The sequence below is a fragment of the Hoplias malabaricus genome, chromosome 2 (assembly GCF_029633855.1).
Source record: "Hoplias malabaricus isolate fHopMal1 chromosome 2, fHopMal1.hap1, whole genome shotgun sequence".
Lineage (NCBI taxonomy): Eukaryota > Metazoa > Chordata > Actinopteri > Characiformes > Erythrinidae > Hoplias > Hoplias malabaricus.
Genome location: NC_089801.1, coordinates 29,574,004 through 29,646,092, shown reverse-complemented (window position 1 = coordinate 29,646,092; position 72,089 = coordinate 29,574,004). Strand labels below are relative to the sequence as shown.

The 72,089-nt window shown below is 37.3% G+C and overlaps 2 protein-coding genes across 5 annotated transcripts; one reads left to right on the top strand and one right to left on the bottom strand.

The window, feature by feature from the left end:
- Positions 1–11,493: 11,493 nt before the first annotated feature.
- On the bottom strand, positions 11,494–39,761 carry pbx3a (pre-B-cell leukemia homeobox 3a). Of its 3 annotated transcripts, XM_066659903.1 has the most exons (11): positions 38,985–39,251; positions 38,096–38,169; positions 21,815–22,053; positions 21,453–21,643; positions 20,286–20,421; positions 18,675–18,704; positions 17,331–17,496; positions 16,982–17,059; positions 16,122–16,234; positions 15,771–15,857; positions 11,494–12,042 (listed from the first exon to the last, which is right to left on the bottom strand). In XM_066659903.1, exons 1-11 carry the CDS (start codon positions 39,170–39,172, stop codon positions 11,950–11,952), a joined length of 1,395 nt encoding a protein of 464 aa, XP_066516000.1. In that variant the 5' UTR covers positions 39,173–39,251; the 3' UTR covers positions 11,494–11,949. The 3 variants fall into 3 exon arrangements, with proteins under 3 accessions (XP_066516000.1, XP_066515999.1, XP_066515998.1); XM_066659902.1 differs by lacking the exons at positions 18,675–18,704; positions 38,985–39,251 and adding an exon at positions 39,487–39,761; XM_066659901.1 differs by lacking the exon at positions 18,675–18,704.
- Positions 39,762–48,696: 8,935 nt separating this feature from the next.
- On the top strand, positions 48,697–65,171 carry mapkap1 (MAPK associated protein 1). 2 transcript variants are annotated; one of them, XM_066659306.1, is made up of 12 exons: positions 48,697–48,868; positions 51,636–52,081; positions 55,329–55,418; positions 55,525–55,670; positions 56,118–56,290; positions 56,621–56,797; positions 58,304–58,413; positions 60,783–60,890; positions 61,114–61,254; positions 62,054–62,191; positions 62,489–62,586; positions 63,285–65,171. In XM_066659306.1, the coding sequence occupies exons 2-12, from the start codon at positions 51,808–51,810 to the stop codon at positions 63,405–63,407; spliced, it is 1,578 nt and encodes a 525-aa protein (XP_066515403.1). In that variant the 5' UTR covers positions 48,697–48,868; positions 51,636–51,807; the 3' UTR covers positions 63,408–65,171. The 2 variants fall into 2 exon arrangements, with proteins under 2 accessions (XP_066515403.1, XP_066515402.1); XM_066659305.1 differs by having other exon boundaries at positions 55,522–55,670.
- The last annotated feature ends 6,918 nt before the right edge of the window (positions 65,172–72,089 follow it).

Genomic DNA, 72,089 nt, shown 5'->3' with positions numbered 1-72,089 from the left:
GGCAAAAGCCCTTCAACCAACACCTGCAATCTAGAGATAAAAAAACAATAAAACTGACACATTGTACAGACTCCCAATGCTAACTGTATAATGGATATATTTAGTTGTATGTGACATATCTAGAAAGGAATCTACCAGCAAACTGAAACTTAAATGTAACATTTGAACAAAAGTAATTTACTTGTTTATTAAGTCTCTATTTACTGTAATATAGTTTATTTGGCGCAGCAAAAAATGGCTGCACAGAGTATTTTGATGCAAACTGGTGTAGTATACAATATAATAATAATAAATAATTAAACAGGGTATTTTTAGCACTTTTTTAGCACATGTTCTATATGCTAAAACATGTTGCTAATGCTAACTTACTATGCTCATCAACAAACTCTGAGGGAAATTTACTGCCCTTTTCAAAAAGCCCCTAAAACTATTATCCTGTCCTATTGCTACACTTCAACACTTCTACCTTCTATATAACCAGTCGATTTAATGTTCTACCAGTGTGGCTTTTTTCCACTCGTGTGAACCTATATCATTATTATTCTGCTGCATATGGCCACAAGGGGGTGGCATTGATGTAGTCATAATTGGTTCCTCAAGTGTTTGTCAGTAAAGACAGGGATTCGATATAGACAAATAAAAATCATTTTAACGCGTACATGGTTCTGTGCTTTGTTTAGTTGTCCTCAATGAAGAGGAACAAATTGTAAATTACTATGCACAGTGGGGCTATAAAGTTCTACATAAATATGTATGTGCCCACTTCCTCTCATGCACTAGCATGTTTTCAATGCTCATAATTTTACATTGTACAATGACAAATATGTATGGGTTTATGTTTATCTTGGCCTTCAGGCTTGTTCATGTGATTAGTAGAGAGCAGTGTCTTTCACTTTTGCAACATTGCTATGCACACAACTGTTGTTTAGTGTTCTCCTGAGGTTGATACACGAACCTTACCCAACGAGTAAGCCCTTAGTTGCTTAAATGTTACCCTGTGTTCCTTTATGTCCTTGCAGATTATTACAAGCCATGCTCTTGGAGTGATCTATGCAGGTCGACAACTCCTGGGGAGGGAAACAATGGCCTTGAATTTCTTCCATTATTACAGTCTGCCTGACTGTGAGTCGGTGGAGTCCACATTCTTTAGAGTGATTTTGTAAGCTTTTCCAGTCTGATGTGCATTAACAGTTATTTTTTTGTGTTCCTCAGAAATCTCCTTTGTACCTGCCATGATACATTTCCACAAATGTATTGTAAAGACCAGAATTTTGCTGTGTTCAAAATGGCCCCCTATTCACTATTCCCTACATTATTTGCTCTATTATAAGGGTTTGCTCATTACCCTTTGATGGCAGATTCCATTGCATACACACTATAAATGTAATGCCACTAGACCACTAAAACCACTGAGTTAAAAAAGTAAATGATTAAAATATTGTTTATAATCCGTGGAGAATTTGCCATAGCTTCTCTCTAGCCCTCATTAGATATAAACGCCTGAATCTTCGAACCAAACATCACAACGTATCATGTGTATCTGCTATTCACTTGGGTATGTCAGCTGTTCACTACTTATTGTAATGCAATGTGGGATTGTTTGAATGCACTTAATAGTAATCAAAAAATATATAGAGCTTAATTTAGTGAATAGGGCACTGTTTTTGACAGATACTTTTTCTTTAACACAACAGGGTGCCCACACATACCTGTTTAACTTCAAACCTTGAGGTTCACATACTTCTGATTCTCACATATATCTAATAATGGAAAATTTCCTCAATAAATAAATTACAGAGTGTCACAGTGACTTTGGAAGCATAGGAAAATGAAAACAATGGTGGATACATGTGAAGAGATTTTTAAAAAATAAAATAAAGGATAACGCAATATGCAAATGTACTAAATAACATGACTACACGAGACATGAGAACAAAATCAAAACACTACAAGAGGTACTAATGGAAGGCTAAAAAAGAAACTGTAATTCTAGATTCTGGCAGGAGAAAAGACAGAGCACAGACATAAGAAGACACACAAGACACGGCACACCTGGGCAGTATTCAGGAACATGTGACATGAACAAGGGGCATGGGAAGGGATCACAAGGGAACAAGAGCACATAGCAATCGAAACAAATGAAACACAAGGGAATAAAATCACAAATGAGATAGAACCAGTAACAAAACTAAAATGAGACAACGAATGTAACTGAGCCAGTATTACACAGAGTATAACATTGTATTTGTTATATTTTATTGGGATTTCTAGATCTACTTTTTGGACTTCTGTAAAAATCTGAAGATATTTTAAGTTATATTTATGCAGAAATAGCATTTACAAATTTTCAGGCACCAAAACCATTTCTGTTATTTTTAGAATTCATAGTGACTACATTTTTTGTTACTTTTTTATATTTTTTAAAATTTCAGTTTTCAATGTCATAGAAAAACCACAAACATTTATATCAGGAACCTACCTTAAAAACATCATACTTGTAAATAAGATGTATAAACATTGCAGTGAAGGTTTGATTGCAAACATCAGTGATTATGATTAGTTCTGGATCACAAACTCCACTCCAGCTCATCCCAGAAGTATTGGATTGAGGTCACATTTCCACAGCTCCATAGCCCAGTACAGGGGGTTTTAAATCCTTTTAGACAACACATTGGACACATTGATTCTTCCAAAGCATCATGTTATACGTAGACTACAGCAGGTGTGTACACAGCCCCAACTATACCATCAATGTCAACAGAAATCACACATTAGAAGAGGCACCAGCATATTTCTGCACACAGAAAGTTTGAAATGTCCATCACAAGATTCCTTCAATAACCAGAGATTGTTCTTTTATTTTAGCCTCTTTTATTAAAATATATAGGGTAGGTATGAATCCAAATCTTCATTCATGACCGTGTGCCAGTCTAGACAGTGACGTTGTGACGTTCTCTAATATTAAATTTCATATGCTTGTCACCCTTTTCCTAGATGCCACACATCATATTTTATCCTGCGACACAACAGGGGTCGAGACATTTTGAAATGCATTGGGCCATTACACAATATCTAATGCATATGAATTTCTACTGGAGGGCGAATGGGGTCTGAGAGAAGAGAAATTGGCAGTGCTAAAAGGTCAGCCACTCCCAGCTATTTATATGCATGCTGTCAGACAAGCCCACCCAATAGCCCACTGAAGTCATATGTCATTCTGTAGTTTGTGTCATATTAGGAATTCCAAGTCTATACTTGACAGAAATCGTTGATATCACACCCAGTTTACAAAAAGTAAGTTTGTGCACTAGCAAATGCAGCCAAAACAGGGCTGTTTTTAACAATGGTAACAGGACGTGTTACATGTTTGCACTCAACATTACAGATACATTCAAACTATGTTGAACAGTAGAGGTGTCCGAATGCCCTACATCCATCACTCTGACAACATAGACCCCGCCACAAACACTGGCCCTGTCTCTGGTTGGTTGGGGAACTGCAAAATCAAAGTGGTTGTTGAGGAACAATGGATTAAAAATCCATCAATCTTAAGGTTCTTTACTCATTTAAACATATCGGCAAATGTATATTATATATATTGAATAGAGTTACTGAGGCCTCAGAAGTCTTCTTTCTGAAGTCTTTATCTCTTCCAAGAAGAGTCATGTATTTGAAAACATTGGATGTTAGCATTACTTGGTCTATCCCTTGTGATGTTAACATTTAAGTGAGTGTGTGCTGAATGTGTTCCGATTCTATTTTCCTGCACAATTATGCACCAGTTGTTCACCAATGAACACAGGCACAAATGTTTGTACTTCACAAGGAATATTAGGGCTTAGGAAATGGGACAAGACCATAGTGTCAGAGGTTTGATGACCCAATATAACCCTTGCTGCCTTTACTGTTTCACTGGCCTTCGTTTTCAGCCAACATGTTAGGGATATTGTGGCCGGGTGGCAGTATTACTACCTCTCTTCTATAAAATTGCCACGACTGCCACCTTTATCCTTGACACTACAGTTGGTTGACAACCCAACTGACCTTTATATGAAACAAGAAATAGTCACATTTTGTGACAGGTAATAGGTTAAAAGTGCAATAAAGGTCACCATGCCCAATGCCAAACATCAGCAAGTGGGATATTAAGCCCCCACAGCTTTACTGCCAAAGCAGTATCTTTTTGGATATACAACCATTAATACATTCTTCTTAGATATGCACTCTCATTAAAAGTTGATCGAAGTGTGAGCATGGTGGAAACAATGTGTTCAACATTGTAACAAAATAAGTTGGGATCTTTATTTTTTAACACACCAAAAAACAGGTTTCTACCCACAGCAGTGAAGAAGTTGCACTGATCTTTGACCTCATTGAGTCAGGTGACATCCCTTCCTTGGGCATGATAGAGAAGCCATTATAGAGAGAGAGAGAAAGAAAGCTGCTAACAGAGTGCCATTTGCTCGGCCATGAATCATCAACACTGACACAAATGGAGTGCAGGAATGCTGCTATGGATAGGACTCGTGTTCACTGTCACTGTGTTGGAAATGTGGCTTAGGGGCAACTTTGGCTTGATGCATACAGCTTTATTAATCATTTATACTGCTTTAAGCTACTGCTTTGCATGTGTAAAGCTGATTACACTTCTCAGTTACTGTAGGATCCACTTTGCTGGTCTTAATTTGTGGTCCTTACATCATAAAATGTATATTCTTCTGTAGAACTCAATTCACAGGTCATATTTTTGAATTTAGTTTTATTTGGGGTTATATTCACCATGCTCCATGCCAAGCATCGGCTAGAGAGATATAAAGCCCCCAGCATTAACATCTGTAGCAGTGGAACCCTTGAGTGTTGGAGCACCACCCAACAACATTGAGATGAAGTGGCATTTTCTGATCCAAGTCTAATCACCAAGCATCCGTAAAGCCTGAAAGCAATGAAATTCTCACTGCAATATTTCACCATTATATATATATATAAACAGGGGTTGGACAATGAAACGGAAACACCTGGTTTTAGACCACAATAATTTATTAGTTTGGTGTAGGGCCTCCTTTTGCGGCCAATACAGCGTCAATTCGTCTTGGGAATGACATATACAAGTCTTGCACAGTGGTCAGAGGGATTTTAAGCCATTCTTCTTGCAGGATAGTGGCCAGGTCACTACGCGATGCTGGTGGAGGAAAACGTTTCCTGACTCGCTCCTCCAAAACACGCGCCGCCTTCAGGATACAATGTTTGAACCATTGGTGCACATGGTCTTACTGGTGCAATGTGCAATTAATGAAGATTGGCCACCAGGCTGCTCCAATTTAGCCATGAAACCTCCCACACTAAAATGACAGGTGTTTCAGTTTCATTGTCTAACCCCTGTATATATATACACACACAAACACACAGAGTCTGTTAGTGCAGCAATAGTGGAACAAATTACTTATACCCTTCATTTCCGAAGAAAGAGGAGAAAAGAATTTGACATTGTAACTATAAAGACAAGAGAGATAGAGAGAATTTCAACCTGAGTATTTATGCATACATAATTATAACTATAGACTTTACCACCTATGGATAAAACCAACAACAGCATGCTAGAACACAAACCATCATACCACTGCAGGCTTGCAAATAACAAATAAGACACCTACACACCAGCTGGGCAGTGAAAACAACACCTAATCATGTTCCAGAGTAAATGTCAAACTCAAAAATACATTGATGCAAACAGAGAATCACAGACTCCAGCATAATCATAAATATATCTCTATATAATTAACACTGCAAATAGGCGCAATATGGCAATTATGTAAAATGTGTAATGATACTAATGAAGCCTTAATACAGTTAAAAAGTCATAACATCATTAAAACTTATCAATATCTTGGCTCGAAAATACATTAAGTTCTGGAAGCCTGACTCAAATGAAAGTGCCCTTATCGGCTTTTAAAAAAACAGAAGAGATTCGTGTACTATATAAACACAGTTTCCAAATGCTATATTCTAACATTTCACCCAGGCACACAAAAACAGAGATAGTCACATGTTCAGTATGTAGCATTGTATTAGCCCCACACATTCCTGCTGAAGTTCTAAGGTGTGTTTCAACCACAAGTGCATTCTAAATGTTATATTTAATTTCAATTACACATACACATTTACAGTGCCTTTCTCGACACGTAAAGTGCTTTTTGTTTTTGGGACGCCTCAGACGGCAGCCAGTCTGTGCCGGTATGTTAACCACACATTGATATTAGGTAGAAAGGTGACAGTGAAAGGCAGAAAGCACACACTGAACATGGCACCAGTCCATCACAGTGAATCACGCAGTCAGTCTCACACTCACGCACTTGCACCTGTGGGCAATTTTGCATAGCCAATCCACCTGTCTGGGTTGATTGTGGAAATCCAATCACACACGAGAGAACACACCATCCTCCTCACACAGTGACCCAAGGCTGGGATCAAACCCAGGACTCATTCAGCCTACTTGATATGAAGAGATATAGAGAGGTTGTTAAATGACAAGTCATATAAAAATTATTTAGTGGTTTTACGACAGTTTTTGGTAAATGTAAACACACACACCCAGCAATAAAAACTGATAGAATAAGATGGTATATGGTTTGTGAGTACTGTAGATAAACTACTGGACTATTAAATGGTAACTGCAAATACTGGACTTCCTTCAGTGTCTGAGCTAACACAGTGACACATATCCAGTAACAATGGGTTATTTTTTTTGTTCAGAACATATAAACATAAATTGCCAGATAAATAGCTTTACATATCATTTGCACCGATGGCGTAAGATTTTTATAGGGCTAGCAAGAATAGATCTGTCTCCACTGAGGAAGTGTACTGTAAATACTGGCATATTAAATCACTGCAGAGTGAAGAGCAGAAAAGCCACTCTCAGTGCTTGACATGTCAAGGCATGAGACATCTGTCCTTGTATCCAGCTGTGCAAAATATATTTGACGTAAATGCAATACAACACAATATATTTGAAAATAAGGTTCTAAACCAAAGGCACAATTGGGTCTAAACATTAGCTAGCAGAGTATATAACTTTCCAAACACTGTTCTTCAGACTGACTGAACAACATGCAGTACTTTAAAATGGCTATTTTTCATCCAGAACTTGGATTTAGGAAATCAGTACAAAACACCATTAAACACATGTAACAGGGAGAATAGAGACTCTTTCATTGCTACTCTGGGTTCAGCACTGCAGAAACTGCACTATGTATAAAGGGGTGCAATTTTGGAGGAGGGTAGGAAACCACACACCTTCCCTCCTCTCCCTTGATTTCAGTAAAATGCTGTAAAAATGAACTTCACATAACAATGTTCACGTTTGATCGCTGAATACAATCAAATCCTCAGAGCTATGTTTCACAAGATTAGAAGCTGTTGTGACAGTAAAAAGGAGATGAACTTCCTTTGATATTCCATATACAGTAGTGCATCTGCACAGATATTATGAAGGCTTATATAAAAACCTGGTGTGTGTTAATGAATGCTACATGTATATAAAGTGGTGAAATATTACACAGTAATGTCTTTATGGGAGCACACTATATTTTAAGAAATATTATCCCAGTAATATACAAGCACATAACAGTCCCTCATTTTGCTTCCTTCCAATCCAGACAATACATTATCAGAACCGCCATTTATCTTTTAAAAATTTCTGTTGTTTTTACAGAGAATATTACCACGTTGGCCATTTGTTTAACAAAATAAATGAATTTTGTTCTTGTGCACTCTTTTATTTATAGCTGGAGGTGCATGGATGAAAAGTAGTCTCTCTCATCCCCATACACACATAACTCAGTTTTCTCTCCTCTTTCTCTCTCTCTCTCTACAAGCAATGAATATCAAAATCATTGGCTTTTCTGGGAGTTTGCTGACTGGAGCAAAATTTATTTTGCGTACTGCTACCATGCATTATTCATCAGCGCGGGGAAATAACCAACTGCTCCTCTGAGAAAATTAACCCTTCACCTTTTAGTCTTCATAGCAGTCCTTTTGTTGACAGGCAGTTATTGCGGTTAATAGACGCACATTTTAATGCTGCAATTAGCTTGAAGACTAAGCTGCTGGGGAGCTTTATAGTGATGAATAAAGATTTACACTACTTTGTAGAGACCTCACCCAACATTTCTTCTTAAACCGAGGGGATTAATTATCGCAGTAACAGGCCCTACTCTTCTGGGAAGTCTTTACACTAGATGATTGCATTCAGCCACAAGAGGATTTGTGAGGTCAGGTACTGATGTTGGATGATTAGTTCTAGATCACAAAAGCCAATGATGGGGGACTTAATACCCCTCCAGTTTACACTTGGCTTTTGGCTTCATTCTAATCGTGATGCCTTGCTGTGGAGAGCAATTTAACACGTGTGTCAGCAGTGGGTGAAGCTTTGGTGACTTCCAAATAGCTTTATTTAGGATTGATTTAAAATTTGATCTCCAAATCAAGTGTGCCTTTAGGGAAGGGGGATGTTAGGATAATTCCAAGAGGTTTAAACAAGACCTACAAACACCATACATTTTTTAATGGCACTGAACTGAAAAACATCTAGCACTCTTTTCTCGAGAAATTCTACAGGTAATTTCTAAAGGTTTTGAAATCATGACTCTTGGAACAAACAGAAGACCAAAGAAGAGTAATTTATTTAAAAAAAACTAACAGAAAATCCCACTTTCGACCCCGAAATATCCTGATTAACATAATCATGTGGCATCGGATATTCGGCTGGTGTGTCAAGCCATTCCAGAGGTCAAGCATTTTTATAAAACACACAGGCTATTAAATATCAAACATTGTTTTGCATGCACAGTGATGCATGACTCATTTATTGAATTAACTGAAAGTAGGCCTGGTGTATGTATGCATCAGTTTAAACTATACTGAGCCAAAATATAAAATCCAGATTTTGAGATGAATTTCTGGTGTGTTATAAGTTCATATGGTCTGATTAAGATTCTGTTTACACTAGATTGTTTCAGGAGTCTTAATTATCAGGATTATATCCAGATCGATGTTATTTTTTCCCCCTCCACTCAGTTGTAACATTTGTGCACATTTGACATGAACTGCATTCCAATTTACCAGGGCATCTTCAACCAAATTTAATTTTCTCCGAGATTTTTAATAAATGCAGGTTTAATCCGCTAGATAGAGTCTCCCAAAATTGTTGATTGTTACCAAACTGGGAGAGTGAAGCATGACTAGAACATACTACTTGGAAGATATCTCTGGAAAATGCAGTTCCATTAGTCCACAGCACATTAGCTGAGTAATTACATGCTTTCCCATGAAGATTATACAAGCTGTGTTTACAAAATTGCATGTCTTTATTTTCCCACAACTGATGCACCGTAAAGTAACTAAATTCACTAGTTGTAAGGGGTGTCTACAGATGTTTGCACATACAGAGTATTTCAGCCTTATCATTAATGCAGCAGAGGCTTGTTCACATTTAAAATGACCTCTCCTCCCGTCTTTAGCCTTTTAGCTGACGGGAGCAAAAAATAAATAAATAAAGAAAGGGCATTTTTGTGCTATTAGAGTGATTGCATTTTGTGAGGTTGACATTTTGAAAACAAATCTCCGATTCATGAGCTATCACCCTGAGGGATGGCCAGAGGCTATTAGTTTGACTGACTGGGCTTGATGCTGGCCTGTGAAATATAGCTCTGCAATCTCGCCGATATATAAAGGCATGTCAGCGTTTCATCGCCAGCCATCGAAGATTTACTGCCACACAAGTGGAATTATTAATGAGCTTCAATTTACCAGAGATGACAAGTGTCTGTGTGTACTTATATTTCGTTTTTTTAAAGATATAGCTTTCTGTTTTAAACTTAAACCTACAGTTGCAAGCTAAAATGTGAACATGCCCAATAAGTGTTAACTAGAGGAGTATGATACACCAGCATTAGACTGCAAAACAGTGATATTGTGTCTATGGGAGGAATGGAACTCCATCCTCCGAGAAGAGTTGGAGCAGCATTTCTTTACTAGAGGCCAATAGTGTTCAATCAAACTCTCACAGAAATGTTCCAACGTCTGCACCAAACAGGGATTATTAATACCATCCATTTCAGTGGAAATTTCAGAGGAATGTCCCAATTCATATTCACTAATTACTGATTTACTTTAATTAGTGAATACTTTGGGCCATCCACTCTTAAAATCCTCGATCCAATGTGAACTTAAATAAGAGAAATAAGAAAGGTGGGGTGGCAACCTGAAATCACATGTAATTTCAAATCATTATCTGAAAGTGTGGTAGAAAGGGAGAGAGGGGGAAAAACACAAGAAACAGAGAAGCACAATGGAAAAACACATGATGCTTAAAGAGCTCAATGAGACTGAAAGTAATTGCCCACAGATGGTGGAGATAAACAGCAGCTGCTGACACACACAAAATATAAAATATGATGAGTGCAGACACAATGCTGGTGTCTGATTAACTGATTTCAGAAGAGACTGTTACTATACAATTGCCTTAAATATTGATATATATGCTGTATGTTAAGGTGACTATCAAATTTTTGTTTATGATTTCACAACAATTAAATGGAACAGAACAGATAATGCAAATATAATATTAAGTACCAAAAGCTAATTCAGTGCTAATGGTGCCACATTTTCTGCCTGCTAAACATGAGTGAGTGAGTGAGTGAGTGAGTGAGAGACAGCTCTGCATCTAAAACAAATCTGTCAATGACTGATTACATTTTTTTGACTGAAATACAAAGTGTATTTATTTATTATATCAAAATGACAATGTCAGATAGTTTATTCTACAAGTGGGATCTACTGCGGGCTCAAGGGGAATCTATGTCTCAACAAATAAACACAAAACTCATATGATACATTAGAAATAAAAATAAAAATAAAAAATTTAATTTCCCAGTGTTTTCATGTATGTGGCTCTACCCCAATGATTCTCAGTTATGGTCCTGTATTACTCTTAAAAATAAAGCTGGCATAAAAGAGGTTATTTGGAGCAATGCCACAGACAATCCACCTTTCAATCATTCTGACTACTGCTCCTGTGGCTGACTGCAATCAAATCCTCACAAGGATGTTTCATCTAGTGTGAAGCCTTCAGATGCTGTTACTGCAACAACGAGGAAACATACTTTATTACCACCTTTGATACAAACATTGAAACACTTGATAAGCAGAAGTCTACAGATGTTTGAACGTATAGTGTATGCAAATGCTCCTTGTCTGAAAAGCTAGAAAGGATAATGAGCTGTTATTATTTAGAGGTAGTTTGTAACCACTAAGTGAGCTTGAAAATGTCTATGATATCATGGTCACTTCGTTTGAGCATGTAGAAATATTCAGAATTAAACTTCTAAAAGATTAGATTTTCTGTGTTATATAACAGTTTTAATCCCAATCAATTCTTTTCACATACAAGAAATATTTTCAAGATTTGAACAAGGACAAATGTGTTTTCAATTACTACTGATGGAAAAACTTTGTTTACATAGTAGAGCAAATTTTATAGATACACTAAACAAAAAGAGATGCCTCAAAGATGCACTTGCTTCATAAAAATTACCTTCCTGAAACCTATAATAGGGCAAATATTACAATCAATATACAACTGTATTATCTTGGAATAGAAACTGTTATGTTATGTTCCACTTCAGTTCAAATTTCCAGTGTTTGTAAGTCAGATTAATTTTCTGAGGGAAAATTTATAGAAAGAAGATCATCTAATACATAATCTTTGATATAAAACCTGTATATATTATTTGATGGTAAATGTTTTAATATATACTGAAAACCTTCTGAGTCTGGATTGTCTGGATTCTTGTAGAAGATACTGTTTGAAACTCTGGCACACTGTGGTCTTTGAACATTGTTGATTCTGGCTGTAAACTTGTCAGCAATGATAAAATGGAAAAGGCTGGATCAGTTGGAAGTATCAGAATGAATGCTGCCTGCTGCTTCGGTAGGGGAGGTCACTGAGGATGGGGTAGCTGCTTCATGCCATCCACCATTACCCTACAAAGAGAAAGAGAGACCAAGAATCAGAGTAAGAGAGGAGTGAGAGGGGGGAAAGAGAGAGAGAGATATAAATAGACAAATTAATAATAGTAACTATGTGTAATATGGCAAAATATAGCATACCATATAATCAGATATTTTAAGATGTTAATATAAATGAATTATTTTTTCCTCCACACACTTTCTTGTTGAAATGTCCAATTCTATCCAAGAAAAGTAGTTTGTTTTCCTACAGAATCTTAATGTAGTGCTCTTATCTCATTATGCCATTTAATTTGACATGGTTGCCTCACCCATTGGCTGAAAAACACCACCACACATGACTGTGGGAATGGTGTTCTTGGGGTTGCATTCTTCTTGTTTCTTTCACCAAATTAAGCCTTGTCCCTTTATCCAAACAACTCCATTTTTGTCTTATCCAACTAAAGAAACATTGACCAAAACTTTATTCATTGCTCGGGTGAGCTTTTGCAAAGGGTAGGATGAATCGGAGAAGGAGTCCTCCTTGGTCAGCATTCATGGAGACCAGCCCTTTGCAGTGTCCACTTAAGTGTCTGCCTTAAGATGCTTGTAGCAGAGTTGTTCAGATTCATCTGTACACTGGTTGGTGGTGATACTTAGATACTTCTAGGCCTATTTCACTACCATTCTTGCCAGTGCATTGGCAATGTTCAGCTTTGTAACATATTTCACAATACAAAACTCAAAGAACTTATTTGAATGTGAGCAGCAACAATGCACAACCAGAAGCCTCCTTCACTAAGCATGACTTGTAACTGACAATTAACTACTGCATTTGAATTGGTGCAGAAGCTTGCATTTTCTCAAAAATCTGCAATGATTATAAGGGGTACAAATGACTTTGTATATGGCATATTTTGTAAAAGCTGTAAAAATGCAGAATTATTACTAATTAATCATAAACATGTCTAGTGCAATCTCTTACAATGTTTTGTCACTTGTTTTAGTTATTTCCAGCCAAAGGAAACGTACTGCTTCAGTAAAATCTAATCAGACTTTGGCATGGATGTCAATAATGTTGGGCTTAAAAACGGAGGTACCCTTTTGGCACTACACTGGCGCTTGAAAGTTTCTATCCCTTTTCTAAAATCCTGCAAAAATATGATTTAAAATATCATCTGATTTTTACCAAAGTCCTAAAAGTAGATCAAGAGAACCTAATTTAAAAAAATCAGACAAAAATTTTATAATTGCTAATCTGTTAATGTAGGAAAATTATCCAGTATTTCAGTAGCAATTTTATGTGAACCTCAAGGATAGCAGTAAATTTGGTAAATAAAGTTTAGAATAAGGTGTTTTCAATTAATAGGATCATAATCAGGTATGAGTGGGTGCCCTGTTATATTTAAAGAACAGGGATCTATCAAAGTCTGATCTTCACAACACGTTTGTGGAAGTGTATCTAAAATAAATCCCGGTTCATTTGTTTGACAGCTAGAAGACGTTATGGCATGCTGTGTTACATTAGAATTTGATTGGCAGGAGATGAATTAAATTGATGCTATTCAACTCTGAGTGGAAAGATCATATTATTCTGAATTATTCTATATTTATATATGTTTGTCAACACCGCAAGTCCTCCAACAACAAATCCCACATGACCTAAATAAGGCAGCAGGAAGAGTGTGAGAAAGAGAGAGACTGACACTCAGTACTCTTTGAAGCTGCTAGAAGATGGCACTTCGCCTCTGTGCCCTGAGGCCAGACGGCTTTGCTCGACTAAACCCAAAATGACACCTTACTACACAAACGCCTCCAACCACTCCCGCTCACTTTCACCCATCACTCTGTTGGGTTCCCTACTCCTTAAAAAAAACTGATGAAATGTAAAGTGATTTGATTCCCTACACTGTGAGCTCTCACCATGAATTCATGTAATACCTTCTATTGGCTTGGACCAGCAGGCACTCATCTGGTGCCATAATTATCTCATTAAGAGAATTCCTGCTGTTGGTCATTTAAATAAAATAATAATAAATACAAATATAACAATAAAAATTTCACATAATTTGTGAAAGTTGTTATGGGGTTTAACTGGACTTTATCCTTGGGATAATGTTTAAGATATTACATAATAATAAGACATGTATAATCTGAATTTAAAAATCATGAAATGAAAGAGATGATCTAGAGCAGCTCCACATGAGTCTAAGATCACTATGACCACCCTCCAACCCCATGCACAGTACATTGGGGATGAGCTATACTGGTTTTTGTGATCCAGAAAGTATCATGTCACTGATGAAAACAATTAAATCCTTGCAGCAATAATCACAACATCTAATCTTAAGATTTCAGAAAGAAGTTGAGACTGATAATACCCTTGATATCAAAAGAAACAATGGCTAAGCAGTTGTCCTTATCCAAGTGTTTGGCTATACAATGCATACAAAAAGATGAATTCATGAAACAATACGTATGTATACATGCAATATAAGTGTCACTTTGCTTTGCCAGGAAGAGACAGCAGACTGCACTGCTACTATATTACAAGGACACACTATCTGGAAAGCTTTTTCCTTTCCTCAGTGCAACCACCTCCACAGATAAATGAATCTTTAACGCTGCGACTTCAGATTGACTCCATTATAAAGCGTGTCTTATCGGGCCTCATCTGGGACGACGCTACTCACATCTGTACAAAGCTGCAGGCATTTCCAGTTTCATATTTCATTAAAGTGATAAGGAAATGGACTGCAAATTTGCTCAGTGAGAGAGAGACAGAATGATGGTGAGGGTGGGGGGGGTTGGTTGGGGGGTCTCTTTCTGAGCTGTCCAATGAGGAAGGAGATATACGCCAGAGAAAGCCTGGCATGTTGCTGCCTTATTAGATATGTTTCAGAAAATGGAAATGGAATGTGTTTGCTTTCTCCCCTCTGCAAATGGCTGTATGGGTTTCTGCGTAAGAGAGATGGAATATTAATATGAAACCTCACATTTATCTTTTTTTTTTTCCACAGGACTGCCGTCAACTCTCCCGAGCTTAATCTCTGCTGTCGTCTTTGCGCAGGCTCGTGGAGAGAGGCAGTTTGATCAGACCGGCAGCTTTCTGAATGGCTTTGGGAGGCCTGCTAGAGTGAGATTATCCCAGTTCTCTGTTCAAGGCCACTTTTAAATTGGTTTTCGTAAGAATGTGCATACATGTTTTCTGTCCGTGTGATAATAAGTATGCTATACTTAGCACGCATTTGCTTGGATAAAGATTAAATGCTTCTAGGGGAAATTAAGATTTAAATTATACATAAATATATTTTTAAGGTAAATTATATGTCCAAGATTTAATGGACACTTATATCCAGCATATCCAGCATTTATTTTGAGATTTAAGGTTACATTAGGGAGGATGTATGTCCCCTCTGTTCTTCTGGGATTGCTTTACACTAAATATTCAAACATGTCTGCAACAATGGAGCTCATACCCTTCTGTGAGTTCCCCTGCCCCAAAGCCATGCTGTGGGGCATTATACTGCTCTGGCAGACACCAGGCACTGAACATCCCTAGGAGAAAATGATATGGTGTGCCACCCTACCAAGAACTACAATAGCAGAGAAACAGAGAAACTGTTATAGCATAAATTTTCAACATACTTGTCCTGATTTGCATAAACTCTCTGTGCCTCTTTCTGCCAACAACTGATTTGGGAAATGGATCAAACAGTTTATATACAGTACTGTGGAGAGAAGTTATGGTCCTTTAAACATACATTTAATCCATGAGGACTATAGAGAGGATGACCCCGGAGAGCTTCAGTGTAGCCCACTGCCTGACTAATGTCATGTATACTGTCCTCCTAAAAAGGCAAAAAGAATAGATATATTTCAATTCAATGTAATTATATATGCCCCTCCTGAAATTTGAAAATTTCACTTAAATTGTGTTTGTTATATAAAAGCAATAAATCATGCAATAATCACTCGTTTATTATAAATTTAGTCACCAGAAAAGAAATTATTTGTATGCAAAAAACATACTTAGCTAATAAACAATTTGATAAGCTTATTACAGAAGATGTTTTCCAAGGTTTTCAAGATTTTATTGTTCATGTCCATCATACCTCTGTCTGTCCGGTGTTGTTGAGGTGTGTGCGCTGGTAGGACGCTCCATTCAAGCTGGGCATGCTCATGAACATATCTCCAGAACCAGGCAAGTCAAAGGATCCAGATGAAGCTTGATAAGATGTAAAGCAGATGGTGATCACTTAAAACTGCTTTCAGATTTAGAAATCAACGCATTCATGAATATATTATAAGCAAACTCGCAGACAGATATTATCTAAATAGCGTATTTTATTAAAAGTAGCCAGTGTTTGCCATGCACCTCATTGCCTGTAACTGCTTATCTACTTCAGGGTTGCAGTGGGCAGGAAAGCACCATGGTGGGGGGAGGCAAGTCCATCGCAAGGCAACACACACTCACACATTCACTCAAACTCTCACACCTATGGACAATTTTTTTGAGTCGCCCATGCGGACAAGGACAGACACCCAGGGTAGGGCTCAAACCCACAACCCAAAGGATTATTGAGTTGTGTGACAGCAACACTACCTATTGTGCCACCACCTCCTCTTTTGTTCACATTCTAAATTAAAATATATTTTTTTGATGCAAAGAGAAAATATGGCCTTTTTCCTTTAGATTTTACTGATTTTGTAAATAAATGCTCATAAGTTAATTTTAGCTAATAATCAGCCATTGTACAATAAAATACAGGTTGTGTTCTCTAGAGGAGGCATAAAAGCAATTTGACCATATGCACCCAAACCTTTGTATTTGAGATATATATAGTGTTGTAGTATATTACTTCACTTCATTACTTCATATTTACTTACTTTAAGGAATTTCAGTGGATTGGTCACTAATTAATCTAAAAGAAAGGGACAGACAATAACATATTCTGGAAGATGTGGTTGGTACCTGTGAACATGCTGGTTAACAGATTGCTTTTGCATTCATTTGTATCCAGTTGATAATCTTCATCTTTTAACTGGAAACCTGTAGAAAATGTAAATAAAAACACTTTCAGAAAAAAAGTAATTGTACAGGTACACTGTGGTTCATGCTAAGAAAAACAATGTAAATATAACCCCAAAAGCACAACTGTAACCCTTAAGTCTTAAAATTACACTACATCCACTTTTTAAAATAGTGTAATATTATAATAAAATAAATTAGAGTCCAGACATGTTGTATGTAATCACTGCAAACTGACTCCATACAAGCAGTCACTGCTGAAATGAGTTGCATGGGGTGAATTTCTGTGTACCAGGATTAGGCGTAGCTGGGGAACTGTCCTGGCTGTTGTGCACAGCAACGGCTGCAGCATGAGCAGCAGTTACAGCCGTCTTAGCCGCATACAGATTAGCTTCTTCCTGGAATTTACTGATGTTTTTTTTGTAGCGAATGCGTTTGTTCCCAAACCAATTAGAAACCTGAGAAAACAGAGAGAAGGAGAATTAGAATTGGATAGATCAATAGAGAAAGTATGTAAAAATAGATTTTTTAATTTTTTAAACAGCTGTATCATATGCGTTTGTTTTAGTCCACCCAAGATTTTCAAAGGCAAATCATTGCAAAATATACAGTACAGTGCTACATTTATAGAGCACAATATATAATTTCTTTTCTATTCAAAACTTCCATTAAGGAAAAAAGTAAAACACAGAATGCTCAATAACTAAATATGAATAGTTTCCGTATGTAATGTGTTCATCCTTTGCCTTTACTGATCCACTCTTCTGGAATTCTGGGATTCTTTATAACACCTGCTAAGTTCAGTCTTAGAATTTGGTTGCACCTTCTTCTTCTCTTGATCCTTGTAATCCCAAACATATTTACTGATGTTGAGGTCTGGGGCAGTGAGTCCATTGTTCTAAAAACACTGAAAACTTGTGCTTAAGATCGCAGAATGTTCTTTACTGCAGAACATTTCTTCTCAATTAGTCACCTTCCAGAGAGTATTGAATCGAATGGCATCTTAAAATTTGATTGTAGTTATTAATATATATGATCAAAACAAATAATCAACTTCAGATGATGTTACATGTCTCCAAATTTGCACTTATTCTCCACAATGCTTTACATATAGATGTAGCTTGTTCACAGATCTTTACTTGTTCATTTCTGGTTGTGGTTAATTTTCTCTATTTTTTATTAGATGCAGTTTTTTGTTACCCAGCTTTGGAAATGGCTATTTTTAGCCTTGATTTAAATAGTCTGTAAATATTCCTTTTTAATTCTTAATTTGTTCAGTTTTTTTCGGACACAGAGAAATTAATAACTAATGCTCAATGCTTGCTTCCACTGGAATATAGTACTAACATATCACAAATGCACATATACAAATACTTCATATCATTTCAATTATGTAAATGATATATGGATTTAGCTACAGACAAGGGAGAAGGTCAATTTTGCATTCTACGCCTGGGTCTGGATCTGCTCCATCTCAGTATATCTCAAAGATGTATAAATAGCTATGCTTTAAGCTGTACTTGATATATATGTGTAAATAACTGTACCTCTTAATACATAAATCCTAACATATTTATATATACACCGCAACAGATTAGCATCAGACAACATGGAGGACGGATGTTTAGTGACGTACCTGTGACACAGTGATGGTGCTTCCCATCCCCTGAGGACAAAAGAGAAGGGGCTTTTTACACTATAAACCTTCTCTGTCCTCGCACACCCATAAACTCAACACAACACAACATTTCTTAGAAGCCAGACAAAAGACCCCCCCCATACATTTGTCATGCTTATTGTCCATATATCTTAGACTTTGCCCTTTCAGGATCCATTAAAATAGGCAGGCCAGATTAAGGTTGCCATTTGATGGCAATAAGTTTCTATCTAAATAAGCTTCTCTAGTTGCACCTTCACAGTGTCACAGTTAATGCAACTTTTCATTTATTTAGATTTGTCAGTTTCCTCAGTTTTTTTTTATAATTTCTGTAATGATGCCCTAAAAATAAAGGTGTCAAAAAGTGCAGATTGAAGCAATACCACAGAAGAACCTTAAAATTTACACATTTTTGTCAGCAGTCTAAGGAGTAATAAGGAGATGCATAACCAGTGACAGTAAGGTTTTAAGCATATCAGTTTGTACAGTGAAAAACATTATCAATAGATTACTCATTACATTTTAAGCCCTCATGTAAAAAAATAAAGGGTGGGTATCATTACAAGGGCTCTGAAATACTTTGGCAAACTATGAGTAAACATCATTAGCTACTGCATCTACAAATACAAGAATACAAAGAACAGTGGAAGTGTATGTTATAATCTAATGAGTCAACTTTTCAGGTTTCTCTATGGAAGTATTGTACATTGTGTTCTCCAAAAATGGTTCTACTATGGCATCACTCCAAGAAAACATTCTTTTTTTGTAAATCATTTTTATTTGTGAATGTTTAACAGTACAAGTCACACGGTAAATATGCAGCAATGTAATGTATACATATTTATAGAAGTCCCATCCTTTCCCTGCCTCATGCCCCCCTAACAAATAAAAAAATTAAAATAAAATACAATAAAATAATTTAAAATAAATTAATTAGGAGAGGTCATAAATGTCCAGATCATATGCTGATGAAAAATAAAAATAAATAAAATAATAATAATAATAACAATAATAAATAAATAAAAATCCTGTGCTATGCAAATGTGGGATGTCCAAACAGACCATGATAAACAGCATCAGGTAAAAATTTTAGTTCATCCAAATATGTAAGAACTGGCTCCCAGATGGAGAAAATTTTGTTCCTAGAGCCCCTAAGTGTATATTTAATTTTCTTTAAAAAAAAATTATTTTTTAGTTGTAACAGGTCACTAAGCCACATAGAATCTTTAGGGGGTGTTTCGATTTAAAATGTAGTCTACTACGAGCAACTAGGGTTGTAAAGGCAATAACAGTTTTATGACTTTTTTATGTTTAGCTGTCCAAAATTCTGAATATGGCAGCTAACGGTTTAGGCTGAAGATCAACATCGAGAGAATCTGATAAGATGTGAAAAATTGTAAGCCAGTAAGTGGCTAGAGCAGGGCAAGACCAAACAATGTGAGTCAAATTAGCTTGGGTATTATCATATCAAAAAATCTTTTTTGACCCATATTTAATTATATAGCTCAGATTTGCAGAAATAAAAGAAAGTTGCTTCAAAGCACTTCAGAAACAGCCACAGAATCAGAGATGTTTTACTTCTTGACACACCTGTGAGACAGTGATACTGCACTTTTTTGCCAGCTCCTCTTTGGCCTCTTCAGTTGGATAGGGGTTACTGAGGTGAGAATAGAAATACTCATTCAAGATCTCGGTTGCCTGCTTGCTGAAGTTACGTCTTTTTCTCCTGAGGAAGTTAAAAGAAAGGTAAATAGAGAAAGGCGGAGACAGGACTTGAGATGATATTCATTCATTCATTCATTGTCTGTTACCGCTTGTCCAGTTCAGGGTCGCAGTGGGTTCAGAGCCTACCTGGAATCATTGGGCGCAAGACAAGAACACACCCTGGAGGGGGTTCCAGTCCTTCATCGGGTAACTCATACTCACACATTCACTCACACACTCACAGCTATTGACACATCTGAGTAGCCAATCCACCTACCAGTGTGTGTTTTTTAGGACTATGGGAGGAAACCGGAGCCCCCGGAGGAAACCCATGCGGACACGGAAAGAACATTTAAGATGATATTTTACATTAATTTAATCACAAACACAAGTGCAATAAGTTTGACAGTAATATTAAACACCATGCTACATATATCCTGAACTGAGTTGTTTTTGGCATAACTGGGGCATAATTGGGAGGAACTGTCTACTAACTACCTGAAAAAAAACATAAAAAACGAGAAATATCATCAAAATCAAAATGCTGGTATGGTCTGAACTCAGCTGACCTTAATGCTCTCTCACTCTTCTTGTTATTCACTAATCGGTGACGTTCCCAGCGGGAGTCTACTGCTCTCTGTGTGCCCTGTTATGCAGTCCTTCAAGCAAATGATTCACTTGTGAACAGGTTTCTACCTAATTTACTCTAGGCTTAAAGAAATGTGCACACTCAACCAACTGCAATTCTTTTCTGATAGATTTTTTTCAAAGAATGCCAGATCTTGATGTGTGGAAATCAAGAATAGACAGAGATATTAATCCACTGCCTTTGAAATGTAAATACCAAAAAGGTAAAAACATAAACATGATCACGGTAATAGTTTTGTTTACGTTGATCAGTACTCTAAAATATGAGGTGAAATGTCCTTAAATCTGACTTTCAGTATACAAGGGATTCTGGGGTAACTTTCACTCCACACCGGTGCTACTCAGTGATTTATTTACATTTTTTTCTGCCTAGATCGATAATGTCTTTTTTTATCACACACTGACCTGGCATCAAGGAAGCGGGAGCGTAGGATCATGACTGCTTCACAAGTACTCTGTTTTAGCTGCATCTGGATAGAACTGAACTTCCTGTGTATAATCCCCACCATGCACTCAATCTCTTTGGGGGAGATGGGTCGAGTGCGAGACTGCTCCCTCAGCAAATTCATCACATGAGTGGTGAACTCATTACATGCCTGTCAATCACAAAAACCTGTTAGAAATGACTATACCCACTCACATGTCACATTTGTATTGTCCCAATATTCCAGAATATAAACATAACATGTAAACATGTAACTGCTTCATTCTGATCTATGGGGTGTTATCACTTTGCATATGAATGTATATGTAAGAACATGACAGACCTGCTCATATTTCTCCAACTCCGTGTGGTAGATCTGTCGGATTTGGGTAAGTTTCGCTCTGTAGTCTGAGTGCTCAATCGAGTTTTCGACTCCGCCCGCAACAGCTGCTGCTGTGGCAACTGCTGCAGGCCCACCCTCTTTTTCTGGGCCAGACACACCCTCCGCTAGCAACATGTTATCGAGACGCATCAGCTGAGGGTCAGGAGGCTCGTCATCATGGGATCCGCGGATACTAAGACCTGTGAGAAGAAATGGCAGACACTCAATGAGTGTATATATCATTCACTATATGGCCAAAGATTTGTAGAAACCCCCTCAGCCAATGTCTTTGCTGCTCCAGAGTCCTTTTTCATTTCATAGTTTCCTATGGAGATTAGAAATACCTAGATATTAGATAGAGATACTTATTAGGAGGGGTGTTTATATGGATATATATTGTATCTCAGCTATAACTGCAAGAGTGTGAGATGAAAAAACACAGCTTCCTGTGATGTTTCCAGATGATGTAGATCATAATCTACATTGCTTTTCCAGAACTGAAGAGCAAAACAGTGTATTTACCATATACCAGTAATTAAACAACAGGATAAATAGGTAATTTACAGCGGTCTGAGAAACGCAGGAAGGCTGGAAAGCCTGAGCGCATCCCTCAGCCATAACATGTCAGAAGGTTAGGCCAGTGTGACATGATGTCTATCTGAGGTTTGCATCAGTCAGCGAGGTGTGTTTGTGCCGGTGTCGTTTGATGAGACGTGGATTGACAGTGGCAGGTCACCCGTCTGAAGCAGCAATAATGCCTTGCTCCAGCAGCTCCCCTCAGCATTCAAGTCCAATGCCCTGCTCCTTTGTTCCATGCCAATGGAGTTTTTCAACACTTCACATCAGAGGGAGCCCACATAAGGGAAAAAGACATCAATCTTAAAAGGCTCGTCAAAGCTGACAGAGGGTCAAAGAACAACCGCAGTGTATGAATGATGTGTGTGTGGGTTTGAAGAGCCTTGTCACTGATATGGTTGCGAGTCTCTGCCTGGATTTCTACTGGGGCAAAGAAAGAAAATATCTCAACCTATTTCTGGTGCCTACTTTTAATAAGTCAGTGCTCATCAGAAAACAGCGAGTTTAAATTAGCAACTTGGTGCTTTGCAGTACAGTGCTGTTTATTCAGGTCTCAGCTACACTTTCTTCATGTGCACTCTTAAAAAAGCCAAAAAAGTGGTCTTTGAAGCTCTGATAAACCACTTTGGTTCCATTCAAGACTTCTGAAGGGGAATTCTGAGTGAGTATTCACAGGTGTGGTGATAGAATCAACAAGCTGTCACAGAAACCTATTTCATATAATGATGGTGATGCTTGAGATAACCTTTTATTATAGATTTGAAATAAACATTTAGTGTAAACTACATATGTCATAAGAGGTATTTGGTGAGTACTGCAAGGTACAATAACTCCTAATTTATTAAAACAGAGACAATAGATTCATTTTTGGACTGTATATTAACTCACTTAGTACTGTAGATACTGTTTAAATTTAATAACAGTAAAACAATGGTAAATTGGAAAAAGTAAGCTTTCTTTGTCCTGCAGTATTACACTCCCATGAACAGATAAAAAAAGATGTTTTAAAGGTAGTGTATAAGAATCTGGAGCATGACTCAATGTTTTTACTATATTCTACAGAGTTGATGGTAACTATTGGCATACTTTTTGACACACTGCTTGAATTCATTTGACAGCTGGATGGAAACATGTCTGATAAGAAAGATGAATTAAAACAAACAGGAAAAAAAAACAGTTCTTGCCAGAGGAGAGACATAAACAGGTATCAACACTTAGGCTGCTGAACATTTACAGACCTGCAACATAATCTCCTCTGAATTTTAGTTTTGCCCCTCTCTTTGCTCACGTATGAATTTATATTTAGACCAAAGCAAGAAACACTGAGATTTACTATTTAGAAAAAAAATGCAGATTCAGCATAGAACACGTATGGTGAAATACCCAAAGGCATACTGTATCCCCAGCAAGCGGTCACATGGCTTCAGCACCACTCTAATTAGTAAGAAGAGACTGAATGAGGGCAGGTCAGACAGCAAGGAGGAATAAAGAAAGATGTGCACACATATAGTATGCAGCCAAACTGAGTACAATCCTGTTCAATATTACAAAAATGCCAAGTAATTCAAATCATTATTGTATTTAAATTTATATTATTTATGGCTGCTTGACTGGCTCTTTGTTTGCAAGACAAAAATATCTTTATCAATCAATCATGCCTCCACATGACAAGGACTAAACAAGCATGAAACCTCATAATAAAAATTCACAAATACAGGAAAGTATTGATAAACTGATAAACTATTAAACATAAATCTAAAAAGAGCTACAGCAGAAATTAGGAATGTAAGAGCCATACAACTAATAACGAAGGACCCTGCAGCTGTCTTAAAAAGATAACACAGTGCAGAGGCCACATTTTTACACTTGGAAACAGGAAAACCTTTGGTCATACGAAACTCATTTTAACATGATTGAATCTTTGGTCATATGGTGTTAGCTAATTGTGACCAAGGTACACAATTCCAAAATTATCATATAATATCATGTATTCTAGATTATGTTACTATAAAATCTATGCAGAAAGTTTCTCACATTTGCAATTTGCATATCTATGAACTCTTTTCTATCTTGTTTGGTACACAGTATTCATGTGATCTTTTGGGAAAGCTTGGACTGAATAAAAATACCATGCTCTGAGAAAAAAATCACCAATCAGTGCCATGAACAGCAAATGGAACATGCCATTTACAAAATAACTGTAATTTTCTCCTAAAATACCATCTCAAAGTGTTCACTGAGCTAAGGAAAACACTCTCAGGGCATTAGAAGTGATACTCAGGATTCTGGCTTTACAAATACTGGAGAAATGAAACCATATCTGCCAACTGAGAATCAAGTGCAGATGACAGTCATTAGGGACCAATCAGTACATTAGTCAGTACAGAAAATGTTTTATGAAAAACAAAAATGTGTCATAAAATTGGCACAGTCTTTTTTTTTTTTTTTTGACCAGATATTAAATACATTAATTTTGCACATACACTTCCTCCAAGACATGGGAGACCTAGTACCTGCTTCTTAAAATGCTACTGGACAGTCTCTAGGCCATATTTCATTTATTTTCCCACTTATTTCTCTCATTGTGTCGTCACCAATTCCATCCATTAGCCAGGACTCTCTCAATCACATACGATACCACCAGCCTAGTTTGAAGGCAAGCATGTGCTTCCTTTGAGGCATGTGAAGCCAACTACCACTTCTTTTACTTTGAATAACTTGTTAAAACAATTCAAATGAAAATCACAACATGCTCTGTGGAGAATACTAATATTCTGGATCTGTTTTGCCACTAAAAAGATGTCTTCACTGGCTAGAATTTTGCTTGTAATGAGAGGGAAGGATGCTCCTACCCAACCAGAGAGAACAAGTCCAGTTTTGCTCACTTGGACTCCTTGCCAAAGACGTGACTGAACCAGAAATCTCTCGATGAAAGGGACAACACTTGACTTCTGCACCATTCAGGAGTCAAAGCCATATTTTATGTTTTCATTTTACATTAGCAAACAAACAGATTATTCATAAAAATGTTCACACTTGTGTTTTCTGTAGAAGCGTGTACTATGTATATTTTCATTTAGATAAAAAAAAAGTCATGTATTTGGACCAGCACTGCATACAACTAAATTTACTGTCCTCGTCTTGTGTTTGCCTTCAAAACAGAACAGTGATAACAGAGCAGAGTCATAATGAACGTCTCATCGAGTGAGCAAACAGCACAGTGTAACAGCTGCACACTGAAACAAGCGCTTCTCAAGGCGCACTGTAATTTATCACCACTATTTCCCAGTCTGTGTGACAGCTTAGATGAAGCTCTTCAAACAGGCAAATATTTTAAAAAACTATTTTGGACACAGTTCCTGGCAGAGGAAGAATGCTGTAGATTTCCTGTTGTTTCTTGGTGAGAATTTGACAGTCTGTGCATTACATTTGCTTGGATTTGTTTTGAATATGAGGCATAACTGAGCTGGAGAATAGACCACATAAAAACAGATATATCATGTCCAACTGGTCATATTTTCTGCTAATTCCCAATATAAAAAAGATGTACTGTATGTTATTGTGAAAAATTGAAACAGGAAATCAGTCAAAAGTTAATTATTTGCTTTTGAATGCTTTTGAAATGCAGTTGGCTGCATTTTCTTTTTCCCACACCCCAAAAAATCACAAACACATTCAGTGATGTTCAGGCCTGCAGGCCAGGCGGTTGGCCTAAGAATAGCTGTTAATTTGTCTTAAGAAATTCGTGTCTACATTTTCACTCACTTTATGGAGGAAGTAGTATTTAGAGTCAATTCCAGCTGAAAGTTAAGCATTATTTTGTTAATGATCGATAAGCCCTAGAAGTTAACATTCATTCATTCATTATCTGTAACCCCCTTATCCAGTTCCAGGGTTATGGGTCCAGAGCTTACCTGGAATCATTGGGCGCAAGGCGGGAATACACCCTGGAGGGGGCGCCAGTCCTTCACAGGGCAACACACACTCACACATTCACTCACACACTCACACCTATAGACACTTTTGAGTCGTCTATTCATCTACCCATGCGGACACGGGGAGTTCACACCAAACTCCTCAGAGAGAGTCACCCGGAGCGGAACTTGAACCCAAAACCTCCAGGTCCCTGGAGCTGTGTAACTGCGACACTACCTGCTGCACCACTGTGTTAATTTGTTTATTATGATTAATTTTATTAGTTTGAGTTATTTACATTAAATAAACTATTTAAATTTGTGACCAGTCTCTATAATATCTGTTAGTTTACTAAATTTGGCTAACGATTTTCTCAGGAGACAAAAGAAAAAGTTTGCAAATAAATATTACATATGTCTATAAAGTTAATGCCGGGTATCTTATCTTTCTGTATAAATATACATCGGCATTTGTATTGACATCGGCAGATATGCACACATATAATATTGGATATTGGCATCAGACCAGAATTCTCATATTGGAGCAGGTCTGAAAATCACAGTTGTACGGCAGATGCAGAATGTTGGCATTTTTATTTCAGCTAAATTCTAACACCCTCCACCTCCAGTACACACACACACACACACACACACGCATGCACACACACACACACAGACACAAACACACAATCATGCACTCGTTCTTCCACATGCAGTGTATCCTCCAGCTGTAGCTTAATTTCCCATGACTTGTCTAATCACTATAATTAAGGAGTAACTAGCATTAATTACTCCCGCATAAGCTCAGAGCAAGTCGGCAAAAAAGGCTAAATGTGGTGTTGTATTTGAGATAGATAAATACATAAAACTGAGACATTCTGATCTCTGAGGAGCACTAAAGTGTTCAAATGTAAAAAGGGGGCCAGGGGCAAAAAGTGTACATTGTGTTTTGTGGATTCCATACTGGTTAATTTGGTTAAAGAGCATTTGTCAGCGTCGACCTTTAATTTAACACTTGATGACTGTGTTACTGTAACATATGTAAACACAAGACATCTATTTCTCTAGTCCATTTGGTCTAATTTGTCATGAAATTATTTCACATTTTTCATGCTGTTTTCTGTCCATGTTTCTATGTTTGTGTGCTTTGCTTTGCTTTGGTCTCTGTCTCCTCACTTGTTTCTCCATTGTAATGCACCGTAGTGACCGACTGCCCTCAGGTATTCCTTGTTACGGTCCTTGTGTTCTAAGCTTTTTGTTTAAGTCATGAAATTGACATAGTGTTATGTCATGTAAATCCTTGTGTTGTTTTATTTTCTTTTTGTTCTTGTATCCTGTCTGCTAGCCTGGGTTTCACATTACAAACACAATATAGAAGACAGCTGACCTTTAAACTAATGGTTTTTTTTTTGATACTCTAGTGACTGTAAATAGAACATACTTGAATTCTCACAGCAACAAACTTGGCACCCCAGAGCCCAGACCTCACCGTTATTACATTTATTAAATATAACGATGCTTTGAATTTGATGCCAGAAACAAAAGAAAAAAGTTGGGGCAGAGGCAGAAAGTTCTGTGAATCTTTACATTTTTCACATATTATTTTTTTAAATGGTATTTTACAAAATTTCCCAGCTTCTCTGGACTTGTGGTTTGTATAATCAATATCAAAGAAGATACATTTTTAACCAAGAAGCAGGGGAAACATATACTATCTCTCTCTCTCTCTCTCTCTCTCTCACACACACACACACACACACACACACACAAACACACACACACACACACACACACACACACACAAAGCCTACCTTCTTGCTAAAACTCTGCCATGGCAACTAGTGTGGATAATTAGGGTTTATGTGTTAATTGGGGGATACGGAGTGACAGGGTAACAAGGAGGGTGCTTAGAGTTCTGCTGTCAGTGTGTCACCCTCTGATTAAGTAGCAGGGCATTAGCTGTGAAGTTCTTACTAATTACAGCTAGAACAACATCCTGATAGAGAAGATGGCATATTTTGCATGTAGTTACAGATTCATTGTTTCATCTGCCTACTGAAAAACTGCCTGCGCCTTCTTTTTAAGATGCATAATATGTCGAAACGTTTATAGAAATCCTTTCTAATTAGTATATTCAGCTATCTTTATATGAACCCGTTGTGAACGCAGATGTTCAATTGTGCATGCACAACTGAGAAAAGCATTAAATTACACCAAATGCTCTAGAAAGCAGCACATGGCCCTGAAGTCACCACGTCCGATGCCAAGCATCAGCTAGTGGAGTATAAAGCCCCGAAGCAATGAGCTTTGGAACAGTGTAACTACATTTTCCAGAGTGATGGGTGAGGGGCATTTGATCTTACTTCTGCTCAAGTGGCTGAATGCAACAAACTTTAACAAAAATATTCCAACAATTAGTCTAAAGCCTTACTAGAAGGGAAGTTGTTATTGCTGTTCACAAGCTTTGGGCCATATACTGCATAAAAGAACCAGTTTAATATAATACACACATTATACTTTACCTCATAAGCTAAGAACTGCCATAAGAATGGCATGAGGGTGACCATCTATGTCACATGCAATTATGAAACAATATAAAAATCACTCGTTTTTAAACGGTCATGCATCTATATGTATTGCAAAAATAAAGAAACTTTCAGAAACCAAGTGACAGAAAATAAGTGCACTGGAGTGCTTTATTCTAATTTTGAGGCTGGTTTTGCTGATTTACTGAATTCTATAACTTAAACAGCAGGCACAAAACCTTCCCAAACAAGAATGCGGTTTTTAATAAGTACAGTGTGCACGGAGGTGAGTAGAGCAGCATAAATCAAGACCCAATTAAGCACTGTTATTTTGGTGAAATACAGAAGAAGAAGAACAAAAAACAAATAAAAGAGCAAAAAGTTGCAGTTGCACATAGATAAAGATTGTTTGTAAGACCTGTTTTTACTCTTTTAGATCTGGTCTAATATACACGGTCTAAAATGAAATTAAACACAAAATAGAATTTAGTAAATGAGTAAAGCAATTTCCTAATATACTTGAATTGATGCAAAAGTATTAATACTTTAGTTGAGCTTATCACTTTAGACTGTATTAGAAGCTTACTCTAAGATTTACACCGAGCAATAACAGACCTATATATCTATATGTATCTGCCAGTATTTCTTATTAATACATGTAACACATTCTACTCTTCATAGACTTTACACTAGTTGTATTCCAAAACTGCTCTAAAAACACATTTTTTTAACTAGCCTATTCACTTTAACACATTTTATACCTTTGTTTTAAGCTTGTAAGTTGTGATCGTATGTTTGTTGTATGTTAATTCTTGTTTTAGTTGATGTAAGGTGACCCTGAGTGTCATGAAAGGCAGCAACAAATAAAATGCATTAATAGTGCTCCATAGCATTCCATTTCGCTAGCACTGGGATTATAGATTCAACATAAAACAATGGGAATCCCAAATTAGATGTATCTGCAAGGCTTTGGACATGTAGTAGTGTATGTTGTTAGTACACAGCAAGCAGCCCAAAACATATTTGGCTAATTCTCTCAACCTTACTGGCCAATCCACCTGGTCTTTTCCCTTAATCCCTTTTGCTACTCCATAACACCTTGTTAATGGCACACTCGTGCGGAAAGGCACATTAGCTTTACTAACTGGGAGATTGACAACTGTAGAATAATCCTTAAATGCCATTCCATGGAGGATATCTAACAGCTAATGACATAACACTAATTACATTTTTACACAAGCATGCAAATCCATACACTCAGTATTTGATTGCATACTAATGACTGATATCTAGGAACTTATGTACACGCAAATTTGTTAATTTGAGTGATGCACAAACACTAGACTTATGTAAGTCCTGTGAGGGGACATACTTAATGCTTGGGCAGGATTACAGGCTGATCACTGATACCTGTGGCAACAGACCAGGTAATCTGCCAGAGTGCCTGCATATGAAATATTAATGTTTTTCCCCATGTACATTTCAGGCAGAATTCTCACTGCTTTCTCCTTCAACACACACACACACACACACTCATCTTGTTTTCAATGAAGACCAGCCATAATGAGCTACTAAGAACAGGTCTTAATCATATTTTCAGGGACTACTCTCCTCAGAGGGGCACTGTTTTCCCAATAACTTAGTGAGAAAAACAGCTGCAGTCAATTACAAACCACATAGGAGAAAACATAAAATAGAGAACGTACTACATGTTACTACATGGTTAATTTTGTTTTAGTTCATAAATTCTGCCAGAAAGAAAACTCAAAAACTGCTCTTCCAGAACAAGTTTGGGTGCAAACATCCCATAAAAATCACTATCAATCACTGGTAATCTGGTGAGTCCAGTTATGAGCCTATCTAGGATTCGTAATAAATTATTCACAGTGGTTCTCATGATTGATCGAGTAGATTTATTGGAGAGAGGGCCACTGAAAACTCCCCTTGCTCTTTAGTGCTTATACAGCTGTCTCTCTGGAATGAGAAGTATCGATTGCTGTGATTTCCCAAGACTCCAGAGAAGCAAGGAACAAGAATGTGGAGGTGGGGTGCAAAGATTATCTGATTCACTCTGGCTTTGATTCACCTGGCAATTTTGCTATTAAATAGCATGTCTTCTTATACAATGCAGTCTATCTTCCAAAACTAAGATTAGCTTTCTAATCTTTTAAGAAAGCTAAGCTTTTTTCTACTACAACAAACACAAAATATATATTTTTGGTCCTAAGCAGCAATTGAAAGCTTTTATTGTTTTTTTTTCTCCTCGCAGTATTGGTTACCTTGCACTGCTACACTATAAGTCAGTTTTCTGAACAAGGTTTAAGCTTATTGCTCCACTATATTTTCCTTCTATATAGAATCACCATTCATAAACATGTGCAATTCAGAACTAGACTGGACACTTCTGATTTCTTGCTTAGATCAGATTTGGACATATGGTTCATATTTATAAATGCAACTGAACTGTATGTGTCTGTAACATTAAGAAATCTGTCCCTAAACAGTATGCACGTGCACACTGATAAATTTATATGGCTCCATCCCAAATGCAATATGTAGGGCCTTAGATAATGTCTTCTACACTCAAGTATTCTGCAAAATGTCGCCTACATGACTCCTTATCTCACATTCAGTGCTTTATATTAGTACAGCAGCCAAAGATTCATCGCCCGCACAGAGCACTACGTAGGAAGCACAAAGCCATTTGAGACACAGCTTGCATGTCACTGCTGGTAACAAGCAAAAAGAGGCATGAAATCTGATTTGACCGTTCACATTCAGGTCTCATGTCCATCATTCAGATATGTATCCAATCCAGGAACACATATGAAAGTGAGTTAAAGCTGATTTGGAAAAAAAAAAAAGATTTGACATGTCCGCACAGCACTGTAAAAATAAAAAAAAATCTGATTTGACTCAGATTACAGACTGGTAATGTCAATTTAGCCCACGTTTCTGGGAAATAATGAAAATCATAACCAGTTAAAGCATAATGATGGACACAATAAATATAGAAATTATTGATCAAATTATATTTTTTATAGTATTTTGGCATGTATACCATAATTTTCTAGTAGCTGTTCTAGTCACTGTTTATTTGCTTAGGGATTGTGTTGTTCTGCTTTTAAATGTGTGTTTCATTGAAACTCTCACACAAATGTTCTCATGCACTGCTTATTTCAGATTACAGATTTCCCTGTAAATTCTACAAGCTTTTAAGACACATACAATGAGGTTTCATGCTATGAAGAAGGATGTACCCTTTTTCATCTCAGATGTGCTTGAAATCTAATGTACTGTCTGTGGTTTGTTGACTTTTAACTTTCTGAATGCCATGCCTTTGTTTAGACAAGGGGAATAAAGGTTGAATGCTGTACTGAGATGAGGTATGCACCACATCTCTTTGGCTCTGGTGCTTTTCTTGGCATCACCTGAAAGAATTCTTTGTTCTCCTGCGGAAGATGAAAGGCTTCACATTTGACAGCAACCATACAGGTGAGACTGTAACCACAGTATGTTTTTTTTCTTCTGGAAAGCACTCTTTGTCAGTTCCCAGGTTTGCAGCTGAAGTGAAGTATACGCCAGCTGCATTTAATAAGTAGCTGTTAAAGACTTTGGTAGTTTCACTGATTCAACCAAACTCTTAAACACATTTATTCTAGTTTCCCTTTTATAAATGCTTATAAATATAGGGAAAATACTAAAATAAATGGCAAAAAGGTTGTGTAAACATACTCATCCAACATTTGTATTCTAACGGAGGGTATTAATAAGTGTTTTTCCTCATTTGCTGCAGTGAGAGCTTCTAATCTTCTGGGCAGGCTTTACACAAAATGTTAGAACAGCAGGGATTTCATGGCATTGATGGGCCAGGAGGGCGGGTAAATATTATATTCAAAACTATGAGTCCATGTCTAGTACATATTGTATATAGTATAATATCCTTACTTTTTTTCTACATATCAGTTAAGAAATAAATGTCACAAAGCAATCAATTAAACCACATATCCATCATTCAAAGATAGAAATGGGAAAGGGAAGTGGACAAATTCATTATGACTAGCAACCACTCAAGTGGGTCAAGAGTACATAGCCATTAGACCATACTGCCAACTGAGCAAATTAGCAAACAAATGTGAATAAAGCTAGAGATTTACTGCACTCTTTCCTATTAAATCCAAAGCCGTCTAAAATGGAGTTCATCTACAATTATCAATCACGCATGTGACTTATACAACTCCAGTAGTTGGCCTACCCCATAAATCTGACACCAGAGCAACTAAATTATTGCTGATATATAGTGTGATTGTTATGTTTTACCCACCAATGCACCACAAACATTCATTCATTCATTGTCCTGTGGGAGGAAATCAGAGCACACCTAGGAAACTCATGGGTAGAACACACCAAACTCTTTACAGGCAGTCACCTGAGGCGGGGCTTGAACCCACAATCACAGGACCCTGGGGATGTGTGAAAATGACATTACTTGTTGCACCACCATGCTGACCCATATACATCAAACAGTACTTCTAATAATATGAACCCACCTACGTTGTAATATTTTTAAATTAAAGTTTCCATTGATTTATATTGTACTTAATAAGGTAGTAGCTGTGTATACCTGCAACAATGAGCTAAGTGGGTGGGCTGTTTGCTACAATGCAATGAAATAAGAGCTCAATAAACAATTTGCAAATGGAACAAGAGCAGTCAAATATTGTTACTGTGAGGTTTAACCTTTTTAAATTCAGCACTTGAGTAGCTTCATTTTTATGAGCTGGTTAGCTGTTTTTTTATTTTTAATTATAACGTATCAAAACAGAAAATCAGGCAGAATGAACTTTCAGAGTGGTAGAGGTGGGAAAAACACAGTTGAGGTGTCCAACCTTGATACTCACCAGTCACTCTGAATTGCCAGGCCTGATAAACGAGCACAGAGCTGTTCAATTTCACATTTCGTCCTTGTCATATCTTTGCTCGGTGATCATGCAGCACTGACCCTTGTAGGGCAGGCAGGAGGATATTGATAAAACAATTATCTGCTCGCCGCTCATTTGATTTTCCATTTCAATTACCCCGAGCGAGGACGGGAGCTGGGAAGATTGCACTATTGATTTTCTCCTTGCTCACGCTCTCTCTCTCGGTCTCTCTCTCTTTCGTTGTGACAGCACAGCAACTGACTTCTTTGCAGCCTGCTTTGATGACATGGCAGGAGTGTAATAGCTTGCTATCATTAGTCTCTTTTTTGTTGTCTTTTGTTTGTGGGTGTAAATGTGTATGTATTTGTTTGTATATTGAAATAATGGCTGTGTTTTGGAGTCTGAGGGAGAAAATGTAGAGAACGAGAGAGATACTATACAACATTTACATCCTATTAAAATGCATAGATGAGATTAAGCTTAATCAAATTAATCAAATCCGACCTGGTCTCTTAGTCTGTATTGTGTCAAAAATTATAGGTCACCACTTTTAAAATACAAATCAAGTACGCATAAACAGTTTTGTGAAAATGTTTGGCAATATGAGTTCTATGTCCAAATATCTGTGAACTCTCCTTATGATTATCGGCATTTGCTGTGGACATAGATTTCCAAAATCGATATCGAAAACCGCTGGCAATAGAACAACTTGCTCTGTAGAAGCTACAAACAAGCTTATTAGGTCCCCGTGTCCAAAGCCAAATGTCAGCTAGAGGGGTATAATGCCCCCAGCACTAGGTGGTGAAGTGGTGGATCTGTGATCTTTGGAGTGATAGAGTAACATCCAATGCATTGAGGATGGTTTTGGAGTGGTTTTAAGAACCAGAACTAACCATTTAACATTGGTACCTGCATAATTAAACAAACCAAAGGGTCACAGACATGTGCACTGGAATGTATTTGTTGGAGGCATTATATAATATAATGGTAATAATATAGCAGTGTTTGTTTTTAGCATTTGGATTGTGTTTTGGTATGACAGTTAACTGCAATGTATGATACAGTTAAGCTCTAGATTTGGAAAAATATTACAATTTTGTAATGTCACCTTGTCATAGTTTTGGGCATCTGTGTTAGACACTGAAGGACTTTCTTTTACATCTTATAATGCTGACATATGCATCCTGTATGTAAACCTGCTGTCAGTAAAAGCTGATACAGTGTTAAAATCTACAGCTGTTGTTTAAGAGTATGGGCTTCACTACATCCATACCTTGCATAATTACCTCCACTCTTCCTGAAAGTGTCTCAGAGCTTCACAGTGCTGCCTTGACAGGAGATGATTAAAGAGATATAAAACAGAGAGATACTGTAGTACATAAATAAGATATAAAGTGTGAGAACCAGTGACTAAACTGCTGATAACTGGAGATAATATTTTATGAGCTTCTCTCTATGTGCAATATTCAGGGTAAACACAAATGAAGAGCCTCTCTCTTTCTCTCTCTCCTTCTCTGAGCAAGGGCTTGATAGGTATAAAGCCAACCCTCAGTTGTCAATAACACCATGTCCTAATGAAGTGGACCTTAAAGAAGCAGAAACCACTAAATGTAAGCAGTTTAAATTAATGTATGTATTCACATAGTATTTTCTAATATTGACTTCTCATACACTGCCGACCGAATTTCTTGAGATGAAATGTACACAATGACACAATAACATGTCTCAGACATAAAAAGATATAGATGCCAGAAGTATAATGGGCATCATGATGAGCTCATTTCCACAAAAAGTACCATAGATGTAGGCAATATAAAGATGCTTATAAGTATGAGGAAAATGCAGCTTTTTTTACGAGCTCTAATGCCTTTACAAAATTATAAATATGTTAAATATGCAAAAACACTATAGGAAGACTACAGTGACCCCTGTTCAATGTCAGAAAGAGAGACATAAAAAGCTATACTGTTATGGAGCTGCTGTAAGCAGTTTTGACTGAATATTGTTTAAGTGCTTGTTACTGTTTATTATTGTGTAAGTGCAGCTTTCTTCTCTGTTCATTTCTCTTCTAAACAAAAAACCCTTGCTTTGTTCTCATTTGGGTTCCATTTCATCTATCTGTATTGTTTTCGGGGGTTGCACTGTGTGCTGGCATGATTAGATGCTACACAAATCATTACAAAAAGGCCCTTACTCAAGTGTTCAGATTTATCTGTAACTGCACCAGCTTTTTCTTCCCCTCAAAACAGGAGTAATATTTTGGCCACATGGGGAGTTTGCCTTCAGGTAAAAAAGTTCCCAAATGACCGCACCCAATTGAGCTATATCATCTCCTTTGCAGCAGCAAGGGGCACGCTTTTGACAAGAACAGTTTAGGACCTCTGTTCAGCCAGGAGATGAAGAAGCTAATTGAGCACTTTGTCAGATGTCAGCCAATGGAGCTGTCATCAGGGTTTGTCAGGGACACATGAGGCTGGTGGAGATATTCACAGTGGATTAATGGCAGTTTGAGAACCAAAGATGGACATTGAGGCCCTTGCCATTATCACTATCAACCTGGACAACTGAAAGCACTAGGGTGTAAGGCTCCAAATCCTAAGGCCCTGCCACAAGTTTTCTCCTGGGACTAACGTAGCTTAGAGCCAATGGAGCTTGGAACTACAAAGTATTCTTTTCTCTCAAGGAAAATCAGCTACATCATGCCTTTGTGGATTCTGTTGCTGTTGGAAGCTTCATGGTCCTAGCTGGACAATGCAATGTTCACTTTAACAGGCCAAGATACTAGTTCAACAGGTTTGTGGAGCAGTGTGTCATCTGGAAAAGATTATGAAAAATCTGGTGTTCGAACAACTGATGACATGACAGGCTCATGTTTGTGCTGATAAGTAGTGAAAACATCAATCTACTCAAAGAATCTACTATGACATCTTCCTTTAAAAAAAGCCAGGCTTTAAAATGAAGCACTGCTGTGTTTAACTAACTAAAACTGTATAAAATCAAATCTGCACTGTCATAGTACAGTACCTGCTTTTGTTAAATCCCACCATCCATTTCCCAGGAAGCCATATGGGCAGCTAAGAAAGCTATTAAAATCTCATGCACAACAAAGGTCAGTCACATGCTCTAAGACGTGGCACTTATCATTAAAGAAAGCAAAATAATATAAAATAAAAGAGTTATATACTGCATGAGGTCATTATAATCATTATAAATAAACAATGCAAAACATTCAGCTCCACATTCTACACCTTGTGAGACTGAGCTTATAAAAGATACCGAATTCAAGATCAGAACTAAAAGCAACACGTCCTCCTACCAATGTTTTAATATAAAGGATCAACTTTGATAAATGGGTTAAAACAGCTTTGGGATCCCACTTCTGACAAGAATGCACAACATTTATCAGATATTGGTGAAAACTAGTTCATTTGGTAATTTAGGTATAAATAATAGTTTAAATGTATAAGTAATAATTTTGTTATCCTTGTCAATATGAAGAAGGACTGGCTCACCCATTTGCATGTTGGTACAAAAATGACACAGTATCGCATCAGCAGGGAAAATTCATCAGAGATTTAAATCAATTACGCTCTGTTCTTGTGTCCATTTTCCAAGCTACTGAGTCCTCCACAATTAACAGAGCAAACAAGCCAAAGAGAACAAGCCTGAGCAGAGAAAAATGAATGATCCACTACCATTTACCATCAAGAGCGATCTTAACCACTCAGCAGTCCATTTAACTCTACAGGTCATAATTAGAGGGGAAGAACCATAAGCAATGAAAATTCATACTGCACGACGAAGCCTTGTTTCTAGTTCTGAAATGTGATTGTTTGAGCATTCAGTATGTAATTAGAATGCTATCAGTAAAGATTAACGACAGGTGAAAATAGTCTTTGAAATAAATTATTTATTTTTATTACTGATTGCTGGTATTCTCAGATCCATCAACTGCAAACTTTCTTTTAAATGACCGCTTTTCCCTTAAATTATAAATGCCAATACTAATAGTGTTCTTAGGTACAATTGTGTTAGTTTACAAACTTTAATTGAAATGTATTAAATATTTAAGGTAGAATCAGTGTACATGTTTGTGTTATTAAGCTTGTAGAAACATGCAGGCAAATATGAGATATGCTATGCATGTTATTGTCAGAAACGACAGGCCAACCTTGTTGGATACAAGAAGCAAAAGTAAAGTAAGGCAAAAAAGATTATGACACACAGTTCAAGTAGCTCACTGCTGGTGAATGGCATCACCAAACACACCGTTCTTATCAGTTTCTTATTCATAAAGACACTTACCTGTTTTCTCTTTGATTTCACAGAGCACGCTAAACAGAGCTGGCTTCATTCTGTGACAGTTGAGACCATGTTTTCTTTTGATGAAAAAAAAAAGAGAAAATTAGTTAGGGCCAATTATAGACTACAAAAGCATCATTGACAACAAAGCTTTAATCGAATAAAAGAATATGGCAAAGGATCTGGAGTAATAACTTTCAGACATCAGTCAATTACTGTACATTTCAGACATATTTGTGCTAAGCACTGCATTAAAGAAAGCAGTGCTGCATAGTGCTACTTTATGCATGGGATTTAACATAACAGCCGCTTTTTGAAACAATATCTTATTAGTGTTAAATAGTACCTTAAAGGGAGATTCTCTGATTTGCATAATTATATTATCATCATTCTGATAAGGAAGCAATTAGAGTTATTCTTTATATTTGTCCATAGTGGTGGTGATAGGAACCAGATATCTGAACGTATATACAGGTTATATATAACCAACCCACTGTAGACACTGGTTCTACCAATTATTTTCTCTGAAATCACTTTATAATGATCCCTTCAAACCACAACACACTTTACTGCAATTATAGCTTCATTTCCTCTGGGAAGACAATCGGAACACTTGTGAAGATATGATTGCTCTCTTTCAAATAAACCTAGGTTTAGGGCTCAGGTGTTGATGTTGGCTGACTAGTTATGGGTATGGATTGCAAACACCACTTATGGCAGAGGAATTGGATGGGATTCCATCACTCCAGAGAGACAGACAGTTCCTCTGCTCAGCAGTCCATACAGAGTACCCCTCCAGCATTAGACCTGGTGCTCATGTGCAACTGCTCCAGAGCGTCCGTTACATTTCAGACTATTTCTGTGTAATACCATCGAAGATTTATAAACTAACTTCGCTTGCGCTTCGTCCAGGCTTTGGTCCGTGATGGTCATTATTTGGTAGAGGATGTCTCCGATGTCCTGCTTTCTCCCCTCGTCATCAGAGCCCTGCTGATCGTGCGAAGGCGGTAAAGCCAAGCCCCCGAGCACCGCGCGGCTCAGGGTCAGTGACTGCATGATGTGGGTCTGTTGCTCGTCCATGCTCTTACCGCAACACAATCAATGCGCTCCTCTCGTGATTTTAAACGGACAACATCTGCTCCTGACCTGCAGGAAGACGATGAGGGTATGAAGAAGAAATTCTTTCGCGTGCAGTAAATGCGCCAACGGTTCTCCGCAAAAAAAAAAAAAAAGGCGCGAAACTGGCTGCTCCTCTTCTCACTTGTTTTAAAGAGGCGGTTTAAGCTGAATTTAAGTTAAGTTTCATTTAACTTAACTTAGTCTCTTCATATGCTCAGGCTGTTGAGCTTCTCTTTAAATCTTTACAATAATAACATTACATTCTCGTTTCAGACCTTCAAAAATGTCCGGACGTAACTCTCCATAGGACTCCACTCTTCAGGGAGGTAAACAATATCCGTAAAGGGACGAACCTGTCTCAAAATAAGACCTGTATGTGAGAAAGTGCTACTTTCCAGCTCGCAATGCGAGGAACAGGGTTAGGAAAAGCAGATGCTCTGCAGCTTCATCTCCTACGGGTCCATTTTTTCCCCTTGATGGGCTTCCACAAATGAGTTAAACCCCCGTGTGTAGCTCCGTGGGCGAGGCTGGTACTGACTGGGGCCGATGGATGAGGAAGCTGTGCGCGAACTGGAGATGCTCCTGGACTCTGCGCGGTGATTCATTGCCTCAATTGATTTATAAACCCTGCCCCCTCGTGGCTACTTCATGCCATTCTCATTGGTGTCAACATTTCAATCTGCAGAAAGCTAGAATACACGTATCTAAATAAGTGTTAGTATTCGTATTACACACTGACACTTAACGCACTTATAATACACAATCTCTGCTGCATTAAACATACTGAAAATTAAATAACATGATAAACCCTGAGTCGCCTGTGCGAAAGTGGCACATTATATTTTATACCATATACGCTTACCACAGTAAATACATCAAAATTGGGCAGTACAAATTGCATACAGCCTATTTATATATTAATGCGTTCCCTAAAACATTTCAATATCTTGCTGTAAGTATCATACTAGACGTACAACTATATAATTTCTTAGGATTATGATGTAAGAAACCCTGGCTGTCCGAATCCTCATTTTTGAGACCTTTGGAACCTTTGGATTTTAGAGACCTTTGGAACACTGCACTTTCAAAGTCAGAATGCTCAGCCTTGGCATTGACTGCTTATCGTATGACTGCATCTTCAAGCGTTTAAACAAAAACACCATATGTACATGTTGACAAAGTTACCAGTTTTTCACTGGAGGGAGTCTTTAACTCATTTTCACTGAAAACATCAACAAAAAATCAACTGAACACGAGTCTCCAAACTTTTCCCATGCAACTGCACTGGCTCAGAGTTACAACTCCCCCTGCTGGGCACAAAGTATACGCCCATAAACTGTGTATTATAGCATATTCACACACACAGTCTACAACAGTGCTCCTCAATCCTGGTCTTTGGATGCACCATGCCCTGGTCATTTTAGTGGCTTCCCTACTTTAATACATCCACTGAGACGCTAAAGTGACGTATGTGTTAACGGATCCGTTGAATCAGGTGTGTTGGGGGAAGGGAAAGCAATAAAAATACACAGCAGGGTGCCGCCAGGGACTGGTTTGGGAAACTCTAGTCTATAGGTATGCCACTGGAAATCTTTAATTTGAGAACAGATGAAACACATTTAGAGATGTGAGAAACCCTCTGTTGTTGAAAACATCCACACAATTTATTTCTAATGTTTCTCCTCCAGTAGTTCCACTCCTAGTGCAATCCACTATAATTTGGTCACTGTTTTGGGTTTGTTTTCTTTTAATTTTTAAGTAATATATGTATTTTTGCTGTGAGGAGTTGGTGTGTTCTCCCCGTGTCCGCGTGGGTTTCCTCCGGGTGCTCCGGTTTCCTCCCACAGTCCAAAAACACACGTTGCAGGTGGATTGGCGACTCAAAAGTGTCCGTAGGTGTGAGTGTGTGAGTGAATGTGTGTGTGTTGCCCTGTGAAGGACTGGCGTCCCCTCCAGGGTGTGTTCCCGCCTTGCGCCCAATGATTCCAGGTAGGCTCTGGACCCCCCGCGACCCTAAATTGGATAAGCGGTTACAGATAATGGATGGATGGATGGATATGTATTTTTGTTTTTGTTTTATTCCTACTAGTGTTTTTAAAGTTGCCAGTGAAAAAAATACATTAATTGTGCACTTATTTTTAAGATTTAACTCTACACTGTCACCGTCCTTTAATAGTGTCAAAGCCGCCCTTGAGCATTGTGTCAGCAGGACTGAACTGTACTCCAGCTTCAATATAGTAAAGGGAAACAACTTTTCTACGTGTGTAATACTGTGATTAACACAAACTAATTAATGTCCCGTGTAATAGTTTATTTACGTAATCAACAAGCATGTGAAGAACAAATATACACCCACGCATATGCACCTAACATATGAGGATATTAAATCTATTTATATAAAAAAATCAAGCTTAATACAGGGATAAGTTTAGCATTAACAAGTATATACGAATAACGTTTGAGCAATAAAAGCCTGCAAGCAATGCCTTGAGTACTTGTAAAGCACGTTTATACATATAAACTAATAACTGATTTAAAACCAGAGTAACGCTAAGTATACTCTGAGGGATAGATAGAAAAACCGCTCTAAAGTGACGAGAAAAGACTGCTCCTATAAATACTCCGGTAAAGTTGGTTTCATATTCGCATATTCAGATTTCTTTCTTCAATAGCTCTCAAACGGTGCATGCAAATGACTTAATACTTGCAAAGTATTGTTTTTGGGATGCAAGACAAGCAACTACAACTCAGTTTATGTCAGAAATGTTTTCCATTTAAAAAACACGAAATATATTGTTTTCTATGGGCTGCCGCCATCTCCGCGAGAGCTAAGGGACCGTTTACAAACTACACTACACAGTAAAAACGAAGGTGACGAACCTCACACATGATGTATACTACATCTCCTACCTTCATAAATTTAACCATTACTGGCCCGTGGTGATACATTTTTCATTACAAATTTCAATAGATTTTGAACCTTTGATGATATTGTTTTTAAACAAATTGTATGTGATCAAGTGCCACCCACATGACGTACTACACCTGTTATTTTGGTAAATTTAACCCTTACTGGCCCGTGGTGATACATTTTTCAATATACATTTCAATAGCTTTTGAACCTTTTATGATATTGTTTCAAAACAAGTTGTATTTGATAAAGTGCCACCCACATGACATACTACACCTGTTATTTTGGTAAATTTAACCCTTACTGGCCCGTGGTGATACATTTTTCATTATACATTTCAATAGCTTTTGAACCTTTTATGATATTGTTTCAAAACAAGTTGTATTTGATAAAGTGCCACCCACATGACATACTACACCTGTTATTTTGGCAAATTTAACCCTTACTGGCCCGTGGTGATACATTTTTCATTATAAATTTCAATAGCTTTTGAACCTTTGATGATATGGTTTCAAAACAAATTTTATTTGATCAAGTGCCACCCACATGACATACTACACCTCTTATTTTGGCAAATTTAACTATTTCTGGCCCGTGGTGATACATTTATCATTACAAATTTCAATAGCTTTTGAACCTTTTATGAAATTGTTTCAAAACAAGTTGTATTTGATAAAGTGCAACCCACATGACATACTACACCTTTTATTTTGGTCAATTTAACCATTGCTGGGCAGTGGTGATGAGTTTTTGAAAATAAATTTCAATAGCTTTTTAACCTTTTATGATATTGTTTCTAAACAAGTTTTATTTGAACAAGTGCCACCCACATGACATACTACACCTCTTATTTTGGTCAATTTAACAATTAATGGCCCATGATGATGCATTTTTGAGAATACATTTCAATAGCTTTTGAATGTTTATTGAAATTGCTCAGAAAGAACATGTAGCTGTTTGAATGAAGTAATGGTGGGGTAGGCAATAATTTGAGCAGCTTTTTTAACAGGTTTTAAAATATTTTTATTGACCAACTGTCAATATTTTGCAGAATGTAAGTATATACACACAAAACAACAGCAATAGTTATAATCCAAAAAAATTACTTTCAATGTAAAAATTAAGTTGTCTGACTCATGAGAGACATAACTTTTGCCAGAGGTGTACATACAGTAGGTGTATGCAAAATGTTGGTGTTTCCACAGGATTCATTTAAAGAAAGCTGGAGCAGACATTCCCAGAAACAGAGACTACCTTATGTAATGCATAACATGAGATGTGTTGCTACTTGTCTTGGACAATGTCCTAGATCCACAATGGCCCTTTACAGACAAACAGTCTCTGTTTCTGGGAATGTCTGCTCCATCTTTCTTTAAATGTATCCTGTGGATACACCAACATTTTGCATACACCTACTGTATGTACACCTCTGGCAAAAGTTATGTCTCTCATGAGTCAGACAACTTAATTTTTACATTGAAAGTAATTTTTTTGGATTATAACTATTGCTGTTGTTTTGTGTGTATATACTTACATTCTGCAAAATATTGACAGTTGGTCAATAAAAATATTTTAAAACCTGTTAAAAAAGCTGCTCAAATTATTGCCTACCCCACCATTACTTCATTCAAACAGCTACATGTTCTTTCTGAGCAATTTCAATAAACATTCAAAAGCTATTGAAATGTATTCTCAAAAATGCATCATCATGGGCCATTAATTGTTAAATTGACCAAAATAAGAGGTGTAGTATGTCATGTGGGTGGCACTTGTTCAAATAAAACTTGTTTAGAAACAATATCATAAAAGGTTAAAAAGCTATTGAAATTTATTTTCAAAAACTCATCACCACTGCCCAGCAAGGGTTAAATTGACCAAAATAAAAGGTGTAGTATGTCATGTGGGTTGCACTTTATCAAATACAACTTGTTTTGAAACAATTTCATAAAAGGTTCAAAAGCTATTGAAATTTGTAATGATAAATGTATCACCACGGGCCAGAAATAGTTAAATTTGCCAAAATAAGAGGTGTAGTATGTCATGTGGTTGGCACTTGATCAAATAAAATTTGTTTTGAAACCATATCATCAAAGGTTCAAAAGCTATTGAAATTTATAATGAAAAATGTATCACCACGGGCCAGTAAGGGTTAAATTGACCAAAATAACAGGTGTAGTATGTCATGTGGGTTGCACTTGATCAAATACAATTTGTTTAGAAACCATATCATCAAAGGTTCAAAAGCTATTGAAATTTATAATGAAAAATGTATCACCACGGGCCAGTAAGGGTTAAATTGACCAAAATAACAGGTGTAGTGTGTCATGTGGGTGGCATTTTATCAAATACAACTTGTTTTGAAACCATATCATAAAAGGTTCAAAAGCTATTGAAATGTATAATGAAAAATGTATCACCACGGGCCAGCAAGGGTTAAATTTACCAAAATAACAGGTGTAGTATGTCATGTGGGTGGCACTTTATCAAATACAACTTGTTTTGAAACAATATCATAAAAGGTTCAAAAGCTATTGAAATGTATAATGAAAAATGTATCACCACGGGCCAGCAAGGGTTAAATTTACCAAAATAACAGGTGTAGTATGTCATGTGGGTGGCACTTTATCAAATACAACTTGTTTTGAAACAATATCATAAAAGGTTCAAAAGCTATTGAAATGTATAATGAAAAATGTATCACCACGGGCCAGCAAGGGTTAAATTTACCAAAATAACAGGTGTAGTATGTCATGTGGGTGGCACTTTATCAAATACAACTTGTTTTGAGACAATATCATCAAAGGTTCAAAAGCTATTGAAATGTATAATGAAAAATGTATCACCACGGGCCAGTAAGGGTTAAATTTGCCAAAATAAGAGGTGTAGTACGTCATGTGGGTGGCACTTTATCAAATACAACTTGTTTTGAAACAATTTCATAAAAGGTTCAAAAGCTATTGAAATTTGTAATGATAAATGTATCACCACGGGCCAGAAATAGTTAAATTTGCCAAAATAAGAGGTGTAGTATGTCATGTGGGTGGCACTTGATCAAATAAAATTTGTTTTGAAACAATATCATCAAAGGTTCAAAAGCTATTGAAATGTATAATGAAAAATGTATCACCACGGGCCAGTAAGGGTTAAATTTGCCAAAATAACAGGTGTAGTATGTCATGTGGGTGGCACTTTATCAAATACAACTTGTTTTGAAACAATATCATAAAAGGTTCAAAAGCTATTGAAATTTGTAATGAAAAATGTATCACCACGGGCCAGTAAGGGTTAAATTTACCAAAATAACAGGTGTAGTACGTCATGTGGGTGGCACTTTATCAAATACAACTTGTTTTGAAACAATATAATAAAAGGTTCAAAAGCTATTGAAATTTGTAATGAAAAATGTATCACCACGGGCCAGTAAGGGTTAAATTTGCCAAAATAAGAGGTGTAGTACGTCATGTGGGTGGCACTTTATCAAATACAACTTGTTTTGAAACAATATCATCAAAGGTTCAAAAGCTATTGAAATTTATAATGAAAAATGTATCACCACGGGCCAGAAATAGTTAAATTTACCAAAATAACAGGTGTAGTATGTCATGTGGGTGGCACTTTATCAAATACAACTTGTTTTGAAACAATATCATAAAAGGTTCAAAAGCTATTGAAATGTATAATGAAAAATGTATCACCACGGGCCAGTAAGGGTTAAATTTACCAAAATAACAGGTGTAGTACGTCATGTGGGTGGCACTTGATCACATACAATTTGTTTAAAAACAATATCATCAAAGGTTCAAAATCTATTGAAATTTGTAATGAAAAATGTATCACCACGGGCCAGTAATGGTTAAATTTATGAAGGTAGGAGATGTAGTATACATCATGTGTGAGGTTCGTCACCTTCGTTTTTACTGTGTAGTGTAGTTTGTAAACGGTCCCTTAGCTCTCGCGGAGATGGCGGCAGCCCATAGAAAACAATATATTTCGTGTTTTTTAAATGGCAAACATTTCTGACATAAACTGAGTTGTAGTTGCTTGTCTTGCATCCCAAAAACAATACTTTGCAAGTATTAAGTCATTTGCATGTACCGTTTGAGAGCTATTGAAGAAAGAAATCTGAATATGCGAATATGAAACCAACTTTACCGGAGTCCTATAAATGCTGCGCCAGCTGAACAACGTTATGATTTCGCACATGCGCACTAATGGGGGCTCTAAATAGATTGTAGCACCTGTTAAAACAACGCCAAAAAAAAAAAAAACTAGACGAGACCCCACGTTGTTACGTATTCTTTGTACGCTTCTTTGACCAGCCCATAACAAAACAATGAGGCAGGCGACAAGTAAACGTAGTAGCAACATCAGGTCTGTATTTAATATACACTATTCTGCACAACTCAGACAACCAAGAGGGTTGTCACAGTCAGATGACTTACTCAAAATGTCTATCAAGAGCTCTATCAAATACATCTTCTACTGATCTATGTGAAACATACAGGAGGAAAATATGGCCAGAAAATGTTTGTTGTTTTCTGTATCTTTATTGAGAGAGGAGGAACCACACAGGAGATTTTTCTGTGCTTATAGGTGTATACAGTGCAAAAAAGCGCATAATGTGGGGAAAAGCGCATACCATTCGTAAAAGCGCGTTTCATACATAAAAGCGCACTCCGTGTGTAAAAGCACGTTCCGTGCATAATTGCGCGCTCCGTGCGTAAAAGCGCATTCCTTGCGTAAAAGCGCATTCCGTGGGAAAAAGGGCATTCTAAGGCTAAAAGTGTGCTCCGTGAGAAAAAAGGTGCTTTCTGAGTGTAAAAGCACGTTATGTGCGTAGTAGCGTTATCCATGCGTAAAGGCTCGTTATATATCCCAGAGAGCGTTGTGTGGGTAAAACTGTGTTCCAGTGTGCGCAAATCCACCTTCTTTGAAAATAACAATCCTTTTTGGGCGTAAAAGCCTGTCATATGCGTTGAAGTACTTTCTCTGCGCAAATGACCCTGTGTTTATCTGCATTATTTAAGCAAAAATACACGGTTCCTTCTATAACATGAGTTACTGGCATTGGTGTGCTGCAGTTATAGGCACGTGGCTACAGGCAGAGTCCTGTAGATCAGTACACCAGTTCCAATATCTCACATTATAGCACGAACCTCGTGTATTATTAGCATTATATCACTTTTAAATACCCCAGTTTATTGTTAGGTTTTAAGAAAATTAAAAAAAAATTCTTGTTGATCAAACTTTGTGTGTAAGTGTGTGTACATGCATGTGCAGAGATCCAATCAGAATGCAACTGGCAGAATCCTGCCATTGAGCCCAGATTTGTGCACTGAACGCATCAGACTCTCCATCAAATTGTGGCATTAAGGCTAAGCATACTTCTCTCTCAACCAAATTTCATGAGGGCTGGGCAAAGTGAGAATGCTTTTGCGATCTTTGCAAGGTTGCATACTTTCTGCAGTTTCATCTCACCTGTTGTGTACTCTCCTCTACTGCAAATGCTCTGAGAATTGCTCCTCAAAGTCGTCAGTGTTGGTGTTGTGACACGCCTCTTTTGTACTGACCAAGGAAAAGCTTTGCTGCGTGGCATTTATACTGCAGAGTTTGCCCAGCTTCAATGTGCACGACATGGCGAGGAAAGCCTCTGCCGTTGTTTGTTTTCTTCTAAATTACATCAGATTTTACGCCAAATCCAGGCGAACATTGTCACCGCAAGACGTATGCTGAGACCTTTAGACTCTCCATTGACTAGTCTCTCCGCAGCTTCTCTGCTTCCAGAGATGAAGCAATGGGAGACACGGCTCTCCCTCTCCACGATGAAGCTGCGGGAGACACAGAGACAGAGCAGCAGCAGCTCTCTCTCTCCCCGCAGCACCTCTGCTCCCAGAGAGGAAGCAGCACAGTCATTCGACATGGCAGATCACACAGATCAGAATGAGCTGCAAATGTGAAGACACTGCAGCCAAAGACATGTTTGCTTCTTTCTTAAATTTAATTTATTCATTTTAATGAACCCCCGAACCAAAATACCATAACTGATTGAGATATTCAGCTTAATCCAGACTGTAAACACATGTCTTATGAATGTATGACATGGAATCAAAGGCACGATTGGATCCGGAAATGGCAAAATGTCGCGCTTGGCGTCACACTTAACAAGCAGATATGTAGGAATATGCGTATACAAATAAGTCTCTAACTCCACCTCCATGCACTCAATCAACATGAAGTATCACAAATTGATGGGACTTTTTTCTTTAGGTTTATAATTGGCAGGATCAACTTTCCCTTAATTTGTTTTTGGCACACAGCAATTTCAAAATTTCCACAACTTTTTGTTCACGATAAGTCCTCTAGCGTAAAAACAACAACATATGGAAATGTTAAATAATTATGTGAATAATATACAATTATTTATTAAAGTAGTTTAGCACCGAAGGTTATCTTATTAGTAAAAAGGTATAGAATTAATGGTTTGGTTTTTTATTTTTTATTTTTATTTATCTTCGGAGGGCGTTTCCAGGCAGCTCGCCTGTTGTACTTCCCGTAGCAGGGTAAACCTGACGGAAAGAGCTAGCACTACCAATAGCTGTGGTAACAACAGAGGAAATGTAGTCTGTTTTTGTGATTAATATGAAACACAAAAGAAACAGAGAAACACGGAGAATAACTGATATGGCTGCACTGCCTGTGATATACAATCTGAAGGTTTCCAGTGTTCGGTTTGGATATGAATGAAGGTAAACTGGTTTGTTTACTCAACCTTGATAAGAAGGCAAGCAGCAAAGTTAGCATCTGACCATAGGGCCTTATGAACTAACGTGAAAGAGATAGGAGTTGTGTCTTTCTTACTAATTTACGTTAAATGAAAATGTTTCCTATGTTTACTAGTCTAGTTGCCAAGAATATGGTTCTGGGCCAGCTAACGTTAGTCTGTCTCTACCTCCTTTTTTCTATGAGACCAAGCAGCAGTTTGCTTCTTTCGCCAGTTTCTTATTCCATTTTCCCGTTCCACCTTAAATAGTGCGGCAGTTTACGTTCTAGCATCCACCCATTTAAGGTGGAACGGACAACTCGAATAAGAAAGCTGGCGAAATAAATAAGCCTACACCCTGCAGCATTTATCATTTAATAATGTTCTACTGCATTTAGGTGAGATTTATAGGAATGTCTTAGTACTACGTTACTTGACAGTTTGTATTTGTCTTTGCTCACAAACCTAGCTGATACCGTTAGCTTCTGCAGATACCGAGTCGTCTCTAAATCAGCCCTAGCTTAGCCTAGCTAAAGTTAGCGAGAATTATTTGGTACAGATCTCAGTGTAAAATTTTAAAGCGTTAAATGTTACCGGTTTTAACGGCTTTCATTTACTTGTTTTCATGTGGATTTATGAATTGTGAATTAATATTAGCACACGTTATGTGCTCCGTCACAATCAATTTTATTATGTAGCCTTTGGTATTTTGAAGCCCCTGTGAATTCTGTTTTTTGTCTAACATTTTTAATCTTATTAAGGCATTGTTGTTATTATTATTATTATAAAATATAATCTTTATGTACTTTAACATTATGATCTACTACAATACTATGTGATATTCTGTAATGGTATTGTTTGAAGGGAAAAACAAAACAATGTTTAAACCCCCCCCCTCCCCCCCCCAAAAAAAAAAAAAAAAAACAGTTTTGTTTTTAATTATTTACTATTTCTAATAGCCTAATCTTATGCCTTGCTATCCAGAAACATTTATAGGTCACTGGACTCTTTAAGGGTTTGTCTATTCTTATGGGATTATATTTAAGTTATCATTACGGTAAATTGGCTTTTTCCTTTTTGGGTAACATATATTGGAAACATTATTTTCTGTTAAATTTCCCTTCTGGTTATCGATTAAACCCATTGAAGCTCATCTCAGTTCATCAGAAGTTAATATTTAGAAGTTATTTCCAAAATAAAATGTTCATATTGATATAAAACTTGCTTAAATATCAATGTGCAATGTTAGCTTTCAAGTGTGTGTCTATGAATATACAATTAGTCCCTGCCTCCATCTCCATTCACCCCTCTTCCACTCTCCTGCAACTTGAAAGCCCTGCCTCGGAAGTTGACGGGATTGTTTTCTCAGGTTTACAACGTAAGAAATCCTGATTGTCTCATTTTACTTGTTTGATACTTGGGATTTTTTTTGGAACACTGATTTTAAAGTGGAAATGATCAGCCATGGCGTTATGGCCTCTCATGATAGCCAGTTTTTGTAGTTGATAAATTATCCCAGAAATAATTGCGATAAACTATAATATTGTCATTTTAAGACTTTACCACAGATATAATGATGTAAAAAACATTATATAGTGGTGACACACCAAGAGCAATGCACATTTACCAAAAATATAATTATTACAAATATTCAGGCATGAGTCAAAACAAAACTACTGTTTTCAAACTAATTCACAGAACATAGTGAGTGGCTAAAATATTGGTGACGTTCATCCTTAGGTTAAAAAAAAAGTCACTCCAGTAAACAATGTGCAGTATATGTCAACAGTATTGATACATCAACAATGTAAATAATGTCACAGGCCTACATGTCGCTGACTGGTTTATTTCGCTCAAGATACAAATTCTAACTTATAAAAACGATACATGTACATGTAAACAAAATAAAGATCTTGATTTACACTGGAGGAGCTTGAACAGATGTTTTTTTTTTTTTTGTGCAGCTCTGATTTTTTTTCTATATTTATGCTTATCAAGGTTGTGATTAACTAACTGTGTACTTACTCTAAAACACACAAAAAGTAAATGTGTGGATTTATTAATTCATAATCTTAAGTAGATGCAGGCCTAATTAAACAGCATATTTACCAACTGCAATTTAAAGCAGCTTTTCCTGGTCACACAGTTTTAACAAATCTGTTCTCCTTACATAGTCTCTGACTCAAAGAAACCTAGAGATCAAGTTAACATCCAGAGCACAACTAAAGGTTTTAGTTGTTTTAGATTAGATTAGATTAGATTCAATTTATTGTCACATACCAAGTTATACAAGTACAACATTGCAGCGAAAAGATTTTTTCGTCTGTCCACTCGCCCAACAGGGGTTAGGTCTGTGCAACAGACGCGACGGCAGCAGATGCACCGCACCATCTTACAGTTAGAAAAACAGCAGGATTACAACAGGGACGTGGTGGTAAAAAAAAGAAGGTCCCAGACTGTGCCTTGAGAAGCACAGTGTGTGATCTTGAAAAAAACAACACCTTTAGCGAACAAAGCAGTACACACAGATAGTTTCAGTGACGTAGACATAAGCAGTAGGAGGTGTTTTACCTGTTCTTCCCATTTAGTTGACTGATTGAATATTCCATTAGGTTCCTCACAAAATGCTTAAAATATTTTTGCAATATAGTAGTTCAACTCTCTGTGTGTTGAAAAGTGTTTAGAATGATTTTTTTGTCTTCCTGAGAATATTGAGGGAGATTGGTTGTTAACTAGTATCACAATTTTCACAGGCAGGCACACATGCTCCACCTCAGAGAGCAGGAGACGAACCCAAAAAGAGGAGGACGTCATTGGTGAAAAAGGAGGAGTCTCCACTGTTGACTAAGTGCCAGAATATCACTCAAGTTAACAGGAGAGTGGTTTGGAAAGTGGCCTGAGGAGCAGAAAGAGGTGCCACTCAGAATGGCTTTTCTTGACAATCCCACCATCATATTGGCCCACATCCGACAGTCCCATGTGACCAGCGATGATTCAGGGATGTGTGAGGTGGTGCTGATTGACCATGATGTGGACTTGGAGAAGTGCCATTCTGCAGGCATGTCTGGTGCTGGCAGTGGCTCAATGGGTGGTTTGTTGGGAGATGGAAGTGTTGGAGATGGTCAAACCTGTGACCTCTCGCAATCCATGGACATCACATCCAGCTGGGACTTTGGCATTCGTCGTCGGTCCAACACAGGTAAGCTGCTCTAGAACTGCAGAGAACGCTATGTGCTGGGGCATGGAGTAATGGTGTCTGGGTTAAATTGCAGGTGTGCTTTGGCAAGCTCAGATTTTCAGGCTCTTCATTGTGCCTTATAACAGGTGATAGTGGTCTTTGGGGTAAAAATTAGGAATGCACCGAAATGTGTTCATTTTCAGCAGAAAATGGACAAAAATATAAAGTAGAGAATGTGCTCTGCATTTCTGTTTTGGCCAATAAGTTTCATTTCGGTGCATCACTAGTGAAAATGCTTTGCGCTGAAGTATCTGAATTTGTGAATATTCCACAGTGCTGAATTATTGCAACTTGCTTGATTTAGCTTTTTTGGTTACGGTATTTTATGTAAATATATAACGTTAACATAATCTACTGCACTTTTTTTTAATCAGTATCTTTAATCAGCAATGTCTCCATTTGCTTTTTTTGTGTTAATGGCTTTTGGGTTTGATAGCTTTTTGTGTTGGTGGTCAACAGTTTGTTTGGACTGAAGAGCAAACTGACTGAAATTCACTCAGTTTAGCTGATTAGACTCTGAATCAGTCTAAATCAGCTACAGAATTCAGCTTCAGTTCTTGATGCTTAATTCCATGCCATACTATAATAAAACTTTTGATGTAACTCTGCCTTAGAGATGCACTAATATTTTTTTTTTCACAGCCAGTGAAAAAATTTAACAAATAAATGGCAAGTATGTGCTAATACAATGTTGTAGCATCAAAAAGTCAACATGAAATGGAAATGTCAACACATTTTATTTCCTTAGTATGACATATGTCTGAGCGTAACAGAACCTGGAAAAAAATGTGGGCAGGACAGGATTTTTATATATCAAAATTTTGATTGGATGGTGACCAGCTGCCAAGGGGCATGATTATAAGTAGTGACCAACCAAATACAGGTTTCCTGTTCATCACTGTATTAACCACAAACTAATTCAGTGAACTCGCTGATTGGTTTGGGTGGTAGGTGGGGTGGGAACATATGGTATGATATTATTTCACAATTTATGTTTTCTGCACAATTTTGTATACATCTGTTTTTTAATTGTGGTGTTGTTTTTCAGATTTATATTTGAACTTTTATGTGGTTGTGTGCATTCTCAGATTTATTTTGTTTTTAGAAATTGATGATTTATGTACATAGCACCCACTCTTGTGAACCACCCAGATGAAGAATATTTACAGTAAAGATTCCAGTTTCAGTCAGTTTTTTGTTTGGTTAATTTGGGCAAATGATTTTAATTCATTTTGTTGTATGTAATACAAATTTTTTATTATTTTATCATTTTTTTCCTTTAATTGGAAGGGATCTACTAAAAAATAATAAGTTCTTCTGTCAGGTGAGTGTAAAAGGGCTGTGGTGCTAGGTGAAACATGGGGCCTTTCCAAAAAGAAAAAAAAAAGCCCAGGTAAAAGAGTTGATGTTCAGTGTGCAAGGTGCATGGACAAAAATGTCGGCTGTAGGCTTTATGCAAAGGTATATTAAATACTTCTTAGTGATGCTGCATCAACATTAGTAGTTAATATATTTTGGGAAATAAAATTTTACACCTATGAATTTTCGACCTATGAAATTCTTTTGGCATACAGTACTGTACCAAAGAGTGAGACACCTACAATTAATTTTTCAGAATGAATATACAATTAGATTAGATTTGCCTAGTACTACATTACATTAGTAATGTAAGGCATATGTATAAACTGAAAAAATTAAAAAAATTAGTAAAGAAAAAATCTGCCAGGATATGTGTGAGATTACCTAGATAGTAAGCAGCATAAAACTCAACCTACATCTAAGATTGAAATTTTGAGGTGAGAAAAAGAAATATGGTGGTCTCTGACTTTGGCACAGAAAGTCTAAATAACACATGGGCTTTCACCTTCCCAAAAAGTGACAAATTAAGCATTTGTCCTAATATAGAGGATTTATCATGTCCATGCCTTTGTTCTACTGGCTGAGCCCTTGTCCTGGTGTTGATGTTTTGGTGGCTAGTGCTCTATGTTGAATTGTTTTCTCTTGGAGAAATATCTTAACAACTTGTTTCCAGGAGAGGAAGAGAGTATCGTGAGGCCCGAGCCTACTGGTAAGCAGTCATGTAACGAGTGAGATCAGTCCCTCAGTGAGCTATATACACTGACTGATCACTGGATTAGGAAGACCTACCTTGTATCTACACTCCGTGTCCATACAGGATCATACCTGATCTGTGGTGGTCCTGACTACTGAAGAGCAGGGTGAAATAGGGGTAAGAAATTATGCAGAGAAACAGGTGGACTACAGTCTGTAATTGTAGAACTACAAAGTGCTCCTGTATGGTCAGTGGAGCTGATAACATGGGCATTCCATATAGATGGAAGGTAGGTATTCCCAATTCAGTGATTGTTCAGTGTATCTGGTTAAAAGTGGATTTTTGCTTCATGAAATTTCACCACAGATCTGTGCCATTAGTCAAGGGCCATGCTAAGGTTAATGATCATCCTTAGCTCAGGAGTTTTGAAATAAAACCTATGAAAGTGCTCCATGAATTATTTGGATAAATATATAAGTATTTAAATTATAAAAATATAAACAACATCTCAATGGACCAAAATTTGCAATTGCTTAAGACGAGATAGAATTAACAACAAACTGTTTACTGAGTTAGCCAATTTTCACTAATAATACAAACCATTCTAAGTGTGTTATTTGTATATTCATTACCTTGGTACAGTTTTAATAGGCAGAGAACTTTAGGTACCATTTATAAGCGATGGTTGTGTAATTCATCGTTCCCCAAAAAGTGTGTGACGGTGGCACTTGGAGGCATGTTTTTTAGGTGCTCACTAATTGTACTGTTATTGGAGTTGATGGCTAACATTGTTGCTAGGAAATGGAATATCATTTTTTTTATTCACCATTGTCTTCAAACCATCACTATAACAAGTATAGATTACTTTTTTGACTGTAAAAACATTCCTGTTGTGTGAGGAGAAAACTAAAGAGAAAAGAAAACTAGAGAAAAAAGAAAAGATACATTTTAATGCAAGTAAAAATGATACATCATGTTTTTTATTGTAGTGTTTTGCATATTTGCATTTATATTGGTGTATTTCTTATAAAAAACTTTTGATGTTATAAATGTTAAAAATGAAAAGTCACAAGCTTTCGTTCTCTGTAAGAGTGAGTTGTTGCTTTGAGCCGTGGACACACATTAATTTGTAACTATGGTATCTGCATTTTAAAGCACAAAAGCTGGAGAGACTGAGGAAAGAACGACAGAACCAGATCAAGTGTAAAAACATTCAGTGGAAAGATAGAACGTCTTCTCAGTCAGGTACAGCACCTTTTACAGAACAGTGTGTGTGTGCATTGCTGTTTTTGTCCTGTTCTTTACAAATTGTTCTAATGAATGCTTTGCTTTTCAATCCAAATCTTAGCAGATGATTTGAGTTCCCTTTTTGAAAAGAAGGACTTTAAAGACAGGCCTCGGTGCACAGGGACCAAATCTACCCTCTCCCTGCGGCTAGAGCAGTGCCCCCAGCAGCTCAACAACCCTTTTAATGAGTACTCAAAATTTGATGGCAAGGTATGTTCACTGGCATAAATTGAGAAAACTTTCTTTTGTCTGTTAAAAAAAAATGTTGCATAGAATGAGTGCACCATATGAGGGTTGCAAAGTTTAATTAACAGGTTTAGCACAGAATCACTGATACATACGGACCATGAGCTGTCAGTGTAATGGCTGATTCTTAACAGAATCACAATGACCTGAATGATTAAAATATTAGAATTATGTCATTAAGTTTGTATTTTTTCCTTACTGAGAAATTTGAAGCTTCATTTTATAATTTCACTTGTTTGTTGTTTTTTAGCTGTGGTTTTGCTGTGCATAATGTTTATCTTCCTTGTTTGTCTTATCTCCTCTTGCCTCTTTCTACTTTCTACTACATGGCCAGCACTCTAATAGTCCTCCCATAAAATAAACAATTTCAGACGTTAATGACTGAATAATTGTTGTACTATTTCTAAACAGGGCCACGTAGGTACAACAGCAACCAAAAAAATAGACGTCTACCTCTCGATGCAGTCTGGCCAGGAGAAATTACACCCTATGACAGTGGTCACAATGGCCAATGCACGGGTCCATGATTTCATTGGTCTTATCTGCTGGCAGTACACCAGTGAGGGCCGTGAACCCAAACTCAAGTAAGTGGTGTTATAAGTATAGATCAAACATTCAGATTCATTACTGAGAAGTGGAAAAGCTGACAAAAAACTTAAACACTTAAAATTATACAATAAAGGATCCTTGAAGCTTTGTCCTATTTATGTTGTTTTTTGTAGGCAGTATTTATGATTACATTTTCAGTTATAATATTGTATGTATTTCAGTGAATGTTATATCTGAGTCTAAATTCTAAAGTTTTCATTAAAGCCTTTGTTTTAAAGCCTTTACTGTTTTATTATTATTTAAGAACTTATAAAATGAATTATAGACCTAAAATTTGAACTTGTTCTTCCTTTTCATTGTTACAGTGAGAACGTAAACACATACTGCCTCCACATAGCTGAAGACGATGGAGAGGTGGACACAGATTTCCCCCCTTTAGATTCCAACGAACCCATCCAGAAGTTCGGCTTCAGCACATTTGCTCTGGTGGAGAAATACTCATCTCCAGGACTGGGGCCCAAACAGTCACTTTTTGTCAGAATGTGAGTCATTCTCTGGTTTAGACTGAAAGATACATTTTTGGAAGTGTTTAAAACTGCACTTTTCAAATTGTACTTGAATTGAGTTTCAGTGTTACTTAGCCCACAGTCCAGTTTATACTTCTGCGTCGAACCTGTGCTGTAGGCAGTGCATCAATGCAAACCCTATGTCATAGCCTGCGGTTTAGCCTGAAGCGCATCTATCCAGAAATGTAACTACATGTCGCACTGACGTAGACCGCAACGTGTTTGATCAGTAGTCAGACTGACATTGTTTAAGTTGAACCAAAAAAGTACAGAAACATGAACTCCTCTCATCCACACACAGAGAGACAGACACCAGCAAATTCTTGGTGAGAAATGTATCTCAGACATGGTGTGGACACCAGGGATCAATAAAAAGATTGAACAAAGGAAATATACGGACATCTCCGGGAAAAAAATAACTCAAAGAGAAGCGGGGCAATGCAGGAAAAAACGTGCTGGCTTTCTATTTGTTTCTTTCCTGGCACCACATGTAAACTATGCTCTGTCCCAAACAATGACCTACTCCCTAAATATAGCCCTTTAAATATTTATAATACTAATATTACTACGCCACTACATTGTGTACTACACAGTGTAAAGGAAGACGTGGGAGTGCAATTGCAGAGCAACACAGAAACCAGCACAGAAATATAAACACTCATAATGCGTATGACTCTTGCATAGCCTAAGGTGTAGGCTCTGCGTTAAGTCTACGCAGAAGTATAAATCAGCTTTCTATAACATTATAACAGCACTATAATATAGAAGCAACACACATTTCTTTCAGAGAAATCATAATTAATATGTTCCTCTTATGAAATACCATATCTAAATGTTGGAACATTGTTGTGAAGTATTGATTGCGTTTAGCCGCATAAACATCAGTGAAGTCAGGTACTGAAGGTAAATGATTAGATGTTCAGACTTTTGGGATTTTGTGCCCCAAAGTCACTTTCCTGCCCCCAAAAATGATGCAGTAGCCAACCCAGAGAGTTCAGACAGCTGAACCAGCGCTCAATCAGTGCTGGGCCATCAGGGTTCTGTGCTCTGCTGATGGACATGGTGTCTCTCAGGCCTGATATTAATGCAGCCTTATGAAGTTGTCAGAGGCTCTTGCCTAAGGCACTGGGGTGAGGCCTGCTAAATAGAAGTGGACAAGTGAGTCCGTGGTGCAGAGATCAGTGCTATCCCTTTGCCTTTGGCCTTGGGTTGTTTTTGTGCTGTAAAAGTATTTGTGGCTGGCGCACAAGGTTGAATTCAGATCATTGAATACTCCCACATTCAACGCTTCTGGTTTAGAGCAACATTCACCATGAAAGAGAATATGTGAAGACACTAGATCTTTGAATATACAGAAACTAGAAAACATTTTGAGACCCATGCCATTTCAGTTAATGCCCAACACTGTCTATGATACTATGTTCCAGTCTGTATAGGCAAGAGCAATGTAGGATAAATGACTATTTAATGCTCTCTCTGTAGAAATGCTGCCCATGGCTTCTCCCTGATCCCAGTAGACAGCCTAAAGGTAACCATGAAGGAGATTCTACAGAAGGCACTGAAGAAAAGGAAAGGCTCACAGAAGGGCTCAGGTAAGAGCCTTTTATAGATTGCATCATTTGAATTTTTTTCAGTGCTGGCACCTTACATTTGAGTCTTAAATTTTTCTTTTGGAATTGTTTCTGAAAGCTGTATTTGCCACAGATGTTAAATGTTACGGTAAGACCTTTTCCTGTCATTAGAACATTCTCTCCATGTAGTTTTCATAATACAAATCATTGTAGTCTAGAGTTTAGAGCCTGTCATAGTTAAAATACTTTTACTGCTACATAAATGTAATAGTACCTATTTGATAGTACTGAAAAATTAGAGAACCTAGCTTTTCATATTTCAAAATAAGGACTCACTTTTTGTCCCAGTGTTCTACATGCCTTTTTTTAGCAGCTGACATGTAGTCCTCAAATTTGGCAGGGATAGTTACCTGCTGATTCACTAGACTGGCTCTCAATCATAGCATCATAGCAATGATTCTTTAGTTAAGCACTGGAGCTATGGCACGATAGTAAAATGTAGTTTTATTTGGAAGCTTATACTCATGCTGTTAGCATAATGGAAGCTACAAGACTAAATTAAACACCTTCCTCAATAAGAAAATGGAGCGTTTCTGCTGGGGTACACTTGTTCTATGGGAACACCCCTCTTTGCAGTCCCAGATGGCTTTATTTGAGAGTTTACTAGACAAGATGGCAAACTTACCAACATCATTTTCAAATACTATATTTTTTTCCAATGCTATAGTTTTACTTATTACCATCAAACCCTCACCTCCACTATAATTCACCATTGATGTCATACAGTGTCCTTTTTATGCTGTACACAGCAATTCAACCTTAGTTGCTTCAGACCACGAAACATTAGGGTGACAGGTTATAGCGTAGACATACTATATAATGTAAATTCCACATGGTGTGAATATTTCAGGGTTTTGCTGCTGGAGATTTGAGCTGGTTTTGAATGAGGAATGCTTTCTCCAGTTAAGCATTGGTGACATTGGAATTAAAGTGATGGGCTTTATGTGAATTACTCATTTATTCAGCAACATGAAAAGACATACAAAGCATGCATAGCATTGTCCTTCAAATGTGGCAAACATTCTCAGTTTTTGTATTGTGTGTGTGATTCATATTGCTGAATCTGCTCCAAAATAATTCCGTCTTGTTCTCTCCTTTGAGTAATTCAGTTTACCCAAATATTTTAAGAAAATCAATAGCTTCTAGTGCTAGATATTTTAACTGCACAGTAAGGCTAGTGAAGATGAAAGGTTCTGCTTGAAGTTTTTTCTTCTCTCCCCCCTCACTCCATCCCACTGTGTTGTAGGGCAGAGCTGGATGACAAGAATGAATGCCGAAGGTCAAATTCTGTTTCTGAATTAGTCACAGTCTTTTGCCTCTCCCTGTCACACTGCTGCTACAGGGATCTGAAATCTATTTAAGATACTCAGTCTTGCACTCCAAGACTTTTTTTGTTCAAGCCCCACAGTAACTACAACATGGTGTGTTTATTTTTTATGGCTGATCCAAAAAACCAAACATATCAAATAAAGAACATACTTTTTTTATTTGAAACTATTTTTTCTTTGACCTTTGGCTGATTGCATTTAATGGTTTATGTATAAATTACTCCTAAATCTATAATTGTGCATTAGTCACCACCTGGTGGATGTTTGTTATATAGTGTGGGGTAAATGTGTATTATTTCAGTAATATGAAGATTTGCATTCTCTCTAAAATGGCTAATGATTTTCCACTGCATGATACCTACACAAATCTACACGGCTCTTTTGCTTTTCCACTGGCCAAATCTGGTGCCTGGTCCCTGGAACTGGGTAGGTTTTCAGTCCCAGCTCACTCGGGGTTCCAACTGTGCCGAGTAGGTACTAAATGTTGACATGTAAACCATGAAGAGTGCTGATTGGCCAGAGACATGTCAATCATCATGGAATGCAGAGCGTATTCAAATCCAGCGCAAACAGACACTTGTAAAAGCTCTTAAGTTACCGCAGTTTTCACATTTATTTTAATCAGACTCAACAACGGCAGTTCGTAACATTACCTTGAGGTGTTTTGAAGAGGTTTATATGCTCTTTGGGCCAACGGCAGATGAAAATTTCCAGTGAACGCTGAACGTGCAACAACTAACTGATCTGTGAGAACTGGGGCGCAGAGCCGTGTTCAGTCCAAAAAAAACTAAAACAGCACACGAATACACAATGAGTAAACAGCGTCTAACTTTACCACCACTGTTGTTGTGGTTTTCAAAGACAGCTATTCCTGTAAGAGATGGGTTTTTCAACATCACCAGCTCCAGTGGAAAAGCGACAAGCTTTAAGCGTGCTGAGCCAAGTCGTGTAGAGCCGGACCCATGTGATGAAAAAGCACTATAATGTTTTTCATTTATGCAGGTCCTATGTATCGACTGGAGAAGCAGACAGAACCAAATGTGGCGGTGGATCTGGACAGTACGTTGGATAGCCAGAGCACGCTGGAGTTCTGTCTAGTCCGAGAGAACAGTGAGTTACACCACAGTCCCCACCAAAGTACAGAAACAACAGATCTCAGACCAAATACCATTCTCACACCTTCATATACAGAAGCATTATCTAGGAGCAGTGTGACTGAAAATCTTGTGCCCAGTACATGTCTATGTCCTCATTTTTCTTTTTATTGACCATCTGTTTTTTTTTTTCCCCTTTCCCTTTCTCCTTTACCTCTGCCTCGCTTTCCCCACCACAGGTTCAAGAGGAGAGGAGAGTTCAGAGGAAGACCCCCCAATAGACATCACTACGGTACAGGACATGTTGAGCAGTCATCACTACAAATCTTTTAAGATCAGCATGATCCACAAACTCCGCTTTACCACTGATGTTCAGCTAGGTAAGTCGACCTATACCTGAGAGTCCTGTCAAATTCTGATGTTGTAAGCAGTGCTGTTATTGAAAGTCTAACTTGACATAATGGTGTCAAATCTTGTCCCAAAATGCATTCTTACATATTCTGTTGTTTTCCAGGCAAGATGAAATTAAACAGATTTTATGTGGGCAAATTTTCTTTTGGGATAAATTGATGGTCATTTCCAAACGGATGTTTGGTTAATAATAATGATAACAACAACAACAACAATAATAATAATATCAGATTCCGTTCTAGATATATTTCTGTTTTATTTTGATGCTAAATAGAGAGAGTATTTAATGTTTATTGTCAATAAGAGCTAAGAAATGTTAGCAGAATGTAATAATCAAACTGTGTTTTATGTGCAGTACCGTTTCTGTACTCCTGAATTTTCATGGAATTTTTTAAAATGTTTTGCACTCAGTTTATACATGGATAACAGTATTTAAACAGGCATAAATGTCAAGCTATTAGTTATTGGTAGTACTAGCAATTAGACATAAAGTTATTAATTACAAGTAACAATCATCAGTTTAGTAAATGACATTCCTGACCCCATTTGTGTGCATTATTTTTTTTTCCCGTGTGTTTGAAATGTATTGCCTTGCCAAAGCAGGCGTATTACTTCACAGTGACCTCATTCTATCAATCCTGGACCCTATGAGAGGATACTTAAGTGTATTTGTTATATGCTTTGGAATCACCTTTTGGACATCACACTAAAGTGGCATTTCTTTATAGAAATTTAAAACTTAAATACCACTTCAATACTCTTTTTCAGGTATATCAGGTGAGAAGGTGGAGATTGACCCTGTCACCAATCAGAAGGCAAGCACTAAGTTTTGGATACGACAGAAGCCAATTTCCATAGACTCAGACCTGCTCTGCGCCTGTGACCTGGTGGAGGAGAAGAGTCCAAGTTAGTATTGCTCTTATCTTATAATCTGTATATTAAATATTATGTAGACTTTCCTTTGTAGCTGGGGATACGGCTCAGGTCCAGAAAATAGAAACAGTGTAGTCAGCCACCTCTGTGATATCAAAAAACACAAAGGATAAAAGGGATAACAAGAAAATTATTAAATTATTTCTTAATTTAAAAAAACAAACAAACAAAAAAACCAACTAGTTGTTTGTTTCATCAGTGGGGGGGGGAAGGCATACACCTCCTTACTACATTTTAGGTAGAGAAACTCTGTGTGCTCTTTTTTTGCAGGTCATGCAATATTTAAGCTCACATATCTCAGCAACCATGACTACAAGGCTCTTTACTTTGAATGTGATGCTGCTACAGTCAACGAGATTGTGCTCAAGGTGAAGTTTCACTCATTTACAGTTTTGCAAGAGTTGTTTTGCTTTCATCTTCCCAATGGTGTGATGTGGTCAGAGTTGCTGTCTTTAGTCTTTTGTCTTGACATTCTGATAATCTTAATGCTGAATTAAATCATCTGAAGTTTTTAGAATTGTTTCATACAAATAATGACGCTGCAAAATCATATTCTGTGACTAAATATTTATTGACTTTAAAAATGCTTTTTTAAATTCTTTTATAAGTCTTTTAAGTTCTTCTAGTGTATGGTGTTAGCATTAATGTCAATAGCTGGAGGATCACTTGTAATAGATTGTTTCACGTATTTATGCATTTAAAGAGGAATTTTGTTTTCATTTTTCAATTTCATTTTTTTAGGGATAAAAATATTATATTGGAGTTTCTCCCACACAAATAACCTTCTAATGTTTTTCAAATAGAATTAGAATTTTTTTTTCAAACTTTCTTCACATTGTTAAGAGTGAGATGTGAACTTTCCACCTACAACTGATCTAAAGTTTTGAGTTGAGTTGAAGTTTTCTTTTTTTAATTGAGGTCCCTCAAGGAACTGACTTGTAACTCAGTTGCACATTCATTCATTCATTTGTTCTCTCAGTCACTCGTATGAAGTATTTATTTGTTTCCCTTGTTTATACCACATTTTTATTTTTATGCTTTTTTTTTTTTTTTTCCTCATTCTCAGGTGAACTACATCCTAGAGTCCCGTGCCAGCACCTCGAGAGCTGACTACTTTGCCCAGAAGCAGCGCAAACTAAGTCGGCGAACCAGTTTCAGCTTCCAGAAAGAAAAGAAATCAGGCCAATAGGATGTACAGCCAAACCCCTGATTTTGAGTCTCTCTGAATCAAGTGTAGACGCGACAAAAAGAGGAGGATCCTGGTTAAAAAGACGCCCTGGTTAAGAAAGATAAGGAAGGAGTAACATCAGGGACAACCAGAGAGAGGGGACAAGGAATAGAAGGTTGACAGGGCAGGCAAAGAAAGTGAGAAGGCACAGTGAAAACAAAAGCAGAATGAATGCGATAGTGTAAAGAAAGTAGGTGAGGGAAGTCGGAGAGACAGGAGGGTCATCTTGACCATCTCAAAGATGGAATAAGCTTCTGGGGGTCTGAATAGTGGGGCATTTTCAGTCCTCAGCCATATCAGATTGCTGTCATTCAAGAATGTACAAGATGAAATGAAAAATAAAATTAAATCAAATGGGACGATGCTATTTAAAGCTACAGTGATCATCCAGACTGAACATTATCACCTGTCTCTGATTCTGAGGCACAAGCTGCAAAAAAATTTCATCTCCACTGCCTACAAATGAACTGTACATACGAGTGTACCAAATGAACACGAGCGAACATAAGAAGACACAGAAAGCAAATCTGTACCTGTTACCCATTGCATCAACATAATAATTGTCAGACTGTTTGGGGACATTGACATGTAAAAGGAACATCTTTGCATTTATATACATATATATATATATATAAAAAAAACTTCTTCAAAGCAAAATATTAACAGCCACGTTTGGGGAGCACCCCTTTTGGCCATTCTACTTCAGTGCCTAGTACTATTCAATTGGACAACTGCATTTCATTTTTCTTTTTTTTTTTTTCTTTTTTTTTTTAATAAACATGAGGGTTGAAAAATAATTTCACTCAAAGACATTTGCGATGTAAGGTTGGGCAGGAACCTTAAACCACTCGTCACTGTTTGAACCAACACATTTGGCTGGTTTGTTAAAGAGTTTTTAATGATCAGACTTATTCAATGATTTCAATGATAGTGTAATTTTTTTATTATTATTACTGTCATCTGTATTTCATCTTCATTGTATCTACAGACTGTAACTGTCTATCAGGCTAATCAGAACATTTGTTCCAACTGTCCTTTTAGGACTGCATTTAAGGAATGTATGACAATATAACAGACTTTTTTTTTTTTTTTTTTTTACTCGTTATTTTGGACAAAAAATGATGACATTATACATTCTAGGTTCGTTGCTTTTGCGTTTTTGGACATATTTCTTTTCCTACTCCAGTTTGTTTTCGTATGAAACATGGGGAGGGAGGGGCAAACTCACATAATGTAACCCAAAAGCTGCTGTTGTAAACTGGATTCAGGGTGTTTGTTCAGATCCAAAACTCACAATTCAACTCAGGTTTCTGATTGCCATTTTTTTTTGTTGACTGGTCTAGGCTTTTTCCTTTTTCCTGTCTGTTGGAAATGGAGAGCAAGAGAGAACGAGCGCAAGCGTCTCGTGCCGCTGTAGGCTCAGTTGAAAGAAAGTAGTTCCCGTGACGGGAAGAAGAGCTGCATAAAGACATTTCAAATGAAACTTTATTTATAAGGGGGTAATTGATTGATGACCAGGGGGTTATCACATGACCTATGGAATTAACGATATTTGGATATTCGCTACAGTATACACAATGCTGTATTATATAAGTAGATTTTCTAATTAAAGACTGAACTAAAAAACTGGGCTTTTGTTCTGCTACATGACTTGGTTTCTAATTATCATTAATGGATAAAAGGTCTTTTTAATAGTTAAACTTACATAAGGCTTTTCTAGACACTCAACGAGCTTGATCCACTTGATTGATACATCTCACTTTATTGCTGGGTAAGCTTAGCCTGTTTGGTCTGATCAGGACTGAAAGGATAGGACTGCCTGTTCTTTATAAACCGATCTTTATTACTTTTACAGTTTATAAACGTTAGCTGCATTAGGGTGATTCGTAAGGAACATGTCAGAGCTTGAGCTTTACCTGTACACAATGGCTTATTATTAAACTGAATAGAAGCAATCAGTGGCTTTACATCAAAGGGTTTTCAGACAGTCACAGCTGCAGTTACATAATTTCATCTGAGAGCTGAACTCGTGTAATTCAGGAAATGAGCTTCGCCTGAAAGCCACCAGATGATGCTATAAACACAGAAAATGTGCAATTCCCTACATGCGTTCACCCAAACATGAAATGATGCTAGGCATATTGTAAATCACAAGATGAAGATTATTTAAACAGTTTTTTATCTCCTCTTTACTTCTGAAAGCCTGCTGTAGTTTTATTATATATTATGTGACAGGAATGGCCAAGTACTGATGTAGGATGATTAATTCTGCCATGCCAAAGTTATTGGAATGTGCCTCTTTACTTCAGAGAGCTCAGCCCAGTGCAGAGGGGTTTATTGTCCCCTTGCTCATGCTTACCATTGGGCTTGGTGATCTTAGGATCAAATGAAGCTGTTCCAAAGCGTCCCATTTAACTTCATGCATTTCTATGGAATTATACAAGACATGTACGACAAAATACCTTCCAGCCAATGGATATCCAGCATAAATTAGTTGTACTGCTTTTATGCCCACTGCCGTGTAAACTGTTCCTCCCAGCTCTTCTATATGCTCAGTGTGTTTATAATAACAACAAAATACATATTATTAAAATATTTCAGTCTAATTGGCTCCTGGGTAGATCTTCTTGCTGGGAGTGTGTTAGTAAAGGTGGCCTGTCTAGCAGCTGGGAGGGGTGAATGTCTACATCCCTCATACAGATTTAAATTAATAAATGTTAACTGCTGGTGAGAGTGATGGGGCAACTCAGTGGGTGGGTTGCATAAAGAAGGATTTAATTAAGCGTTCAGTTCAGCACTAATCAATGACTTCTTAATCTAGGTTTTAAATCCAGTCGGGTCTCGCCACTTAGTTTTAAACATGGATTAACAAATCCTGGATTAAAACCTTAATCTGTGATTAGTCTTGAGCTTAGATTAATTCTGATTGTCCACTCCGATGGATTTGGCAGTGTGCCCTTTTGAGTGAAAACTAAAAGAGGGCTACCTCAAAATATGTACACTACATGCCCCTTCACCGTTTGTTAGAACAGAATTGGGTAATACTCGTGAGCAGCTGCTTATGAGCCTCGCCCAATACCAAGCATCAGGTAAAGAAGTAAAATGCTATGAAGCTAGTCACTGTCTGTTAATAAATTATAAAAGAGTTACAGCCTTAATTGTTCTCAGATGACCAGAATAATTAAGCTCTGCATATTTGTTTAGAGTAAGTACACTATTGGACACATTATGTTGTTTATCCCCAATAGCTCATTTACACCAGTCATTTCTCAAGCACAAACTGGTCTCATGACAGCTGTCAGGCCTTGTGTTGTGCGTTTTTGTCACTTTGTTGAACACATTTGAGAGCTATGGACCCAGCAGAAGCTTAGCTGAATGAGCAAGGAGAGGATAATCCAAAATAGTTTGGATGTATGGCTTTACATAACCGTTATATAACACTCAAGTTTCTCCCGAAGTATGGCCCTAGAGCTCATTTTATCTTTCAAGCATTTCAAAACCCTCCATTCTGATTGGTCCCTGCCTGGATCTGAAGTAAATTTGAGTAAGAAGGATTTTCAGTGCTTATATGTATGGCACTGTGAGGGGTGGGGGGAAGGGAACCAACAGAAAAATCCTTATGGCTGGGACCTCTCAAGGAGTCCTGAGAACAATGACACTTTCCAAATTGCCATCTTTAGAAAGGGGTAATTGGAGAAGAGCCTGTGTCCAGTTTTCATCTTTTGATCTTTTTCTCTGGGTTTTCTGGGTCCCCTTTTATCATCCAAGTGAAGTGCTCACTAATTCTTTCAGTTGCCGCTTGATTAGAAATTCTCAAATTCAAATTGGAAATGACTTCCCTTGCATCAGCTTGCACTGATAAAAGATTTCATTAATGTTCAGTTGGCGTAGTGAATGTGACCATGGAGGCTTAAAACCTCAAATAGCTCTTCTGCGCAGCCATATTAGCTTGTGATCAAATCTTTTTTATTTTTTTGGTCCGTCTTTTTTTTTTTTTTTGTGTCCTGAGCATTTTTCATTTATTTGGCTGAACTGCATATTTAATGTGTGTTTTCAAACTGTATACACACATATATCTTACCTCAATAAATCTATTCAGCTCCTTTCACTTCAAGCACCATTAGACTCATCACAACCCTAATGTGTTGAAGAAATTACTGGAAAACTTTATTTCTCATAGAATTTTAATATGCAAATATGTTTGTTTCTTTTATATGCTGCCATTAAAGCAACGCTACATTCACAGGAAAGAAATAAACTAACCTCCTCCAAAAGACAAATAGTGCTGTTTCTGCAGTGTTGAGTCCTGGGTAGCAACAACCCTAATAGCAAGGAAATGGCGGACCACTGTTGGTCCACTGAGGGCAAAGTCAGAGGTCCACCAGTGTTTTGCACAGTGTTTTCTGGGCGGACCGCTGGTGATTAAACAAAATTTTAGACAAATTTCCACATTTTAGCACTTTTCCATTCACAGTCCAATTTACAATGTTTTCCTTCATTAGGTTCTTTTGTTATTGTTTATAAATAAGACTAGTCAATAATTTTAATCCAGCACAGTGTCAACATTTTTAGCATAATCATTTTATATCAGGCTCATACTCATTATTATATCTCTCAGAGTTGTTGGTAATATTTGTATTAGTTTGTTTTCCAGAATAAAAGTCTCTGTGAATGTAAAATCTGTTTGAGGAGATTATAAATGAGTTATATCCTGTACAGGACAGTAATCTGAGTGGTCCGATGGTGGACCAGCACTAGTCTACAGTCAGTGGTGTGCCAGCCTTTTTATGCCAGTGGACCAATATATGCTCACTGTCTGGGAACAGAGGCTCTGTTCTTCCTCTCATAGCTCAGTGGAGCTATAACTTTAAGTCCTTTCAGAAATATTGTAATAGTGAGATGAGTGCTTTTGGAAAACTTTCAATTTACCACAATTATATGGGCAGCACAGTGGCTTAGTGATTAGCACGTGCGCCTCTCAGCACTGGGATCTTGGGTTCAAGTCCCATCTGGTTGGAGTTTCCATGTTCTCCCCGTGTCTGCATGGGTTTCCTCTGGGGTCTCTGGTTTCCTCCCACAGTCTAAAAACATGGAGGGTAGGTGAATTCCATCCATCCCTTATCTGTAACCGCTTATCCAGGGTCACAGTGGGTCCAGAGCCTACCTGGAATCATGAGGCGAGAATACACCCTGGAGGGGGCGCCAGTCATTCACAGGGCAACACTCACACCTATAGTCACTTTTGAGTCACCAATCAACCTACTAATGTGTGTTTTTGGACTGTGGGAGGAAACCCACGCAGACACAGGGAGAACACACCAACTCCTCACAGTCACCTGGAGGGGAAATCGAACCCACAACCTCCAGGTCCCTGGAGCTGTTTGATTGTGACATTACCTACTGCACCACCGTGTTGCCCCTGGTAGGTGAAATGGTTTCTCTATTTAAAAAAAAATGTCCTGGTGTGTGAGTGAATGAGTGTGTATGTGAATAAATGTCTGTTTGTGTGAGTGAATGTGTATGTGCCCAGATATGGATTGGCTCTCTGTCCTGCGTGAAATCCTAGTGCAGTCCTCCAGGTGGACGGTCGTTCCTGGTTGAGAGTACGCTGTGCGCGTTTGGCTGGCGCTTCTCGCCAGTGTGTGTGTGGATTGAGTGTTCTGAGCAGTGTGGATTGTAAAGGCGCTATATAAGTGTAAAGATAGATAGATAGCTAGATTATATGCTGATAATCATACTTATATATGCACCCATCATGGACACACGTCTATTGAAGTATCTCTATAGAAAAGCTTACCAAGCTCACCATGCTCAATGTAAGCTAGAAGAGTATAAAAAAATCCCCAGCATTGGAATATGAAGCAGTTCTCAGGAGCCTCATCCTGATGCTGGCCATGTTGACATTTGGCTCCAAAGCCTCCCATTATTTTCTGTAAAGATTTTGCAATCTCTCTTTCTCTCTCTCTGTATGTGTTCGTGCATGTGAACAACTGTCAACTGATTACCTTAAACTAGCTGAGGTATCTTGATTCTTACAGTTCCATCTGGAATAAAATCTCCTGATGAAAGACATTTTAAAGAGTATGAATGGTAAAAGAGCATGAGTTAAGAGAATATTTGGATGCTTTATTGTGTTTTTTATTTTTAGCACTGGTGAACTGTAATTCTTACATTAATATATCATTTATTTTAGAGGCCTCCTAAGTATTTAGTCAGTTTTGCACAGAGACACACAAACATAAAAAGATATCTCTTCATCTCAATCTTCTTCATCAGTTTATTATAGAACCCAGTGAGACTGATAGAAAAAATACAAACCATGTTTATAATATATTTTTAATATAATTATATTGTAATATAATTTTAATTGTTTAATGAACATCCTCTCCTTTGTTCTTATCACTTGACACAATACTCTTTATAAGTTTATATTTATAAATATATAAATTTGACCTATATACCATATCCTCTATAATTGTTTGGACAGAGCAGTAAAAAGTGTTAAATCTGACTCTCTTTGAATGAAAGATAAATATTAGCTATGGAATATTTTACTTCAAATTTGGGTATGTTGGGCTTATTGATTATTGTTTTCATTCATTCTTCCTCATCAAGCTTGTGGTGGGTCCAGAGCTTACCCAGAATTACTGGGCACAAGGCAGGAAAGTACCAGAGGGCACTGTTCCAGCACAGGGCATCCCACACTCACCCAGTCTTTCACAAATTCACACCTATTGTTATATCTTTGTTCTGTTTTACAAACTGATCATTTGCTTAAATGCTTTAATCCATAAATGAGCTGATGCTATTTTCTTTGGTTTCTCCTTCAAATGTAGCCCATTCATACCCTTACAAAAGATGTGTTTCACATTTACTCATATTTTCACCTTTAATTCAAAGACCCTCAGCAGAAATACCACTTTTGACTTTGGCTGTCTCAATGCTATGGAGGTGTGCTTTAGCTTTCCCAGTTTATTTTTAATATCATTTCAAAAAATCAAGCAGATTATTAAACTTCTTTTAGTAGAACAAACATACATGCAATCTTTTCCTTCATCTATCCCTTTCATATGAGGTAAAACAACTGGACAGTGTGCTTTAGTAATATTTCTTTATATTAATTCAACCAAAAATCTAATTTATTAGCCTTTACTCCACGAGTGCTCACATATAAACTGCACATCTCAGTTAATTCAATACTGAATTAAAAATCCTTGTTGTTGACAAGAATTTTCCTCAAAACCCATTTTAGCTTTCTGGGAACACATTTGGTGACTGCATATGGTGAAGTCATATAAATTGGATTTTTAGTTGTAGTATTTGTTCAAGGCGCACAGAAGTTGTGCTAAGGTTTTCTTATAAATTAGCTGACAATATATAGGATCAATACACTACTCAAGGACAAAGCTGCAGTTCCCCATTTCGGCTGTGATTCCCCATTCTGAACCTAAAAACATAGAGTAATATATAACATGATCTAAAACAATTCATGAGGCATGACCAGATACTTTAAACAGAGCAGACAATAAATAGAACATCTTATTAAAATGCGAGAGACCATCAATCAACTTACAGAATGTTGCACTTTTAAAAAAAAAAGTGGCCAAAACAACACAACTTCAGGTATCTTTGTGACAAGATATGGACCAACGTGTGACTGGAATTGGAAAATATGTGTGAGGTTAACAAAAACATAGATGACAAGTTGACAGTCACAGTGTGCACTTTCTATGATAAATTGTCACACATTTTAGAGCCTGTACCAATCATACAAAATACTGTGCAATATTCTCTCTCTCCCTCCCCCCCGCACACAGCATTCTCATTCCTGGATTACTTAATCTCCCCAGAAATATCTCCTGAAAATTAAATCACTACCTGGAAGGGTGTTTTCACTGGACATTAGATAAATAAAGATTGGTCTCTAAACTTTGCACAGAACTGTGGTAGAAGTTTTTTTAAGAAACTACAGTGCTACAACATATTTAACATATTTAACATTTAACAACATATGTTTTCCTTTCATTTCTATATGAGCAGGCACTGGACAGTTTAGCAAGGACAGAATTCCAGATTTGTCTGTATTGCATAATTCCTTCAAAGTTTATTGATCATAATGAATCTTTTTTTTTTCATCCGTCCACTGAGCTGCTCTTTAGCAGCTGCATGCGCTGATTAAGCTAAAGATATGGATTTTTATTTTCCATACAGAGCAAAGTGTATCACTGGGACAACAAAATCATGGCAAGAAATCATGCAGTGTAGGGTTGGCAAAAATTACAGGACAACAAATATGAATCCTTAGTGTCAAGGGAATTACGACGAGACTCCATCTTTTGGGCACAGGCTTAACATGACTTTTTAAGGCTATACTGCTGCAATATATCTAAATGAATTTAACATTTTTTTAAAAAAACAATGCTATGTTCTGAAACAAAGACCCCTTTGTAAGACCTTAAGATTAAAGAAAAATAAATAGTTTGTCACTCCATGAATCAGGGTAAAAAGCAGATATAAAAACACAATATCCGTCCCCCAGTTTTTGAAATAAAATGTCATATAGCTACTGAGACACATTTCAAATCACATAACTCTAGAGACAAAACTTTAGCAGCTGTTCATAACATGCCCATCATAATCTAT

Excerpts from the sequence above, each read along its gene's own strand:
- pbx3a (XM_066659903.1), bottom strand. The coding sequence starts at position 39,172 with ATGGACGAGCAACAGACCCACATCATGCAGTCACTGACCCTGAGCCGC. Across the intron at positions 21,644-21,814 it reads AGTTGGAGAAATATGAGCAG|GCATGTAATGAGTTCACCAC; the intron begins GTCTGTCATGTT and ends TGTGATTGACAG. Across the intron at positions 15,858-16,121 it reads ACAACACCGGACAGACAGAG|GAGGACAGTATACATGACAT; the intron begins GTATGATGGACA and ends TTGCCTTTTTAG.
- mapkap1 (XM_066659305.1), top strand. The coding sequence starts at position 51,808 with ATGGCTTTTCTTGACAATCCCACCATCATATTGGCCCACATCCGACAG. Across the intron at positions 52,082-55,328 it reads TCGTCGTCGGTCCAACACAG|CACAAAAGCTGGAGAGACTG; the intron begins GTAAGCTGCTCT and ends TGCATTTTAAAG. Across the intron at positions 58,414-60,782 it reads AGGCTCACAGAAGGGCTCAG|GTCCTATGTATCGACTGGAG; the intron begins GTAAGAGCCTTT and ends TCATTTATGCAG.